The sequence below is a fragment of the Rhopalosiphum padi genome, chromosome 2 (genome assembly GCF_020882245.1).
Source record: "Rhopalosiphum padi isolate XX-2018 chromosome 2, ASM2088224v1, whole genome shotgun sequence".
Lineage (NCBI taxonomy): Eukaryota > Metazoa > Arthropoda > Insecta > Hemiptera > Aphididae > Rhopalosiphum > Rhopalosiphum padi.
In genome coordinates this window covers 1,617,900-1,689,988 of record NC_083598.1, presented here as the reverse complement: position 1 = coordinate 1,689,988, position 72,089 = coordinate 1,617,900, and the positions used below count along the sequence as shown (strand labels likewise).

The following is a 72,089-nucleotide window of genomic DNA, read 5'->3' as shown; positions in this document are numbered from 1 at the left end:
GAACTGTAAGCTGTAAATGACTATTGCGACTTTCACATTCAAATTTTAAATATTAAAAGTTATAACAAATTACTTCAAGTGTCTATAAGTTAGGCTCTAGGAACACTTGTATAATGTATAATGTGCTATAATAGATATGTATGAATATATATGACACATGTTAGGTGTACAGATATTTTACAAGCTATTTGTCTTTTGTTGTTAAACAGTTAAAAATGTCCGTACCTTTGTATATATGTGCGTATTATTGTATTTCTATGGTTTATCGTGCATTAGATATTTAGATATATGCCATGTACAGAGCGATTCGCTAAGCATGCTTACCTCATATTTTTCTTTAATAATTCAATTATTCAAAATCTAATACTTGGAACGTTTATATATATGTACCTAGAAATTTTGTACTACTATAAATCAAATGAATACCTTCCTTGTTATAGTATATTATTTAGTAGATAATTTTTCTGAGAATTTGTATAGTTTGGAAAATTTAGGTACTATATAATAATTGAAAAATATTAGTAATATAATATATACTAATCTATTAATATTTATAATTTATAACAATGGTCCAAATACCTATACTAAATGCTAGACCCAATGTTACATCTATTTTATATTTTTGCAAAATTGCAAAACAATTAATTAATAATAATTAATAATTTGTGTTTTTTGATATAAACATTTTAATAACTTAAAAACTACTCGTAAAAATGGTCAAGTATATGTATAGGTAAATTAAGATTAAAAAAAAAAATTAAATAAATAAAGTTTTTATAATAAAACATATAGGGTTCTCATTACAAAAATAGAAGAATTTGAAATTATAATTTTAAAGTGTATTAAAAAATTTCAAAAATCTGAATTGAATAAATTCATTCTTGAATGGAAAAGGTAAAGTGGGTACCACTCTGCTGTACAGTAGGTGTCAAGTAGATCACTATATGATGGATGTATTAAATTTGAATTCAATGATACATATTATTGTATACGAAATACGAATAACGATTCTGAACGGAGATGGTCTATCATTAAGTATATATTTTCCTAACATTATGTTTTTCGATATTACCATTAAGTAATATAATTTATTTTTCTATTAATAGTACAGTAGATTGGATTAATTTTTGTCTACAACACTATATTTTAAAATGTCATTGTGTGTAAAAATTACACAATTTCGTCCTAAATTGAACTCGAAATGTATATAATAAATAAATTATTCATTTACATAATATAGGTATTAACAATTATGTGGGACCTTGTATACATTTTTTAAGCTTTTTGACCGTATGAAACACTTTTTGTTGATATTTATAAAAAATAGAAATTAAACTAAAAAAAAAATTGAAAATTTGACAATTCTATAGTCTCTAACTAAAAAAGAGCAAAAAATATTTTGTAAATTTGATCACGTATAAAAAATAATCATATAATTATTTGGTGAAAATTTCAATTATCTACAGTTATTCGTTTTTAAATTACAACAAAATATCAAATATCGTCTAAGAAGAAATATTTATTTTACAGGTATCCCGGATGTCATACGAATTCGAACACATCGTACGCTCGTAAAAAATCAATGTCACTTACCGGTAAACTTTTTTTTTAATACAGGAAGAAAAAGTTCTGAAAAATCTTCTATTACATTTTCAAATCTTAGATATCACAATAATTTTTTTTTTAACTTTTTAAAATTATTGAGCTTTTACGAATTTTGTGATAGGTAATTCTAATTTAAATGCTTATAAAAAAATATTATGCTTATTATTATGTGTTTCGATATTTTTTGATGACTAACTCACGATGAACCTTGTATTAAATCCTCAAGCAATTTATCTAACAACATTTTTTTTTAATCATTTATTAAAAAAAAAATACTAAAAATATTTCAAATATCTATAAATAATTTAAAAATAGTGAAAATATTTAATAAATTATTTTATGAATATTTGGTAAAAATTTCAATTTAGTATATGTAGTTTTTTGTTTTTGTCTTTAATAGTTACAATACCCATATACTGGATTCTCTATATTTGGAATTTAGGTAAATGTAGCAAACTAAACCTTTTGAGAGACAAATTTATTTCACGGAACGTCTTTCAATATATTTTGATTTAAAATCGATGTGCAACCAGCGAAAACACGACAAAAACAGGATATTATAAATGTATAAATAATATGGCACAATTATAATAGTCATATTCATCAATGTGACTATGTGTATCGATATATACGCAAAAACAAAATATATACTAAAATAAAACGTTTTAGGCGTTTCACATATAGCGTGCATCATGTCATAACGCATGCACGCGTGATGGATATAGATTTTTATTGCAAGTAGGTAACAGCTAGGTACCTAAATGTAAGTATAATTATGTATATATATATACACGATATACCTACATAATACATATATCATAGGTGCAGTATTGAAATACAAACGTAAATCATAATATAATATATGTATATATAATTTATACTGCACGTTATATATTATATTATAACATAATATTACATTATTATTATGTCTGTATTTTAATACGTTTGTGTAGGTATATATATAGTTACCAACTGGCAATTATTACATCGTTATGCTGATCGCCAGAGTATATATAAATGTGTTTGCATGTATTCGAAATTTGAAGCACTTATTTTAATTCCGCGACGCAAGGTCAATAGGAACACGACTGCAGCAGTGAGATGATTATATATTATTAATATTATATATACACTCTATCCTCTGTAGAACGATAGATGTATTAATGTATTATACCTACCTAAATTTAAAATGAATGTACAATCAATTATTATAATAAAGTACTTGCTACTTACCTATAATATTATAATTAAAATGCAAATAAAAATGGCGAGCACCAGCCACCTGCAGTTATGATTTAACTTTTATTGGCTTTTGAATAATATTTTAATATTATAATTATTATGATAAAAATAAATTATCAACAATATATATTTGATAGAATATGACTAATACATACGTCAAACATGCGTATAGTAGTATTATATAAATACACACTAAGTGGTCCTTTATCGAACATTCATTATTTTAAAATTTATTAATTCGAAAAAAAAATATTTTTCACATAATTTCCAGTCGAAATTAAACAACTCATACTTTTTAATGTTATAATTTTTTAAATGTTTTTACTTTTTTGAATAACAACATACATTTTTCATTTCATTTTCTGAAGCAGAATACTTTTGGAATATAATGAATAATGATTAATAAAAATCAAAATTTGAATGATTAATTTATGAATTATAACTTTAAATACATATTATAAGCTATTCGTCCGAATTTCGATTTTTATACATCGAAATACTCCACAATATATTCTAGAATAAAAAAATTAAAAATTAATGTTGATATTTAAAACAGTAAAAAAATTATTTAAAAAAAATGTTTTTTAATTTCACCTGGAAATTATAAAATTTTTTTTTTTCAAAAACATTAATATACGAGTATTTAAATATAATGAGTGTTGTGCGATAAAAGAATCACCCTATATAATAAACTAGCAGTGTAATTCACCCAGCAAAAATGTACAAATATAAAATACGGCTCATCGCATATATCGTTATATTTCGGTCTTAGTGTATCTCAATTCAGGGGTAAATCGGCATCAGTATACCTCGCCAGGTGCAGATAAAATTCTACCTCAATGGGTAATCCACCCTGGACTACAGTGGTTCGGATATAGAACTTGGAATATTATTAAACGTATAATTCAAAGTCTAAGCATTAGAACAATCTCTGAAACTTTTATCAAAACCGATTGATTAGTTTTTAAGGCTATATATACACTAGAAACATAAGGATATTACCTTTTATTTTAGAATATGTGAATAAAAAACAAACAATCAAAAAATTATTTTCTTTTATTTAAAAATAAATCCCATAGCGACGCATTTTGGGTCGGTTAATTTATACAATTTTTCCCCCGTTTTTTCTTATAATTAATATGAACTCGATGTATAAACAAAAAATTATTCGGTTTTCGTAAGCCACCCCTAGAAATCTATGAAAAGGGTTAAAAAGGCAAACTAAAAACATAGCCAATTCTCGAATGATCTATTGATAATATTTTATTAATATCAGTCCAGCAGCTTTTGAGATTAGTGCGTTAAAACATACAAACAAAATCATCAGATTTATAATATCTATAGGTATTAAATATGTAAATAAAAACAATAAAAGTTTCCTACTAAGGACACTAAGGTGCTATCACAATTATGATTTATAATATGTTAATATATTGTGGTACCTAAATTTATTTATAGACTCTACATTTTAGCGGGTTAATAGTAATTAATATACAAAACTCAGTACTCCAACTATACTTTCTCAGACATAGAATATCTCATATATTTTTAAAATTATTATGAGGATAACGTTGTTTAGAAAAAATTGCTTATCTAAGAAAAAATACAGTTATATAATACAATATTTCTTTAACATTGAATTATTAAGGCTATTGGAGCCGAATGATGGCTCTTAGAACTTAATAAATATTAAGAAACAAACATTAAAATAATTTTTAAATATGTGTCGCAGCGTTATATTATATAATAATTACTAAACCATACAGAAAAATAAAATAAAACCATTTTAACGATTAAAAATGACTCTAAAGAGAAAATAATCATGCCTCGTAATAGTTATATATTTTGATAATTTTGTTTTATTATTTGAAAGAGTTAAATACCTACCTACCTATTTTATTCGAGTCTTATAACTGGACTCCGATTTTTAACTAACTTTAAATAACACTGGAAAAATATATTTTAAAATACTCAGATATATATGATATACATATAAAACAGCTTATATAACAACTTCTAAAAATAGAGTTTTTAAAATAGCAATCCTATCCTATCAGCGTAAAGTAACCTGTGTGTCTTTCAAATAAATAAAAAATATTATCGAAATCTGTCTATTTCACAAGGACAATGCGTAAGAGTTTTTCCCTTGAGACAAGTTTTTTAGCAAAAACTCGTCGACTTCGACATTCTTAAATATTATGAGCATCTTATTATACGTATTAATCTTATTATAGTAGTTCGATAAAAATCAATTTTTATACGAAATCATAAACCATAACAGAAAACACATTTCAATCCACTCACGATATTTAATTTAAAGTCGTAACGAAAAATAAAAAAAAGTTTCTACTCAAATATTGTAGTATTGTACGTAATATAATATATATATTATAACATAGCGCATATAAATTTATCACTCGATACCTAATCGTTACCGCGGCATTGGTAGAAATCAAGAGAGGACTTACCACACTCAAAAGTCTTTTAAGCCACCCTAAAAATCAATAAAAAACAATTGTAATATTTTTTTCCTTTATAAATAATGTCTAAGAAAATCCATAAATAGTAAATATTTAGAATGAAAAAAAATCTTTATTTTGTTTGAAGTGTTTTGAGAGCGACAATCGGATTTAATTATTTTAAAAATAAATTATAAAAAAATTTGAATTGGAAATTAAATTAGTTTTAAATCCAAAACAATAAAACAATTTTTGAGATTTGAATACCTACCTATTACCCTACCAATTAGCAAAAAAAATTAATAATATTTTGTAACGTTATCCATAATGAAATTTTAATAACTGTTGCGGCAGTCTGATCAAAGCGATAAAAATTGTTTTATTGCATTTTTTGCATTTTAAGTAGCCACTCCTCCCCCCTCCCCTGAAAAATACTATTCAATTTCTGAGTATGGCCGTGAGTGTCCTTTTCGTACTCAAAACTTTCACGTTGCTCATTTATTTACCCACTCACCATCCTCTTTCCTACTCATCAATGTCAAAATTTTGTGTTTCGTCTATGACGCATTTATTTTAACTAGATTTATAAATAAAAAGTCTATCAATAAGATAACATTATTTGTAAAAAAAAATATGAATGTAATTAAATTAAAGCCTTGAAATAAAATTACAAATTTACAACATATACTTAACTTATACTTATGTAATTTTACAGATAAATTTATTTCGTCGACGTGTAAATACGCATTCGCGAATGGTGGCGTGAACATTTTTAGATTGAGCGTCACAACGGACGCAACGTAAAAGAACGGCGACAACCGTGTTTTCTTCAGACTAACTATAAAGGCGATTTCATACTCTACCGTTATAATGTAAACTGTGAATTCTGAAAAAAAAATTAGGCGTTGTGATAGACTGTTTTTTGCAGTTAGTAGATAAACGGTATACCACAATATTGCCATAATATATAGTATACCTAATGCCTATTGGCTATTGCTATTTATACTATGTTCGATATACCTACTAGAAAATAGAAGATACCCAAGGTACATTTTACACCAATTACTGTATTACTCACCATTTTGTCTAAAAATAAAAATACTTGAAAAATCACTTGATAACATAAAAATATTGCCATAAATATCAAAATAATTTTTTTTCTACAAATTACGGTGCATGGTAAAGTCACCCCTTGATCTACGACGCGTATCACGGTTACCGGCTTACGAGTATAAAATATAAATATATATAGATTACAATCAGAGCGCAACCAGGATTTTTTTCAAGGGGGATGTCCGCCAGTAGCGTATACAGTTGTTCCCCAATAATTTTTCAAATCTGTTTGCAGTATACTATGGAAAAAAGTTACAGTTCTAAGGGGGTGTCCAGACTCCAGACACTCAAAACACCCCCCTTGGTTGCGCCACTGTTTACAATAATAATGCTTCCATAGGTCAGTGTCATAGGAACAATTATAGGTATTGAGAATTAGACGTCATGTCGAACGTGGATAAAAACGGTTGGTGGGCCACAGTGCCACACCAAACGTTTTTCATATAATTTTCGTCCCGTCCAAGTAAACATCCTGCAGTATATTATGTTGAATGTTGATTCGTAATAATCGCACGATAAATCACGTTACAGCATTGTTAGATCTTGCTCAAGTTGATGTCCTTAATATATATACAGTGATAAACCAAGCGTAATCGCCCAATTTTTTCTTCAATAATGAAGTATTTAAAATCTGTTTTTTTTTTGAATTTTTAAAATTACTTGAGATTTTTTGTACTACTTAAGAAATATCCTATGGAAATACAAACTTCGGTAATTTAAATGAGTACCTCCCTTTTCTACTAAAAATAATTTAGTGGATAATTTTTCTGAAAATGTTGACATAATGACTAAGACTAATAAATACTAAGACTATCAAAATCAAAATTCGAACAAATAGATTTTAAGTTGTGTAACTTTATTGTGTGTACAAAGGATAATATATTTGGCGAATATAGAGATTATGGTGGTTTAAATATTTTAGTAACTAATATTAATCTATATATAACATTTATTTAATATTTATGTATAACATTTTTAGGACTATTATTTTTAGTATAAACATTTAAATAACTAATGAAGTACTCGTTTGCACATTGATTTAGTTAGATAAAAATGTTCATTTTAAATAGAAGCGTATATCGTCACAGGATACTCCTTAATCCTTATGTAGTACAAGTAATTTCTATAATTTGAAAGTATAGTCTTTAATAAAAAAAAGACGTTAGTACGTAACACCCGCATATGTTGTTTCCGTCTTACAAAATAGGTAACAGATTTTCGTTCAGTAGAATCAATTATGTGTGATTAACTATAAAAGCTAATATTAAACTAGAGTAAATTGAACTATTATCAAAGTTAAATGTGAGAATATCATCAATCTTTGGCTTTTTCGATATTTTAATTTTTAAGATAACTAGTTCATATCTACGAACATTTTTAACTTGTACTTTTTAACTAAAATTTACAATATTCATAACCACACTCTTGCTTAAAATGTCTAAAAAAAAACCAAAGTTTAAGCATAAATAATTTTCTTACCTTTAACTTTAATAATAGGATAATTCGCTTTATTATTAAAGTTAAAAAAACAAAATCAGCTCTACTGAACCCAAATATGGTATATTTGTAAGACGAAGATAGCACATGCATATATAGTGCTCTTTTAAGTATTATATCTTTTTTAAAATTCCAAAATTTTAAGAAATTATTAAAAGAAAATGGAGATGAGAGCATGATTTGTGAATGACTCTGTGTGTGTTATACGTTTAATCCTATGAAAATTCTGGAATATACATAACTACCATTATTTGTTATACCTTATAATATGTCTGTTCCTATTCATCCTTGAAATTAAATTTGTTTTTAAACGCCTGAACGCACGTAATCATATTTTTAAATTATATTACAAGAATACTTGTGTAAACAAATGTACATTATAATTTAGATTATGTATATATGTATATAGGTATAATATTGTAATCGATGACGTTAACAACAGTAGGTCTTAATTATATAATGATAGAAATTTTAACGAAAAACATCCGTAGCATAAACATTTAATTTAATTAACGAGATTCTCATTATAGCCATTACACGCATCGCTAATATAGTAGGTATAAGCACACACGCGCGCACAGTGCACACTCAAATACAGACAACTGCAATAGTCAGCACTCAGCACCTATTATAACATAGCTGGTGTATATTCAACACATTTTTATATGCATTGGTACAATGACACCGAATTTGACCCGGTTATAATCAAATTGTTTTTATTACACAGTTGCAAATATATTTATATATATATGTTAGTTATATAGTACAATATACAGGATGATTCACTAAGCATGTTTACCCACATTTTTTTACTTTAAAAATGAATTTATTAAAATTGTGATTTTTGGAGTTCTTCGAAATGAAGTAGCTGCACTGAGCTACGTCATTTAAATAATAACTGAAAACAACCGAAAAAAAAGTAATATAAAATCATTAATTAAATATAGAGGAGTATGGATAAATATCGGTCTCTTAAACAGGATAAGCAGGAAATGAAACATCTGTAAAAATAACTATTTAATCAATGTATTAAAAGCTAGCAACTTTTATTGATTAATTATTTTTTTTTGTGGAAGTGGGATAATAATCTTTTATCCTCAGAAAAATCGTCAAAATACACGATTATAGTGTATGTGAATAAAGGTATATTAAAATATGTATAAAATGTACTAAAGATGCTAGACTAATCACTAATAAAACTATAAAATATTAGTATATACCTATTTCTAAAATGCACAAATTGCTTTACCACGGGGCATTTTTAGAAAATAAGTTCATTGGATATAACATGAACTTCAGTGACCGATGCTCATTTTTAAAAAAATGTTCTTGTAGGTCTTAGAATTTATAAGATATCCAGTCTTAAAGCGTACACTCTATTATACACATTAAAAGTTTTACCAAAAACATTAATTTTTTTGTCAAAGTACAGGTAAAGGTTACGACGTTACGCTAGAAATTTTTTAAACACCTTCAGATATAGCGTCTTAAAACACACATTTAGAAAAGAAAATTTTAAATGAGGTACCTAACTGCATTTATGTTGAAAATAGTAAACTCTGTAAATATTCAAAAGCAATAATTACTTGAAATTTCTTTCAACTAAGTTATTTTAAAAACAGTTAATTTTTACTTTTGACCATAATAAAATAAAGGGAAAACTATACTTATGTGAATAATAATTGTACTTAGTTTATTTAAAATTTTAAAATTCATTTTTTAAACCTCGATAGGTGCACCACTGACCCTACCCTTCTCGCGAGAACTTGGACAACTTTACTACTACAGAGTACAGACTATGATGTATAGTACAAGTACATCTACAGGTTAAGTACTAACCTGCCAAAACAGTAATTCGTATGACAAAGAACTTCATTAATAAGATATCAGTACCAATTCCCTAACTGCCCAGTATTTCCCAACTGGTGTTCCGCGAACCTAAAAGTTCCGTCAGCCCGTGCCAAAGGTTTCATGAGAAATTTGGGAAAATATAAACATTTTTGATTTTAATTATGATTCTAACATAGAATAGCTCCAAAAATTATATGGGGGTTCCACAAAACCTCCAAGCTCCTGCAAAAGTTCTGCGAGTACAAGAAGTTCGGAAACACCGGCCTAACCTATTAAATAACCTATTTGTTAAGGACCTAATCCAACTTAACGAATGGGATTAAAGGAGTCTTGTTCCCTCATAGTATTTTTTTAATTATTTTTTACGGCTAAAATATACATATTATTACTTACTGATGTAGAGAATTGATCTAAGTTCAACAATGTATCTCGTATACTTTAACCTCGAGTTATTTAAATAATTATTTTAATTGTTTTTTTTTTTTCAATAGTACTTACTATTATTAAATACCTACATTTGAACAGAAAAATGCGTCAGTAATGTGTACTATGACTTATGACCACTAGCTGCAACTACAGCAATGGCAATCGCGTGCAAGCCGATATAGCGATACGGCCTTACGCGTGTGTTGACTATAACAATAAAATATCAAATACATAATACCCAGCCATCCCGGTATTATACCTATAGCATATAATAATATGTAATATAATTGCCGACCGGAGGAATTCGTTTTTTCGTGTGTTTTCAATGCAATATAATATAAAGGTATGTATTGCAGTATAAAATAGGTATAACAAGCGAGCTTATAGAATTACATACCTACGAAAAACCGGTTGAAAACTGAAAGTGCTGTCCCGCGTAAGTGACCCAATTCTGATCATGATAATGGGTGTAGATATGACGTGTGCATATATATATATATGTATAGATTTATCATATACAGGGTGATTTACCAAGTACTCACATCCCTTTTATTTCATTGATAATTAATTTATCAAGGTTTTGATTTTTGGCATTTTTAAGTATATCATACTCGTATTTCTAATAATTTAGATTTTCCAAACCATTTAAATAATATTCTGTATAGGTACCGAAATAATCTACTTTTTTTTTAAAATGAAACCCAACGTTTCTTACTATACAATTTTTAACAGATAATTATTTTGAAAATGTTGATGTATCTAAATCAATATTTGAACGAGTCGTATCTGAGTTATTAATATGTTTATATACTAAGGGTAATAGACCTTAAATATGGTTTTACAAAAATATAAAATAATATAGTAATGGATGATCTATATTATATTTTTTATACTCGGATATTTTTACCTTTAATAAAATATTAATATATAAATATTAATTAGGTACATAAGTTTCCAAATCATTATAGTCTTCATATATTTCAAACTTATCCTTAGTATACGGTAACTTAAAAACCACTCGTTAGAATATCTATTAAAATTCATTAAAATTATCAAAGAATCGTGTCTGCCAAATTATTTAAAAAGGATGATTTTTTTAAGGAAAAAACAAGCTTATATTTACCACAGGACACCCTTAAAATGGTATATGACAAATCTTAGTATTTGAAAATAAGCCATTCAAGTGTATATATATTTTAAAGTTCCAAAACTCAGAAATTGAATATAATTTTATTGTTAAAGGAAAAAATAGGGGTGAGCATACATGGTGAATCACCCTGTATAAATATATGCTTGTAAATGTATGTATCGAAGAATATAATATATGATACTCGTGTATATACATAGAATAGGTATATGATATTATGCACTGTGGCCGCGGTGATTAGGGGGGCAGGGCGGTCTATGCTCGTCGACGGCCTTGCCATACTCACGGCTTAGTCCTGCGGCAAGGTTGACGTTTTTGTGCTGTAGATGTATAAGTGAATAAGTTTATTGTACATTGGTATACGACATACTCTTAGGTACAAACGATATTACACGCATATATATAATATATATAGTATAATATGAGTAATATGACAGTATATACCTATAAGTGCACAATTATAACATTAGTGCATAATATACGTGCACATATATAATGCTGATATGGGTACCTATCTCATGTATAAACTGAAGTTTAAAATGTACATGTATGTAAAATATATAATTATAATGTATTTAAATGTGACGAATGAAAAACGGTAAGTTTTTAATTAAAATTCGATATAAGTAATATTACCTATTACCTACGCCTATATGGTACGTTTAAACGCCACGTGAGACGAACAATCGTGGTCATATTTTACAATAATAGTTACCGATTCGATAATATATAACAATATAACTATATATATATATATAGGAAATAGAATATTGTACAATGTTCAATAATTTATATCTATAAAGGTATTAAAGTATGACACATACAAATTTCAATGGAATACGAGTAATTATTAAAGTTTGCATTTAAATTATGATATTCAACCTTCGCTGACACAAAATTAATATTGTGAAATAAATCGAAAATAGCATGCAGTATGTACTCGCTTGAAAAAAACAATGAATTCGAAGATTAAAAAGACTTCCTGTTTATGTTATGGCGCCTACACAATCTGTATAGGGGTTCAAACGCATAGTGTAGATATATACATCATATGATGAACCCTTTATTTATAACTTAGTACCTAATACAAAATTATAAACACTTTTTTGGAAAAATTCAACTATATATACTTACCTACACGGCTACATAATATTATATGTAGGGCTAGGATTTCTATGCAGTAAAAATTGTAAAATATGCATTTTATTTACCAAAATATGCAAGGACAATTTTTTTTAAATATCAGTTATAATATTATTACATTCTATTATTAAGTTTTAAAATGTGAACGACCGGCGATTATATCGAAGATTTATATTGGCTGAAACTGCTTTCCACAATAAATTCCACATAACACACGATGTTGCTGGATCATATTTAAATGACGTGATTTGTCCCGGATTTAAAGTACGAGTACCTAAACATATTTTTCTTCCGTTTTATAACCACCGTTTATAATGTTATACATTTTTAGAAATGTTTTGAATCCCTTATTCTTCTTTAGTATTAAGTTCATTTTAGTTTAAATAGGTAGTATATTTCCGATAATTCGACAAATAAACCATTAATTATATAGACGTTTATTAAATAAATACCAGTTCAAATTAACAAGATACCTACTCAACAATTGTTCAAAATATGCAAAAAAAAATTAATAATGCCAAATAATAAGCCAAATCGTGGACATATCTGACAACCAATCAATTTGGACTCAAGGAAAAAAACATGCAAATGCATAGAAATCCTAATCCTAATTATATGATACTTGAACAATACTTGATATTATACAAAACCTATTATATGTATTAGGAAAATCTTTTTTCTGACTACTCTGCAGACTGCAGGCACTGATCTACTCAATCGTTCAAATTCTAGTTCTAAACATATATTTTACTACTACAGCATAGACGTTATCTAGGGTAGGGTGTGGGGATGTAACCATAAGCCTAACCTGACATTTTATATATTGAGGTAAAAATATTGTTTTACCTCTCTCTTACAATCTATTTTGAGCTCTATAATTTATTTTATACATAAAAGAACAAATTCATATTTTATTAAGAGCATAATATAATTATTAATTATGCTTGAATATTATTTTTTGGTCATCTGCGTGACTAACGCACAACGTGTAGACATGGCATTTTTTCGATATCTCATCATCGTGACCGATCGCCAGCACCAGCGCATCTACGACAACCTGTATAACACTACGGTGCCAACTGCGCATGGATCCGACACGATGAACTCGTAAACATTTGTCAAGTAGGTATATACTATGAAGGCTGAAGCACTATCATTATTAAATTACATAATTTAAACGTTTGTTGATATTATTTAAATATGTCGTGTTCACAGTTCACGCATCGATTTTCCTTCGTGTGCAATGGAATATTATCATCGAATATTTTTATTCTCCGCAGCTCATATAGATTACATTGATTACAGCACAGACACAGCAAAATTGAAGGTAACCGGATGGACTGTATGCTAAGAATGCTAACATATTTATTATTTTTATTTACTACTTATAAGGTTTATGGATGCACTCTCAATTATGTTGATTTGATTTAAGCACTGAAGTTCGTTTCTCTACGATATATTTTATGTCATATATAGTTAAAATTGAGACGAAACCATGCTTAGGCGGAATGTTAGTATCGGCGATTATCGTGACAACAATATTAAAGCCATGGAATTATGTTGCTGAAGTGATATTTTATGATTAGAGTGAACTTCCGATCACTTAAAAAGTAAGTACTTAATATTTAATATTCAAAATTTGTCAAAATCAAATGATTTTATTTAACTTGATTTATCATTATAATATTAGCACAGTTACATTGTTTTTCATCTGCAAAAAGTTAGGCTTAACATTTTTAGTAAACTTATAAAGGTATATTTTGTAAAAAGAGATTGTTTTTATGAACACAAATGGTTTTTAGGTGGTACGTAATAAATAAGAAATGCAGTTGTGAAACAAAAACAATTACATTCAAATTTCAAATACTGTATGTAGGTATGCATTATCAGATTATCGCCTACGTTTAAGCATTTCGAAAGAATATACTTATAAGTTATATTATAACTAATACAAATACAACATTACAACGCATCTACGCATAATACACACACTGAAAATATAATAGGTATTCCGACTCGTAACTATACATATAACAAATAATCTATAATTTAATAAAATTATTCTAAAAGGGTATTGACCAGCGCCCAAAAAATTCTCTGACCTGTCTACCTTGTGTGTGTGTGTGTGTGTGTGTGTGTGTATCTATTGCACATAACTCTAACTCTTGGACCAATATAAGCAAATTCCCCATGAAGTTCTTCGAAATTGCATTACCCCGTTGATGAATTATAAATTGTGTAAAACGTAATAGGCTTAAATAATTTCATCTGCGAAATCTGACATAATTAATAATCTATTACACATATTATCCTCGATTTGTCGGATAACACTCTAAATGCACACTTTACTGTTCTCTTGCTATAGCTGTTGAGAGTATTTAAATTATAATTAAATATAATTCGCGTTTCGGTTAGTCTTTGTCCTGAACTCCCAGATATGACCTCGTTAAGTTAAATTAATAAACATTTTACTAAAATAATACTAATAGGTACTTATATTTAATAATTTAAACATTGTTATATTTATCAAAATCAATTATAGTATAAAAAAAACAATCGTACCAACAAAAAAAAACAAGTAAAATTAAATAAAAATTAGGAAATGCAGTACTTTATCGTTTATTAAAATATTTAAAAATAATTTTACATTCGATTTTTTTCTACAACATAAAAATTTCCGCTCCAGAATTCTGAAATTAAAAATCAGTATGAAACTAGTGTTTCTTAAACTTTTTAATCCGTGGAACCTCTACTTTTTTCTTTGTTTCAGCGACGACATTCAAATATTATTTCTGTATACCGTTTAAGCATTATAACTAGGTACGCAATAGATTATAGAAGTACATTTTTTTTTCTTTAATACAAACATTTTTTTCTCCACTAACTGTTACTAATCGTTAGTTAGGTATTTTAAAGTAATTGTCTTGACAATTTAAAACAAAATTACTTAAGCTTCGCGTGGAACACAGTTTAAGAAACGCTGCAATGTTAAATAAATGCTCGTATGTTCAAAATTATGTGAAATAATTCACCTAATCGAAAATTATCACTTTAATGGCCTAATTGTCGGTATCATTTTATATAAAATTACTTATGTATTCATAAAACAATACAAGTTTAATTATAAACACGGTAATAGTCCTTATAACAAGGGTACTGATTAGGAACACTTTGCAGCAGGTATAATGAATGTAGAATGACAAAATGTACGGAGCAAAAAACAGTAAACCACACACATTAAAAACTAACAAAATACTAAAATATAAAAACAATGAGATATTATTTATCAAACCTTAGGTTTTTATTATGTGTGTGGTCATTCTAAACGTAATTTTTTTTTTTATTTGCATATCTTACCGCATTAATACTACGTATTTTTATACATAGCATAGGTATATAATATATATAAATTATGTATATAAACGATTATTTCATATTATGTTTTTTGGTGCATGCAGAAACGCATATCTAGGTGATCAGGGGGAGCTGCAACTGCCCACTTAATTTGGTAGGTCGGTGGGCAGTTGATCGATACTATCGATATAGTCAGTTTTTAGACAAAACAATAAACACATCAATACATTTATATTATGTAAAATACTGTATCGTGTAGGTTCGATATAATGAAAATGATTTTTTTTTCATATGTGAGTATATTGAATACTTTTGTTTTTTCCCCAACCCCTACCAAAATTTCAACTGGTGCAGTTTCACTGGGAGCTTGTATATATACATTTATACAATCAACTCACTTTATAGGTTTATAACCGTGCTACCTATTTTCTACATGTCGGATTCACTTAGCGTGATTGTCATCTTCATTTTTTCCGTAAATAATAAATTTATTTGAATTCTGATTTTTAAAACGTTTAAATATACTTAAAGGCCATGTTTTTAAGTAATTGATCTTTTATACCATCTAAGAAGTCTCCTGTAACGATAAAACTTTTTTTTCCAAATGAGAATTGCATTTTTTAAATTTATAATGCATCTAAATCGAAATTTAAACGAATAATTTTTGAGCTCTTTAACATTGTGTACTAAGGATAGGTAATAGATCTATAGTGATAATATGTTTGAAATATGAAGAATTAAATATTTTAGTAATAAATATTATTCTAATGAAAATATTATAAATTTATTGTAAATATTGTTCTATTCGTTCTAATATAATGATTATTGATTACCTACTATTTCCAATTCTGATCCATCATAATTCATAATACGAGTAACGTAGGTCATAGATTATATTATATTTTTATAAAACTATTTTTAATAAAGACTATTATATTTGTATAATCATTTTACTTTAATACATTAACTGCAAAACTACTTGTTTGAATTTTGATTAATATACTTCAACATTTTCAAAAAAATCATCTTTTTAACAACTAACTGTCAAAAGGGGCGGTGCTCATTAATTGAAAAAAAGAAGCTTGTATCGTCTGAACAGGATAGGTACTCCTTTTAAGATTTACAAATCTAAGTACTTTAGAATATGGTCCTTATTAACTATAGCGGATGTTTTGAAATTCTGAAAATCATAATTCTAATAAACTTATTATGAACAACCCAAGGGGTGAGTAGCATAAGCGTAAATTTGCCTCGTTAGAAGGGGGGACTAAAATTATAAACATAGAATAGGCCCGCGGAGGGAAGCCCCCCGCACCCCCAACATATATATTTTACAATTGTATTGTAACATCTATTATATAAAATGTATATAAAAACTTCAAAATTATTTATTTAACGGCGTATAATACATAACTTTTTATCGTTGTCGTTATAAAATATTAACATATAGCTCAATCATTTTTATTTTATAACAAATTTACTATACAAAATTCATACATGAAGCTTAAATATTCACATAACACATACCTATCGGTATTCTAATTAGGAATTACGTTTTACATTTTATAATTTTCTCTAATAAATAACTTTAAATTGCTTGAAAATTTTTTAAAAAATGTAGGGGGCTAAGCCCCCCCCCCCCATTTACACCTACGGTGAGTAGGTATATTTGGTATCATCTTTATACCTTCATACACGTTGTAGGTGTTGTTAGTTACTCAAGCCCGGATTACGGGGGACCAGGGGGGGAATGGCCCCGGGCCCACAACGGATATCAAACAATAATGGGCCCCTGACGAATAGTAGGTACTTCGTGTCTTCGTATATCAAAAGAAATGTATACAATTATTTATACAAATAAAATTTTTATTTTTGTATTTAAAAAAGTAAGAAATAAATTTATAAATATGTTTTTTTTCTGAAATATTTTTATTTGTGGGTCACAAATATTTTGATTATGGTTACGTGCCCAGTGGCGTATTTAAGGTTTTTCCGCCTATAGGCACTTTCCAATTTGCCGCCTCCCCCTCCATCATTCCTAAAATTATTTATAAAACATATTTAAATATACAATTTATTATATTAAAAAATATACATTATTAATGAACATTAAATTACAAATATTAAAACTTTAAATTTTTTCTTCTACTTTTTTCCTCGGCAAATTTGTATAAATATAGTAGGTACATGTAGATAGATGTTTAATTTTGTGCGAACAAAAAATTAGTTATAAGTTTGATTTCATCAAATGAAAAATACTTATTGTAATTTTGTAAAAAAATATCGTTAAAATTTGCCGCCCTCCAAATGTTGCCGCTCTAGGCCCGGGCCTATAGGGCCTGTGCCTAAATACGCCCCTGTACGTGCCCCTAAAATTGTAGCCCAAAAATTTCTTAATTCGGGCTTGTATTATACTCAACCTTTTGTTTATTCATTGAAGCTATATTAATTATTTTAACTAAAAACTACGAAACTGTCTATTTTCAATTTCAGTTATAGTAATATATCTCATATTATACAAGTATATTATTATCTTCATGTGTTTTTAGTTTGAGCAAATTAAATTATAATTTATATTGATAATATTACCTGTTTCGCCAACAATAGTAGGATGGTTTTTTACTCTTTTCTCTTAAAATTTGAATTTTAATATTGAATAATTTTAATTACGAGTATCGTGGTTTTAACTTTTCATATTTTTACATAGATGTTTAAATTTTCGTGACGATTAATGGTATACACAATACAATAAAGTCAATAGACACTATATCACTATTTAGTATTTACACTATAGTCTATAATTAGTACCGAATAATATGAAAACAACAGTTTTACTGTTTAGTACACAGGCGTTTTCACAGGCCCATATAGACATTTTTTATAATCCTAATATTCCCCTCTCCCAAATAACTGGTGCATGTAAAATTTTAATATTAGAGTGTGATGTTTTTTAATTTGTATGCACTGCTTACAAATTATATGAATATTGTAATATTTGTAAAAACAAACGGTAAATTTACAAATATACTTAACTTATTATTTTTCCTTGTTTAATATTATCGTTTAGAACCTTCTTATTGGGTTAACATTATCGAAACTTTTCAATTATTTATTTGTCTGCCACTGGTTTAGTAATTTAACATGCCTATTATTATTAATATTAAATAGGTACCTAACAATATTTTTTTAGATTCTGAACGGAGCAATAAACGTATTGATTTTACATGTGTTTTTTTTTATGTTGAAACTGAATTCACTTGCTCAAGTATAAAAAATAATTACGATTATAAACTTCGAAGGAAGTTTCTGATAGCAAATTAGATTTAGTTTATACTTAGGTGAGTCAAATATAGACATTTCTTAGTACTATTTAAGATAATCGGAAATATAAAAAAAATATATTAACGCACACCAATGCCACAAACAATCTTTAAAAAAGCCATTAATTAGGTAACTGTTCTATTGTATGTCTAAATCGTATCCAGTTATTGAGATTGAGTACCTATGTCAATTTCAACTAAAACCCTTATTCTTCATTTAAATAACTGATTTTTCCAAATTTAAATTTAAAATGTCTATAAAAAATTGTGCTTGAATATATTTTGAAATTTTAGGTTAACATAATATAAACTGCTTATTAGTAATAATGTAACATTGTATTATATTTTGAAGCAATTTTTTTTATAGTAACTTAGATATTGAAAAAAAACTTTTAAAATCAAAAATGACAAAAATGTCTATAAATATCTCAAAGAATCAAATTATACAAACTATTATGTATTAAATAAAAATAGTGTATATGTATAAACAATTCTAATATAAACATTTGACGAAAATTGACATTGATGTTTGCGCACACAATTGAAATATAATATCACAAATTTAAAAGTAGAAATATTTCAACACGACAGTTAGTAATTCGGTGCAACAAGTCCAGCGGTGTTTCGAAATGGAACCAGCGAAATTCAGCTCAAAATCTAATACTCTTAATATTTGTTAGAATGTTAATATCATTATTAAAATAATTTTTGGGTTAATTTAAACTTAACTCATCCATTTCAGTGACTTACTCAATAACAAGGTATACTGGACACCTGACACATACTGTACAGCACAACAACAAAGCTGATGAACTGTTACCTTATCTTGATGACTATTTACTTTTATTTATAAATATAAATATTTCTTTATAATCATCAAATGGTTGGTGAAACCCGTTAACTATAAAGCAAGTATAAATAACAAACTTTATCCAATTCATAACACCAAAGTTTATCGTTAGACATAATTTATAATTTCCAAAGTATTTTTATTTTATTACATTAAATACTTGATTAATTTGCAATTAAAACCAAATAAAAAAATGTATTTAACAAATCAACATTTAAAAAAAAAATATATTAAAATAATTTAATAAGCTATAAAAGTACAATTTTAATAATAAATAATAATTAAATTAAAAATCTTAGTTTATTATTAATAATTAACTAATTCTTTAATGGCTTGTAAACATTTCCATTTGTTTGGTAAGTAAAACTGTTCAAAAACATGAGGAAATGGGGTATCATAACCTGTCACACGTCGTATTGGAGACTCTAAATGGAGAAAACATTCTTCCTAAAAATAAAACAATTGTTTAAAAATCATATTGTGAACATAACAAATAATTAATTACTTGTATTGAAGCAGATATTTCAGCACCAAAACCACCAGTTAAGGGAGCTTCATGGGACACTATAGCACGGCCAGTTTTTTTCACAGACTAATTAATGAATATTCAATAAATATAAAAATGAATGTATTTATTTAAAAAAAATTTGACTACTAACGTTTGCCACTGTTTGTTTATCCCAAGGTAGAATGGTCACCAAATCAATTACTTCACAAGAAATTCCAAAATCTTTATTAGCTATTTCTGCGACTTCAAGCAACACATGAACTTGAGTACCCCAACCAATTAATGTTATGTCTTTACCCTCGATCAACACATCAGCTTTTCCTAATGGAAGTTCATAATCATCATCAGGCACATCGTCAACTGCTAATCTATACATAATTTTAGGCTCAAAAAATATGCACGGATTTGGATCACGTATACAAGATAGAAGTAACCCTTTTGCTGTTAGTGCACTGCGAGGCATAACAATCTGTAATAATTTTTATACAAAGAACTTATAAATAATTTTACTTTTTAAGTAAAAATTTTAATTAAATTTAATGTCTAGAAAATATGCCAAAATATTATAGAATGCTTGAATTTTCTAAAAATTCTAAACATATTGTACAAAAATTAATTAAATTTGAAATTATTATTATATTGCTTGTATACCATATATCGTACTCATAACGCTTAATTAATGTCTTTAACAATAATTTATGATTATAATGAAGAGTAAAAATATATATTTGAGACATCAATGTTAATAACAATTTATAGTATGGAATATATTTAAAAACTGATGATAATAAAATGTTGAGATATTTACTGAACAATTACTAAACACAAATTCAAAATAATAATTACTTTAAGTCCAGGTGAATGAGCATAAAAACTTTCAGGACTCTGTGAATGATATAGTGCTCCATGACCAACAGCAGAACAAGGAGTACGTACAGTTAATTTACCACAGTCAAATAAATTACCAGAACGGTACCGATATTTTGCTGCTTCGTTCACTAACTAAAAATAAATGTTGTATAACAATTTATCAATGGGTATTATTATTAAGATTTAATTCAGGAACAACATTATTCAAATACTTGGTCTAATGCAGGAAACATGTAATCTGCAAATTGAATTTCTGCAATTGCTGTGGTTCCGGCTACAGCAAGACCAATTCCAAAACCAACAATACCTTGTTCGCAGAGTGGTGTATTAAAAACGCGGTCCTCGCCATATCGTTCACGCAGGCCACTAGTACATCTAAATACACCACCAAATCCTACGTCTTCGCCAAATACAACTAAAATATCAGTACACATACAATTTAATGTGCAAAAATACAATATGTATTATGAATCATAATCTATGATACAAAAAAAATTTATAAATTGATTTATATTGTTATTTATTTGGTGTATGACAAATTTGTGTTATAATATTAATATTATGATTATATAATGACCAAAACATATAAATTATACGATATTATCATCATTCAGGTATATTAATCTGACCTTATTGTAACTTTACTGTTTGTTGAAGGGAGAAAGGTAAAATTAAACTTTCAAAGCAAACATGACAAAATATTTTTGTTTATTTTAAACAATAAATAGATAGAAAAATAGTTACAAATTATTAATGAACCGATTATGTACAGATTCTCTCTGTACATGATTCTTTATCTTTTAACCCATTGACTTTTCTTAATTTTATACCTAACAACCTAATATAATATTCTATTAATTATACTCGTTAGTCAGAATCAAACCTTTTTCAGGATCAATCATATGTAATACAAAAGTTAATTGTGTATGATAAAATAATACCTGAAGTTAATAGATAATCTCAATCAAATATCTAATAAAAATGAATGTCAATTTTACATACAGGAAAAATAGCGTTGTATAATTTTTTATAATAGAATATATTAGTATGTTTTATTCATATATAGATTTATTCATCAAATAGTACTAATGAAACATAATACATTTATTACTTTGTTAGTAACATTATTTTCATTGAATGTTTTCTTTATATTAAGAACTAGAATATGTTATCTAGATTCTTTCTTATTGAATAATGATAAATAAATTGTTCTATTTATGAAAATAAAAATAATCACCCAGTTATCATAATTTATCTCTCTATACAAAAAGAAAATTGTAATAATTTGTTTGAAATATTAATAAAACTAAAAAAAATAGTACCAAGTAATTACAGCTTAAATATACAAGATTAAAAATTTATAATAAATTACCGCTGTTTGAATCTTTGCTGAGTACCAAATCCATGGCACTATTGATTGCCTGATACATATTCTTCTTACTAGTTTTACCTAAAATGTGTTAAACAATAAATATTAGAATAAAACCAATGTAAGTAATGATTTCATAAAAATACAATCTCACCGAGTTCTTCGGAAATCCGTTCAGGGTGATATACGAAATGAGACGAATGCCGTTTGAGACAGCCGCACAATATATTTTTGGTAGCATTGCAGACTAAAGAATATTTATTAATAACAGTGTGCATAATTACGTAATTTTTAAAAGGAACTTAATTATAATAGGTATTGTCTGATGAAAATCACTGTATTTGAATGTAAGCAAAAAAAAAAAATAGCTTAACTTGAATTATATAAAAGTAATAACAACTAATAACGATCCGACCGCTAGGCACCGTGATATACTTCTAGACGACCTGTGTCAGGTACTCAGATATGACTGCTATTAACTAAGATGCTATAAATTAAATTATAATCAACATTATTTCAACGTCCAGAACTCGAGTCACATGACCTCACGTGTAGCAGTGAGTAGTGAGTAGTGACGTACGCGTCGATAGTGTCGAGCGTTGGCATTAGGCAACTTTAGTAACTACCTACCTTAAATATATTAATCTGGGGAACTAGGTACCGTTTACCAAGTAATAAAAGACCAAGTGAACAATATCAGGCCTCGTACTTCGTAATAACTCTAATTCTAGAGCAACAGCCAATGGCTTATTTTTACAATATAACATTTTTTACTCGATGGCCAGACGAACAAATAAAACTGTACCTACGTGGCTACATTTTAATATTTACAATATTTTACGTTTTAGTATATTACAGTATTTCACAGTTTTGACTATGGTCTATAATGTATTTGAATTTTGAGTATACACAAATACTCAATACTGTAGTTTGTAAATTTGGCACGTGAATAGCCATTGATCATTATGTAGTCGCATAAGACATGGACGATGGGCAGACTACCTAAGTTAATTACTATATGTAGTGGGAAGTATTTAGGTACCTAGTAATAGTAAATAAAATGTTAATAGTAATATACCTAGTATTAAATTAAATATTATTAATGGCTCTAGTCGAGCATAGATTTAAAAAACGAAATAAAAATTTGAACAAGAATTTCAAATTTGAATCGCTTATCAGTTGTATCACTCAGACCCATATATTCATTTGATTATCATTCATTTGTTGCACGGCGCACGTGTGTATAGTCCACTACTGTACTGTCTGTACTACTGTCTGGTCTGTGTATTCCTATTTCATTTTCACCGTATTTTATTAATATTTGTATGTACGATTACTGTGCGACGTCTGAAGACCCTCGAATTTCAGTATGTCATGTCACCTCGCAAAAAATCTCCTGAGAAAAGTCCAGTCCACCAAGTCGGCATCAGACAACTATGATGTGCGCAAGATGCCAGTACCGTCGCATAGACTCACGCCGGTAAAGGAACACTGGTTAAAGATCTATTGATCTATACGCCCGTCATCGATCACCTTCGACTGGACATTAGGTTCAACGTCAAATCTAGAAACGTGGAAATCAGAAATCTCGTTGCTGACAACGAGATCGGCTCACAGCATTTGCAGAAGGTCGCAGACTTTGTCAAGACGTTTGTCTACAGGTTTGAAGTGGAAGTCGCGCTGGCGTTGATAAGACTGGACAATCTGTTTGTCGAATCTATTGAAGTATGTATCTCTAATATATTATTATATATTTATACTCAACTATAGTATCATTCATTAACTTCAAAGTTAACATTTGTCACCCATCTAAAAGGTGTAGAATTTAGGCATAATATTGTATCCTATTAAGCGTTAATATTCACAAGTCACAACAGGAAAATAATGTATATTTTTAAATTTTAATGCTTTTTTTTTGTTAATTCTCAAAAGAGATAATTTAGCTAAGAACCAGTTTAAGGTTTAGATTGTTTATTATAATCTGCTGGTCCTACCAGATTGATTTTTATAATCGCCACACCTATTACCTATTGTTGTTTTAGAAAAGATTATTTGATACTTAATTTTATAATCTTTTAAATCAATCTTTAACATCACATGATTTGGATACAATATATTTAAATTGTTGATACACATTACTAATTATATCCCAAGTATATTTGAGAAGTGAAATTGGACAGCTGTCTTTCCCCTCATCTATTGGTTGCACACTAATATCTTAAATCCATAAAAATTATCTTAAGTTAAACTATAGATAGATATTTTGAAAATGAATAAAACTTGTTGATTGATCTTGTGGGGAGAATTTTTAGATTTTTTTCATTTAAAAAATAATTTTTAACCCTATTGGCGAATATAAATTTAATATTTTTAATATATTTCTATATTTTGAATTGATGTTCCAATCTTTTTTTTAATTTAGGTGAAAGACGTAAAAACATTAAAAGGAAATCCTTTATCACGTGCAATTGGGCGATTAGCTGGAAAAAGAGGTCAGAGAAAGTTTACTATCAAAAATGTTGCAAACACCAGAATAGTATTGGCAGACTCAAAAATTCATATATTAGGATCATTACAAAATATACAAGTAGCTATGAGAGATATTTGTAATTTTATTCTTGGATCTCCGCCTTCTAAAGTCTATGAACAATTACAACAACTCGCTAAGAGTAAAGTTTTATAAAATTGTATATTTTAAAATTAAAATAACAAGTTATGACATGTATAATTTATTTTTTAATAAAGTTTAATTTAATTACATACAAGCTGTTTTTGACACCAGTTACATTGTGCCATCTGCCAAATCTATGTTCATTGCCAGTAACCACAATCAATCGACTACCATCGTTAGTGAATACAAGTCCATTTATAAAACCTTTGATAGGAACATTGAATAATGGTAATAATGACTTAAAGTTATTTGAACACCTCCAAAATTTGATAATTCCATTGTTGCTTCCAGACACTATCAGGTCTGAATTCTCTAAAGCTCCAACTGCAGATACCCAGTTGGGTTGACCGTTAGTATTGTTAATTCCATGTGCGTTTTCAACATTACACAACGGTTTTTTTTTTCAATGTTCCCCAAATACTGACGCTTCCATTATCGCTGCCAGTGACAAAATGGGCACTATCAATTTTTTGAACAGTATCTATTGAACCACCTGTTCCATTGAATATCAACTGTGTTTCATCCTGTATCTTCCATACTCTAACCATATTCTCCAAGCCTCCAGCTGTGACTAAACGATCCTTTTGTAACATGTCCATGTTGGTAACTTCATTTTGATGGCCAAAAAGTGTTTCTACATAACACATATCAACAAGATTCCAAACTTTGACACTTTTATCTTTTGAGCAACTGAATAGTTGGTTAGATTCATTACAAATTTTCAAGCCAGTAACACCATCTTTGTGGCCTGTCAACGATCCAATATAGTCTAATGTGATTGGATTTCGGACCACAATAAGACCTGAATTGTCTCCAGACGCTAAATAATTATCTGAAACGGCAAGAGATAAGACAGGATAATTGTGGTGCGTCGGATTATATTGAGGTTTTTTGCGATTATAACTCAGAGATTTGTGTACTTTACAGGTTTCTAAGTCCCATTGTATTATGGAAGAATCTTTTGAACAGGAATATGCATACTTATCATTAGATGATATAACAGTGCAAGTAATAGCCTTGACGTGGTTTCTGTTTCGCAACTCAACAATGTCAGTTGAAGTCGACAAACTGTCGGCCAATTTTGTTTTTAATTGCCCTTTCTGATCGAGGACGTCGTCTTTTAAACGTTTTAAAACATTTTTGTTCAATTGTTCATCATCTTCATCCTCTAAACGCCGACGCTCTTCATCCTCAATCTCACTCAAAAACTTCTTGGCGAGTTGAACTTTTTTCTCACTCGCTGTAATATACTTTTCACCATCCGATTCGGACGAATATGGTTGTTGATCATCGTGGTCAGACTCGCTAGAATCGGATGAGATCTCGTCGTCAGCTTGATTTTGCGTCTTTTTTTTCTTAATGTTGTTGTTAGTGATGCGCACCGGTGGTTTTTTACGTTTCGAAACATTTTTACGAATGAAAAACGACATTATATTCAATAGAAAAACAAACGTGCAAAATAATATGCAATTAAATAATAAATATATATACACGAAGTACACAACACGAACGCATGTGACTAAAATTCAAACCATCTTACGAATGAATGAGTGATAAGTATAGTGATAAAAAAAAATTAAGGTTATGTCATGGAGTAGAAATTTAACGAAAAATGGCTTTGCTGAGGAGTACTGCTGGTAGGCGTCAACAAACACGAATAAATTTATCAACTCAATACCAGATTCCGAACCTCAACTCTCAGGCCCTGTTTAAAGGTCGGCAGACGCATTGTTTTATGATTTACAGATCATACACTAGACACTTAGACATCTCGTAATTCGTTTCTCAGTAGTCAACAACTTAAGTGACGATCGTACTTAATGACCGATACCGTTATCGCATAGGTAAGTTTCTTGTAAAGTATATTATTATTGAATCATATCCATGGACAATCATTAACTGCAATGTACGTTTAAACTTCAAATAATAATAAACACACGACTATTTCAGTTTTTCTTTCTAAAACTCGTGACAGGCTGTTCACGATTTAGTGTTGATTGAAAATATGAGCTCTAACATGGGCGTCAATAACTACATGAATATGTTTGTACAACCTCAGAACGGTGATACTTCACTAAGTAAACGTGAATCGTCTAGTAAGTTCATGAATAATATATCTTATATAAAGTCAATTGCACTTAGTAAACAATTTGTATGATTTTTTAGGTTCTGATGCTAATGACCGTAAGCGTAAGAAGAAGTCGAGATGGGGTGGAAGTGACTTGGAGAAAACATTTATACCAGGCATGCCCACAGTACTACCTCATAATCTCACTAAAGAACAAGAGGAAGCTTATATTTGTAAGTCAATATTTTTTTGTATAACATTAATTAAAATAATTTTTCTAAATTAATTTAATATGTGCATGACATAACATTAATAGGTAATATATTTAAAAAAAAAAAAAACTGAAAAAAATGTTTTTTGTTGAATATGTTTTTTATTCTAAAACATTAAGTCATGGTGAATGAATTTAAATAATCCAGTATTGTCCGGGTATGTATGGGCAAACAAGCAATATTAAGTAACTCATTGGAAAGTTCATTTTTATATTGTATTATTGTAATATGAGGATTATTTTTTTGTTTTTAGTGAAATATTTAGCTGAGAAATATCTACCAAACTGTTACAATGATTTAAACATATGGCATTATTGTTGTTATTTACCTTGTCTTATATAATACATTAATACTTTATAAGCTATAGTATAGCTATAAACTTATTTGATGTAATCCAACTAGTTCATGTGTATTAAACTTCAATTTAAAGTTTGATATTCATTTAAAACCATAATAATTATAATATTTATTTAAATAAGGCTAATATGTTCAGTTATTTATTCTTTTTTAAGATTTTGAGAAATAAAATACGAGTAATATGCTCAATCTATGTACATACAATAATTATGTACTCAAAATTATGGAATAGAATTCATTTTTTTCTTTACAGTGCACTGACTACTATCTACCTAACCCGATGTACAAGAATATGAAAGGATTTGTATATTTTTGGGTTTAGGTAATAATATAACTAGAACATATTCAATGTTTTTAATTTGTTATTACTTTATTTTTATTTGGGCATGGTAGTTTATAAAAACTTGCATGTTCCAAAACCAAATATTTTAATCATAATTTAAACTCTTATGTTCAAATCTATTCTGTAAAAATGATTATCCCTTATTATTTATAATCTTTAATATTATTTATCTAAATTAAATATTAAGTGTATAATAGTATAAAAAAAAAAAAATAATATATTATCTTTTTTTTATGCTCTTATAAACTTATTACATTTACTATAGTTTACTTATTGTTTAGCTTCTGAATTTTTCGTAATATTTGATGTATTCATTTTTATTATATGCTTACATCTAATCTATTTTAATTCTTATTTTATTAAGATTAATATATTTTTGTCTCAATATAGGTAAATTAAAACTATTTCGTCCTTGCATGAAAACTTAGAAAAATTATGGATGTTGTACATATACAATTTAATTAATATCTAAATCTTAAAAATTAATTAAAATAATTTTTTTAATTATTAGTATCATTAAATAACAATTAAAAAAAAGTTTAAATATGGTGCTGAATAAATATGATGATGAAATATTTTATTTAACTGTAATTTAAATATTTGTTATAAAATATTTTATGAGTTATATTAATCGTTATGTACTAATTTCCGGGCGTTTTTGCCCTATTCTAACCCGTTTACATTTTAGTACAACTACAAATAGAAGAAATTGGACGCAAGCTGAGGACAGGAGAACTGGGCATTCCATCTAATCCTGAAGAAAGGTTTGACTGATTTGGAAATCCATCAACTATTATTTAGCACTACTACTATCGATACATTATACGGTTTGGTCTAATCATAATATTGACATTTATAATACTATTTGTTTTGTTTTCAGTAGAGAATCACAAAGAAATTCCTAAAGGGATTATTTTAAGATTAGGGTTAATAATTAACCACGGAAAGTTCCACTACTTTAATTTTACATTTAAAATGCAAAATCATTACTATTGTGATTTTTTTTAATATTTTCTATTAAATTATAGATGGTACTTAATAGTTAATACTTCAGTTTATTGTTTCAAATAATGAAGAAATAATTTTATAAAAATGATATGTGGAACCTTCCTTCAGTCATGAATTAATTAAATTAATATTTCATTAATTTTGTTAGGTGATTAATTAATTTTTCCTAAACAGGCATAATATGTTTAATTTTAAGTTTAATTTACGATTTTCATTAATATTTTTATCTAGCATTTATATTTTAATTTTTGAAGTTGAATCGTGTTCTTCCAGTGGATGCTAATCTAAAAATTTTCATATCTAAATATGATGAACATTCATTTTATAATTTGATATATTATATAATGTCTACGTGACCTTAAACATTTTTATTTTTCATTAAGACTATACATTTAGAGCTAAATTATTAGATACCAAGAAAGAATCACCAATATTGTTTCAGATCACCTTCGCCAGAACCCATTTATAGCAGTGATGGTAAGCGAATGAATACTAGAGAATATCGAACTCGTAAAAAGTTGGAAGAAGAACGTCATAGACTTATTCAACGCATGGCAACAATAAATCCTACATTTAAACCTCCTGCTGATTATAAGTAAATATTAATACTAAAATTTCAAATAAATGCTGAAAAACTAATAATTATAAATTCTAAATTCCAGGCCTCCTGTTATTCGTGTTAGTGATAAAGTAATGATACCTCAAGATGAACATCCTGATATCAATTTTGTGGGTCTTTTAATAGGACCACGTGGAAATACATTAAAATGTTGGTTAAAATTAATTCATTTACTATTAAAATGTCATCTAATACTTATGCATTTTCTAGCAATGGAAAAAGAGACTGGTGCAAAAATTATTATCCGTGGTAAAGGTTCAGTCAAAGAAGGAAAAGTTGCCCGTAAAGATGGACAACCACTACCAGGAGAAGATGAGCCATTACATGCTTATGTAACTGGAAACAATCCTGAATATGTTCAAAAAGCTGTGAACAAAGTATTTTTTTATACACTTGGTTACTATTTAATTACATATTTATATAATATATTATTTGTAGATTAAAGAAATTATAAAACAAGGTGTAGAAGTTCCAGAAGGACAAAATGATTTAAGGCGCATGCAACTTAGAGAACTTGCTTTATTGAATGGTACACTGAGAGAAAATGATGGACCTAGGTGTTCTAACTGTGGTGCTGCTGATCATAAATCTTGGATGGTGAGTATAACGAGTTGCTATAATTCTGTAGAAATTATAATTAAGTGTTTTTAATGCAAATTATAACTAAAAATCATTTTCCAATTAAATATAAATTATAATAATGACTAAATTCATAAATATGTTCTATATAATATTATATACTACTTAATCTATATTTGGACCTAACTTTTTAGCACAGAATTATTAATATCAATTATATATAATTAGTAGATTGTTATTATATTTCAAATAATATTATGAAAACTAAAAAATACTCATATTAATTATATAATTAAGTTTGCTATTGTATTTATTTTGTTTTTAGTGTCAAGATAAACCTAATGTTACAAACAGTATATTATGTACTCAATGTGGTGGAGCTGGACATATTGCAAAAGATTGTAGAATGAAAAATACAGGTGGTGCTAGTTTTCCAGTTAATCAGGATAAGAATAAAATTGATGAAGAATATATGTCTCTGATGGCTGAACTTGGTGAAGGTCCACCGCCACCAAAACATAATGATGATAATTCCATGCGTCCTTCTATTGGGAACAGTAATGGAGGTTTATTTAATAAACCTCAACCATTAAAACCACTTATGTCAATACCGCCACCTCATTCAATACCAAATTCATTGCCTCCACCGCCCTGGTCAAATCAACCAATGAATGGAGCACCCATGCCTCCTCCTGGAATAAATGTTCCACCTCCCTGGCAAATGCCACCACCATCAAATCAACAGTATTCTAACATTCCACCACCACCACCAGCTAATCAAAACTTTCAACAACAGATGCCATGGGCCATGCCACCACCTCCACCACCTCCCAACCAACCAACATCTATGCCACCTCCATGGCAACAGGGTCCACCACCTAATCCTCCTGCTCCAACAACTGTATCTGGTATGTGGCCTCCACCAACTCAACCATGGCCAAGCCAACAACAACAACAAACAAAAGTTCCACCCTCAATGAATCCTCCAACTATGATGATGCCACCCCCTGATTTACAAACACTATTAGCTGTTCCACCTCCGCCGCCACCACCTCCTCCTTCAAATTAAATAACAACAAGAATTATATAAATGAATTAAATAGAGTTCTCTTTTCGCTTGTAGTCAAAACATTCTGTTTATTACAAGTATTTTCTCAAAAACCATTTTGTAAAATAATTTTTATATTTTGTTTTTACATTTATTTATGAATAAAGATTAGTACGACCAATTTTGGGATTTTGGGAATTTTCAGTTTAACAGTTTTTTCTCTTATGTACCATGTATATTTGAAATTCAATAAAACAATTTTTAAGAGTGAATGGCTTAATTTTATTTGACTATTATTGTAGTTTCAAAGTAACCTTAAATATTTATATTTATTGATAATTATAAACTATTAAACACAAAATGCAAGAACTATTTCAAATTAATCAATCATAGATGCGTAGTAAAAGGTAGCAAAGAAAAAAGTATGTACATTTTAATAGTTTCTAAATTATGATTAATATGTTAAGATACAAATATAGTAATGTACCATCAATACGGGTGAAATGAATACGATTTTGATCTTTCCCAGGCTTCTACAACTTCAATACTAATTTTTTAAATTTGAAAAAATCTAGTATATGAGCACAGTAATGACTGCATTTACATTAAAAAAAATGAAATTTAACCATAATTCGGTTAAAAGAATAAATAAAAATGGATGTTCCAAGTCACATTTATAAACATGATCAGTCTAATCAATTTTAGATAATATTAAAAAAAAAAAACTTATCTATGGATATAAGCAGGGTCGCAAGGGCGTATTTAGAAATGTCTTATGGAGAAGGCACCTTAGATCGTAAATGATCTAAGAAAGGCACAAACAAAAAGTTCAAATTTGCGTACATGTGGCGTAGAATTGTAAAATATCTCATATTATAAAAAAATAAGGTGAATGAGGGGGAGCACAGGTCCCTCCCTTAAATACGCCCCTGGATATAAGCATGACGGGTGAACAGCATTTAAAATTTAAATTCAAACGTTGTGTTTACTCGTAACCGCGTTCGTTATCAATTTATCATTCAAGTTTATGACGTCATACCAAACACTCTTTTTACATAACCCATACGAAAACTGAACTTGTAAAAAACGTGATAACTGATGGCATATCAACAAATATTTTAATCCGAATAATAAAAATAATAAATCATAAACATAAACTATAAAACATTAATATTTCAAACAAACGGAAGATAGAATACTTTTTTTTTTAAATAAACAATATTTTTCTATAGTTATATTATTATATATATTTTAAGCCTTAGGTAAAAAAACGAATCACTAATTTCCGAAAGACGAAAGTCGCAATGTTTTTGGAAGATGTTGTTTTGTTCTATGACGATATGCGACCGCGTTGACAAAAGCTATTCTTGAAAAATACTAAATAATAATTCGGTTTATGCTATTATGAGTATGATTATTAACTAGTTACAGTCATGACGGTTAATTTAAACGTGTCGCACAAAGTGTTCCAAGCATTGCTTAACGTTGATATACAAGAACTATGCAAGTTGTCAGCAAAAGACATCCGTCCAGTATTACCATGTCTGGTTCGAATGAGCTTAATATCATCGGCGGACAACATGGCAGATTATGCCGATGGCAAGAAGGATATACTTACACTGTTGTCGGGAATAGAACTTGTCAATTCCATTGTTGCACTGTTGTCAATTGATTTTCACTCATTAGAAATAGATGTTAAAAAAGAACAAATATTAAGGTAAAGTTAAAAATGGCTCTTTACTTTAAACACAATTTTGTTTAATGTATTAATTGTGCATATTTATTTTAGACAAAAATTGGGTAGTACTCAGGCCGATAGTGTTCTTATTCATTCGCTACAAAATCCATTGTCCTTGGAATTTGAGAGAAGTGACTCTACTCGGCGGTTGAGACTTGTTTTGAGTGAAATCCTATATATTTCTTCACAGGTATAACAATTAAAATAATAAATAAATGTAAAAAAGATATTATTGTTTGATTTTCATCATGTATAAAGATTCAAGAACACCGTGAAAAACAACATGCATTACAAACTTCAATAAATTCAGAATTTTATATCAAGCAGTCAGATTTATTTGATTACCCAGTCTACATACCAGAAGTTTGTGATGTATTAAATATTGCTCTTTCTGAATTACCAGCTATACTTACAGTTCAAGATATTGCAGAAGTGTTGCTTCATGTTAAACATGGTCCAATTTTCATTTGTTGGATTGTAGCTAATTTTCCTGATTGTTTTTATGATGGTAATATTGAAAATGAATTTGTTTTAAAATAGCTTAACATTATAAAACTCTTTTAGTTTGTACAAGCTTAATACAAAACTCAGAAAGATATGAAGAAGAAAATGGCGGTAGTCGTATTCGAATGGAAGTCTTAACCCAGTTAAGTGCTATGTATCCACCTGCTGCACTTGTGATTCGTGCTAAATGTGTAAGCTCATTTTTTTTTAATAGTCAATTGCTTCTGAGCCTCTGTTAAAAAAGAGGTGTTTTCATGTTAGAATTTCTATGTAATTACTAATTCTTAAACAGATTATCATGATTACTATGTTTTCTGAATTTATTCTTTATCACAATTATTATTTTTAATTGTTCTTTATAATGGGTGTCTTCGCGGTGATTATGTGGGGTTATGGACATAAATTGTACATTTTAAAATTCTCATAACTTGTTTTAAGATTAAAAATCAAAAAAAATCTAATCAACATATCTAAGATGATATTCTTAACATTTATGATAGGTTAACTCACTCTAATATTAAAAATAACAGTAAAACAAATTCTGTTGAACATTAATTTGTCCATATTATATGTTCGTTAGTAAGATAGAGACTAAATAAGTATATATAATATGCTCTCTATCTTTTCATAAATGTTGCTAACAATTTATTAATTTACACAAATACAATGTTACTTTTTAAGCAGTGCATCACTGCTAATCGTTGAAACATAATATTATTCTCCTTAGAAATGGTCCAACATAAATTTTTCTCTCATAACTGATTGTCAGTTATTAATTAATTTTAAAAACAAGATAACAGTATTGAGTCATTAACACTATTCAACTATGACACTTGGTCTTGATACAATTTTTCAAATTTTTTTGATTTAAAAAAGTAAATAATACTTGTGTCCTTAATAAAAATGAGCCTTAATCATTGTGGGATTGTGATAAACATATATTAAAAAAGTAAATAATTTATATTTTCTAATTTTTTATAATATGTTTATTCATAGGTTGAACTTAGTAAAATGCCTGCATTAACTATCATGTTGACATTAGAAAATAAAATTTCCAAAGTTTCATATCTGAATAATGTACAAAGTAATAATGACCTTGTGACATTCATTTCTGGCTTATTACTTGGAAATGACCCACAGGCTAGAAGTTGGTTTTCTCTTTTTATCCGACAGAAGGTGAGTAATAATTATAAATCTATAATATTATTTTAATTATTTAAATTATTTTATTTAGAGAACAAAAGATTCTGTGAATTTTGCTGTTCAAAATATGCGTGACGAGTTATTATTACAATTACAAAACTTATTGAAAAATGTTAAAGACAACACTTTACCCAACACAAGTGTTGTAGAATCTACTGTACTACTTAGACTTTATTGTGCATTGAAAGGAATAGCTGGTATCAAGTATGTGTTAAGCTTAGTTTTAAAAATTTAGCAAATTATATTAATTTCCAGATTATATTCTTTGGTAGATTTCAGGAAGAAGAAATCACTTCTCTCATGTCCTTAGCTACATGTTATCCACCTTCTACACCAGAAGGTGTTAGGTTTGTCACAATTTCATTGTGTATAATGATATGCTGCAATACTTTACTTGCTAGTTCAGAAAATGAAGCTAAATGTGTGCAATGGTTAAAAAGATTAGCAGGAAGCGAGTCACCTTTCTTTGGAAAGTAATATTTTATTAATTATGCTTTAAGTAACATGTACTTATTCAAAGTTTTACAAAATTAAAAGTTATTTACATTTACCTTAGGCCAACTGACACAACTGCAAGTTTTGGAGAAATGTTACTGTTGATGGCTATACATTTCCATAGTAGCCAACTAACTTGGATTTGTGATCATATGTGTAATACGTTAGGAATGAGAATAAATATCAGACAAAGCACAATGGGAAAAATGAAACAAATTTTCACTCAAGATGTATTTCCTGAACAAGTAAGTCTCTTACTATCTATTAATAATTTATCTAAAAGACTAATTTATTATTTTAATATAAGGTTGTAGCTTCTAGAAGTGTTAATATACCTGTCACTCCAAATCTAAATGCCAATATGTCTGGATTTTTGCCAATTCACTGTGTTTTACAGTTATTAAAAAGCCAAGCTTTTACAAAACATCGGGTTAACATTAAAACGTGGATATACAAGTATGCATGTTATAAAATATAACTAATAATTTAAAACTAACACCAATTTAATTTATTTTGTTTTCTAGTCAAATTTGCGCTAGTGTTTCGCCATTACATCCATTATTACCTTCTTTAATTGAAGCTTATGTCACTTCTATATTAGTGGTACCAAATAAAGCTACACAAGAATTAGCCGTTAATCAGCCAATTACAGAAGAAGAAATTTTAAAGGTTTTTGGTGATAAGGTATTAGACCAAACTGGTAATGAGAATTTTACAGCTCATCTCCTATTGCTGTATTATTTACTTTTATACGAGGAAAACAGTATGTCTTTGGCTTCTCAGCCCAATAGATTACAGTTAGTTGGACTGATCAGGTACAAAACTGAATTCTTGGCTGACATCCCTATTCGATATATAGTTCAACAAGCAGAAAAAGAGCATCCGTATTCTAGTTTGTTTTCTACTCTATTAAGACTTTTGGCCACACATTTTCCTCATTTGTCTCTAGTTGAGGACTGGATGGAAGATACAACATCAGAAAGTCAATTCGTATTGCAACACAAAGCTAAAAATATTACAACAGAAATGATAGAAAGTGGTATGGTAAAATCATTTATTTTTAATTTTTATTAACAATCACTTAAAACCTTTTTTAAATTAAACACGGTTTTAGGTTTAAGCATGATGGTTGAACGCCCTGAAAGAGCTGGAATTGTATTGAAAAGATTGTATGCTGAACGTCCAATTAAAATTTGGCCATTTGCACCGACCATATTAAAATTTCTGCCAAACACATTAGATTCTAACGTTTCAAGATATATTCAAGGTAAAATATTGTTGATTATTCGGAATTTATAAAGAATAATAATAGGGCTGGTATGGTCATATAGTATAAGACTACCGCCTTGATGACAGATGTACACCAAACTAGGTGTTTGGGTCTATCCAAAAAAAAATATATATATTAAATAGTTTTTATTTTCAGAATTATATAAAAAAGTTTGGTTAAGACTTAATACAGTTTTGCCTCGCAGTTTGTGGGCACTTACTATTAAAGCTTTACAGCATAACAATGGAGCAAGTGCATTGAAAGAGGAAAATTTAATTCAGGACCCTTTACAAGTTTTGCAATGTGATGCCAGAGTTTATAGGTAAAATATAAATTAAGTTTTACTTCAATTTTTATTATAAATGCCATTTGTTCAATTCAGGTGTCCGACAGTTTTGAGTATTGTAATCCGAGTATTGCAATCATCATTAGCAGCTTCAAGAAGTCATTTATCTCGTCTGGTCAATCAAAAAATATTTGCAACTGGGCAATTAACTCAAACTAATAATCGTGAAGAATACAAAAATGTGTTGACAGCTGCACAAGACAGTGCTGCAGTGCAACTTTTATTAGAGGCTTGTTTGGAAACTGAAGATGATCGAGTAAGCTTTTTTACATAAATATTTAGTTAAATTTTTGATGGATAATTTATTTTTAATTTACTCATACTTTTACTAGTAGAGAATCAAAATAATAATTTTAAAATTTTAAATAATTCTTATTTTGAATGCAATATTACTCTTGTTAATTTAATTTCTGATAATAACTATTGATATATTATTCATTTTAGAATGAAATGTATTAACTAAAATATAAATTATTTGTCTTCAAAAAATGTCATTTTAGATTTAAATCATAGCAAGTTTTCAAAATTATTTTCTTATTTTTAATATTTTATTTAGGTACTTTTATTTTTAATAGATCTTAACAATTGTTGAGTATGAGTTCTGACTTAAGTATTTGACAAATTTTAAAATATATTATCAGTTTTAAATTTAAAATACAAAATTTCATTCTAGTATGCACTAAGGTTAACATATTGAGAAATATGATACATATTGTCAATTTATTTTATTTGTACCTATTTACTAAAAATCACATTTTAATAATTAAATGCTGAAAAAAAATTATTCTTCCATTTAATTTATAAATGATTCTGGATTAAAAGAAAAATCCTTTATTATATTGTAATAATTAAACAATTATTTATTTTTAAGAAATCATTTTCTAACATGATGACATTGAGAGAAGTAAGAGGTGTCGTTTGTTCATTTTTACATCAAATGTTTATTGCTGATCCTCCACTTGCAAAATTAGTGCACTTCCAGGTATTTATACATTTTTATATATATTTCATAATACTAAATATTTTTATAGATCTTATACATAATTTGTTTTTTTATTTTCAGGGATATCCTAGAGAATTACTTCCAGTTACCTGTCTAGGAATTCCATCCATGCATATTTGTCTAGATTTTATTGCAGAACTTTTAAGCCAACCAGATTTCCAAAAACAGATATTTGCTATTGATCTTATTTCAAATATTTCCCAACAATATCCATTACCAAAATCATTAAGCTTAGCACGTTTAGCCATTAACACAATGTACACCTTTCTGTCAGGTAATATCAAAAAAATATTATCATGGTCCTATTAAATTTTTGAATAATTAATAATTATCACTGTTTTATTACAGTATTAACACAAGAAGACCGCCGTGAACTCTATATGCCTACATTACCAGCATTAGTCAGAATATGTCAAGTATTTCCCACTCTTAGCGAAGACTGTATAACATTCTTAAATCAACTAGGCCGCATGTGCGTGTCAGTTACATCTGTACGTTCGGATATATTTTTACTACCTGCTGCAGCCCAAAGGAGTGAAGAAATGGAGGGACCAAAACTTAGAATGCGACGAGTTCCGAAACCAGATATCTTTGACGAGCGCACAGATATTGCGGTAGCTAATAAGTTATTTGCTCAACAGGTTGAACTAACTGTTAAAGAAATATTACAGAATTGTTTGGAAAACAATGCAAGTGCTTGACTAGTTTTAAAGATGCCTTTGTAACAATAAAATAATAGTGCAAATAAAATTGATGTCTTTAAAAAGTATTATGCGCTATAAAAATTACTATATCTACTTAGCAGTATTTATATATAATTTTAAATTCCAAGAGTATCGATGAATGTATTGGTTTTATAATATGTTAATAAATAAAAAAACAATTTTTGTATGAAGACAGTATAGCTGAGAAATGTTTCAATCTTCAACAATGAGATATCTGGGAACAAACTGGATTAAGTATTTTCTTTTGGGGAGGTAAAATGCAAAAATGTTCAACACATATAATATGTCCCAAAAGTCCAGTATCACCCTAGTATTTCTGTGTTAAATCAATATATTTAAATGCGGTTTTTTTTATAGTAATAAATAATAATTAATAAGTATAAAAATTTTGATTGAATGGCATAAAATTAAATTTTTTTATGCAATTAAGTTTTTTAAATTTTCAAGATAGCAATTTTGTTTATCTTATTTTTTAAAACAGCTTAAATTATATCTTTTTAAGCTAATTATGATTTATGAGTGTATAAAATGTTAAAATTCAATAATGCATAAAACTCGCTTAAAAATTAAAAAATTGTAAAAAACCAATAAGAATATTATTTGGTACTGGTTTGTTATTGTGAGTGAAAACTTTACAGCCCCGCCACTCAGGTTTGTTATCTCCCCACCATCCTTAATAATAATAAATACACAGATTTAAAATATAATTAAGTTAATCATAGATACAATTTTGTGGATCTTAAGAGGACGTCACACCCGCATATGTTGTCTCCGTCTTACACACATATGACATAGTGAATTTTTGTTCACCAGTTTTAATAGTGTGCTTTTAGTTTTGATATTAGAGTGAATTGACCTATTATCAAACTTTTAGGTAAGAACATTATCTGTGTTCTCGCGTTGGCTTTTTACGATATTTTAATTTTTAAGTGAGTTATGCGTAGTATAGCGTATGAAAAATATAAATATTTGAAAATGCTCATAACTCATTTAAAAATTAAAATATCGTAAAAAACCAACGAGAGAACATAAATAATGTTCTTACCTAAAAGTTTGATAATAGGTCAATTCACTCTAATAACAAAACTAAAAGCACACTATTAAAACTGGTGAACGAAAATTTACTATGTCGTATGTTCGTAAGACGAGGACAACACATGCGAGTGCGATGTCCTCTTAACTCAGGAGCCCACACACAAAATGTTGAAAGAATATAGGGGTTCAGCCTAATGGGGTGACAAAAAATGTAAGAATAGACAGAAATTTTTAAGACTTGTACATGGCTAAATTTATGTGACGATCAAAACTAAATAATAGTGAACTGTTTAGACACAATTTGGGGGGTACTTGGGTGTGCTAAGCATCACCAATTTTGAAATTAGTACCCCTAAATTGTTTCATGTTAATTTAGATTTTAATAGTAACAGATATCCATAACCTTAAAAATAACAAAATAGGATAGAGGAGCTTTAGCACCTTGATTTATAAGACAAAATTCTACTGATATAAATAATGGTTTAAGTATTATTTTTAGTATTTAATGAATAATTATTATTATTTACATATTTTTACATTAATATTTTAATTTTAATATTGTGCTACATTTACGTTTCTGTTAAATTTTGATCATTATCATCATCATCATTATCACTAGTAGAGTCACTTTCATTAACATTGTTCGCAGTATTATTCTTCTTAGACATCTTACACTTTTCTCTTAAAACCTTTTTTCTTTTTAATCTCTTTGCTCTTTTCTTAGCTGTACGTCCTTCAGCCATTTGTTTGTTTTCTAATATTTTTTGACGATACGCTTCTTCCAAAAGTTCCTTTTAAAAAAAATTAAACAAATAATATTAATACATTTAAATCATTTAACACAAATTAATTTTAATAAAATGTCTTACTTTTTCTGCCTTTACTTGTATATGCTTTTGTCTAGCATATTCTTTGCGTCTTAAGTGTCGATAAACATGAAACTCTCCACTGCCAGCTCCAGCACTTGATCCCATAACATTTCTTACAAATTCGGGGACATGAGGGGATTTTTTGTCAGATCGTGGCTCAGGTATATAAACAGGTTTATCCTAATCACATAGTAATCAGATTATTTAAATAATTTTCCAAATAAATATATTAACAATTATATAGGTATTTAATTTGTTTAAAACATTTTATTTTATTAATGATAACATTACTAATATACCTAATTTTGTTAGTAAACTTAATGTTTAATTTATGTACATTTTCCAAAAATTAATTAAACTCCTCATATTATCCAATTTATCATTATTATTAACAGTAAAACAAACATATTAATCAAATCAACAAGTAGAATACTTTAAAAATGTATTCTTAGTTAATTTCAAAAAACCAAACATGCACATGCTGCACTAGCATGTTTGAATTGCCCATGAAACACAAATTACACAATACTCAAGGTAAGTAAACTTAAATAGAAATATACTGATCACTATAACCAATCTTCTATGTCTTAATCAAGTCAAGTTAGCCATAACTGATTTTCAAAACATATTTACCATGCATTTGCATAATTTGATCCCAGGTGTTAAAGTATTCAGCCTGAAGCAGTGAAGCTGAGTTATTAACTATAATATAATAAAACCATTTGCACTTACAGGATTCTTCATTAGTCTTTCGAGTTTCAAACGTTGTAAATCAGTAGCATTTTTTACTAATTTTCTTACTTCAGTTGTCTTGGAGCTACCATTTTCACCTTCTTCTGTCATTTTTACGTATTTAAATTTATACAATGAACAAATAATCTGATATCCGAATATTGCAAAAAATGAATAAAAATTTGTATATTATTTTAATACTAAGAATATAATATATATTAAATATAAATAATCATGGTGCAACGAATAATGATTAATATTATTATGTATTATTTAATATTTTGTGTATAAACAACGAACTTCTTACAAGATCTTCAATGACGTGATTGTAGTTCTTATCTTTTAGAATTTATCATTTTATCACATATTCATAAAGTGGTAAACTGGTAACATTGTTAACCACAATGACGCAAATTTAGTTGCTTGTGTATCACTTATAAGGAGTTAATAGTTAATAAATATATGAAACAATTCTAGTTTAGCTTCCATAAGTTCCAAAGGAAGTTTGAGCAACTTTTTTTTAAAGTACTACTAAATAAAGCATACAAAAACACATTTTGAAAAAAAAAATCGCTTGGGAGCTAAACTAGAATTATATCATATCTGGCCCGGCCCGCCTGACTGGACCGGGCCGGACTTTAAAAAAAATTAAAAAGGTCTGGATCGAGCTTTTTAAGGATTTTTTACATCTCGCCTGGGCATTTTTTGGTTTTTTTTTTGTATGACAAATATAATCATTATTTAAAATTAAAATGATAAGTTTACAGTTTGACGTTAGAATTATTACGAATAACAAATATTATGTAATTCGTGGAACGTGGGTACTGGCCACTGGGTTACCCCTCAGTGGCGCCGATCCCTATATCCAAGTATGGCGACTGCCATAGTGAATTATGTGGTGGGTATGTGGGTAGGTGGGTGAGTACTAGGTGCTGGGTAGGTGAGTAGGTGACACATAACTTGGTAAGATGTAAAATATATTATGAAAGTATTAAACTATTAAGCAGTTGTGAATTGTGATAGGCCGTAAATACAAGCCGTAGTCGGTAGACCGTTAATAACAATGCAGATAATACGATAATGATAGTGCGATGCGCTGTAAAATCCCAAATATATCTATTTTTAGATTGTGTTATAGATGTTTTTGTAATATCCGCTAGCTGGTTGTTTAGCTTTCCTTGTCAACACTTGACATGAATATTACTTATCAGTATCAAGTATCAACTATATATTATGTTAAATAAATACTAAATATGTTCTATTTCTATGTTCATTGTCCATTGCTCGTTGTTCACTGTCACACTTGTTGTACGTTGTATTTTTAAAGTTATTTACCGTATGTGATGAATAATTATAATTATTATTATTATTATTTTAATTATTGTAATTAAATTATGGATTCCACATCTACAAAACTAAGTATTTGTCATTGCGGCAAAAAAATGAGAAGCTTAAATTCACATAATTATAGGTTGCACATTAAATCATGCAAGCAACGCAAATTGTCTGAGACTAGTGTCAAAATCAGTATCTTTTTTAAGGTGAAAACTGTGGAATGTAAGTATAATTTTTATTTATTTTTAAAATCACTAAGCACTTAAATTTTTTGTGAAACAAAGTTATTTGTTTTTCATAAATTTTTAATACTTTTCTTAATATTTAAAAGTAGCTTTTTGGCTTTTGCCATCGTACCACCCTATTGTTATGCCACCGATACCATAATTTTCTAGAGATGATAATTATTATTTTCATAATTTGATAAATATAAGGTACTGTATTATTAAAAATGATAATTATGATACAAATGACTTGTATTTGAAATACAAATTAAAACAAATCTGTATTTATAAGACATTATCCATTTATAGTTAGTACTTATTATGAATTTACATATTATATTATTATGTTATTAAATATGAATTTTAACTTATCTAATACTGATCATCTCCTAAAACTAAATAATGTTAAATCTACTTATGTAGATTCCATAAATAATATCGTTTTGCATAAAGGTGATTTTTCCATCTTTCAAATAAATATTAGTAGTATTAGTGCTCATTTTAATGATCTAGCAATTTTACTAGGCTCAGTTGTAAGTTATTTTGATATTATCGTGTTATGTGAAACATGGCTTTTAAATGACTACCAATTTAAGTTAAATGGTTATAAAACTATAAATTCTTTAGGTATTTTTAACAAAAGTGATGGAGTCACAGTCTTAATTAGACAATCCATTAATGTATTACAAATTGAAAAGCAAATATTATTAAACTGTAATTCAATACAACTTATATTTCAAATAGACAAGTTAGTATTTTCAATGATTTGTATTTATAGATCTCCAAATGATAACTTGGAATTATTTCTTAAAAGCTTAGAATTAACTTTACCTCAAATTAATAAACGCTATAAAAATATTATTTACGGAGACATAAATATTGATATAATAAGAAACTCAAATATTAGCAATGAATATTTAAATATTATGGCGAGAAATGGATTTTTGCGTTGCATTGTACTGGAGTAACTAATCATTCAAAAACGTGCATTGATCATATTTTTGTTAGAAACATTGATTCTAATACAGTAATATCTAATATTTTAAGGTGTGATATAACTGACCATTATTCTACAATTTTAATTATATCCAATATTAATAATATCGAAATAGCATCGAATTGCTTGTTAAGAAATAACCTTATTGTTCATTCGTTAAAATGTAATTATCATCTTAGTGCAACTTGTACTTCTAAATGTATTATACTTGAAAAGGTAAATGAAATAAAATATCTTGGAATAATTGTTAACTGTAGATTTAAATGGGAAAGTCATATAAATTATATTAATAATACTTTACATAAATTTTTCTACTTCTTTAAAGAAGCTAGATACTTATTTAATAATTATTATAAAAGAATGATTTATCTTGCATATTTAGTTCAATCAATTTATTCTTATGGTATTTCTATTTGGGGAGGAGCCGCAAATAATGTTTTATCTAGGCTTATAGTTACTATTAATGGAATTGTTAAATTTTTATTAAATCTTCCCATGACAACTAGTACATCATCGATTTATAAGGGAATTAATGTAAAGCATTTAAAATGCATTTACAAATTATCGGTTTTAGTCGATTTATATAAACTTAAAATTTAATTACATTGCTAGATCACGAGCACAATACGAGATACAAACAAAATATTATTATACATACTTCTACCAAACCTTAACAAAGTATTTGGTCAACATAGTATATTTTACATGGGTTTGAAATTATGTCATTTACTAAATATTAATATAATCAACTTTAAAAATGTGTTATTATTTAAAAATTATGTAAAACATTTAGACCTATCTACTATCTAGTTTGTAATTGTTATAATTTATAATAATGCAACTATTTTTGTTTTTATCTTATTGTTAGTTAATTTATGCTATATTAACTTTATCTTAATTTGTTTGTTGGTATTTAAATTATTTATTATTAAACATTTATCCATTATGTATTCACTTTAAATAATAAGAACCGTGCCCCCAGCACAAGCTTCGCTTATAGAGGTGCTGCAAAATTCAACTCATATTTTTATAAATAATGTATATATCCTGTTGTTGCAATAAAGATTATTATTATTATAAAAAATATGATAATATTTTGTTTTATAAATAGATGCAACTAATGTGACTGATGACACTGTATCAGAATAACATAACTGTTTTTCAATGGATCAAAACAGCCAACAATGTAAAAGCTTTATTAATACCATCTAATTCATCTTCTGGTAGGTACAATTTAATTTAATCAAATTGAAAACAAATTATATTTTAAAAAGGTATTTAAAATATATATTTTTTTTTCATGAATAATAATACCTAATGTGATTGATGACACTGTATTGTATGAACATGGTTGTTCTTCATTTGATCAAAATATTAAAACAGTTAACAATTTAGAAGCTTTATTAATATCATCTAGTTCATCTTCGGGTAGGTAGAATTTAATTTAATGAAACTTCAAAACAAAAGGTATTTAAAATATTTTTTTTTTTTCACGAATAGATACACCTAATGTGATTAATGACACCAGTGGCGTAGCCAGGAATTACCTGAGGGGGGGGGGGTTAATGACTTTTTTTTTCTCACCTCTAAAATATATTGTTCAGGAGTGGTAAAACCAAATGCGCTAAAATGTACCGAGTTATACGTTTATATACGCTTATTTAATAATAAATTTATTTTTGATTAACTGAAGCTGAATAATTATATTTATTTATGTTAATATTAAACACGCAATACACACTTATTGACTTATTATTACAAACAAGTAAAAATATAAAATAAAAAAAACTTTAAATTTTAATATTAATGTTAATATATTTTTTCACATTATAAATTACAAGCTATAGCAATCTTATTTTCCTTGTGTCTTTTGCAAAGTCATTAAGAACTTCATCTGTTGTTAAAATAATTTCACGATGAATATTTAGTAGTGCTAAACTATTTTATTCAGTTTTCTCCAATAGTATTTCTAAGGTATGTCTTAAGTCTTTTTAACGTAGAAAATGACCTTTCACTGCTTGCTGTAGTTACGGGAAGTGTAGCTATTATCTGGAAAAGTTTATAAGTAGATGGAAAAATGAGTGGCTTACATGCTATAAGAGCTTCTAATGCATTTTTCGGTTTTTCTGCTCCAATAAATTTTTGTGTCCATGTCAATACTTCTCCAATTACTGAATTTGAACTACATTAAAGATCTTCATTATACTTTTCTGCCAAACTTTTTATGTTTTCTTCTCTATTTGGCAAATTATTGTTTGGTAAGAGACAGCAAAAATTGGTAATTAGAGATTTATGTGCAATGAACCTATCATGAAGTTGACTAATAAAATTATCTAAAAATGGAATAAATAATGATATTTTATAGTATTCGTTTGGACAAGTAATTTTTACATTAAACCAATTTTTTTGTGTATTGGTTAAACGAGGTAAAGTTAATTCAATATCAAGTGACATACATTTTTCTTTCACTTTCAAAAATAGTTTCTTAAAATCCTCATCTGCATTATTTCTGATATTTTTTAACACATCAGATACATTATCTGCCAGAGACATGGCTTCAATTAAATCTATATTTTTCATTTGAAGAAGTTTAGTAAGAGGTAAACTTATGCTAAATACTTTTGCTAACAGATGTGTTGCCAAAATAAATTCAGGTTGCTTAATAGCACACAAAAGTTGATAAGCTCCTGATGACGATTCTCTGTCTGGCCATGTAGAAATAATCGATAATCCATCAATAACTGCATCAAATAATTCCATAAAAGTAATTATGGAGTCATGCCGATCGACCCATCTTGTTGGACAAAGTAATTTTAGTTTAGTAATCTGTGATTCAGAACATACACGTTTTATTGATTCTAACATTACATTTTGTCGTTTAGGGTATTTAAAAAACACACATACTTTTTGTATGGTACCAGTACAGTTTCGTATAGATTGAATGTTACATGTGTCGGATATTGCTAGATTTAAACAATGTGAGGTGCAATGAATGTAGTGAGCAAGTGGATATTTTTTGGTAACGTGGGATTGTACACCATTAAAGCATCCACTCATGGTAGCTACACCATCAAAACCTTGGCCTCTTAAATATTTCAAATCAATACCAAGTTTATCCAGGGTATTTAAAAGTGTGTTTGCTAAACCCATACCTGTAACATCAGTAACAGGAACAAACGTTAAGAAATCTTCTCTCATTTGCATTGAAGAAAATTCAAAATAACGTGAAAGAGAAAATTGCTCAATTCCCGATATATCGGCAGTTTCATCTGCTAATACAGTGAAACATTTAGCAGCATTAACTTTTGAAATAATTTGTTTTAATATTAAATTTGAACAAGAAGTTAATATTTGGTTTTGGATATCAGCACTAATATAACTTGCATTTCCCTGAGCAGTTTTTAAATGTTCAGCTAGATTTATATCACCAGACATAACTTTAAATCGTAAGAGTGATCTAAAATTACCATCATTTTCAACAGGAGGATTGTCACAGTTTATTGGACCTGAGTCTCGATGACCACGCAAAGGTAGACCTTGACGGCCACAAAATATGACAGTTTCAATAATTGGTTTTAATTTGGCGCGGTTTTGTTCTATCTCAGATTTCAATTTTTTATCCAGTTGTATTAAAATAGAATCAGTAGTTTTATTAGACACTGACATTAAACAATGAAACTTTAATAATGTCATTTTATGGTATTTATTGTTATCGTGTTTATTAAATTCTTCTATTGCGTGTTTCCAATTTGAAAACGGTGTTAAAACAAATTTACCCAATTTTTGACTACCCGAACCACCTTCATGTTCATTAAAAATTACACAATATTTACATAATGCGCCATCAAACATTTTTGAGTAAGCAATCCAAGTCCACTTGTAAAGCCAATGGTGTTGGAATTTAAGATTTCTTTTATTGTTTGTTGGATATTTATAACTTTGTTCAAGAATCCACAATGATTGCAATATTTCAATTCGTTTAATAGATTCAATCTTAAATAATAAACAAACTTATTAATAATTAAATATTTCAAATTTATAAATATTAAGTGTAATCATTCTACATTTCTAAATGCAACTAGTACCTAAAATGAACAAAACTAGATATACCCTAATTTTGTATAATATTCAATATAGGTAGTATAGTACTAAAAAATATTAAAATTTTATTTTAATAAAGCTCATTTGCAAAAGCAGCATGCCATTATATAATTAGCGATTAGGTATTTACAAACTGAATTTAAATCAAGCTAAATAAAGCTGAAATTTATTTAAAAAAGTATATATACAGTGTACCTTACTGGAAACTAATATAAATCATAAATGTATGTCATTATATCAATTCCCTAATCATTTAATAGTGTACACACAATTAAATGAAAAACGCTTTACTTAAGTTATCAGAATTATGGATCACCAAAAATCTAAAATATAATTAAATGAGTTTTATCTAGTAGTTCATTGTTATTACCTATTGTATTCAAAATTGCATATTAATTTAAGTAAATCAAATAATATTGTGTAAGGATTTAATATTTAACTATTTAATACTTACCCTTTCAGAACAATTAACAAATAAACCAATATCATTTGTTGACTTTGCTGTTTTATATTCATCCATATTTACTATTAATACTGGTGTGGACTAAAAATATAAAAGTAATTTAATATTTTAAACTATGACAGAACATTATGTTTTAAAATAATATAATATTTATAAACATCTTACAATTGAACAATCTGCATTTGTATTCAATTCTTATGAATTTTTGTTAATCACTGTAGCATTTGTATTGTCAGAAATAGCAACTAAATGAGCATCCTAGATTATAATTATTAATTAGTTACAAAAAAAAAAAAAAATCATTATAGATATTTGAAATTTAAACTCATGTATTAGGTAATATATATATTTAAAAAAAATGATTTTACGGGGTGCCACCACTGGGTGACCTCCCCTCCCGACAATCAAATTTCATCCAATTTACTTATTATATAACATGTACAGTGTACACTGTACAGATTATAAATATATTAAATTTTGTTTCAATAAGAAAAAAAAATGATAAAATACTTACATCTAATGATTCAGGAATTTTTTTTTTAAAAAACTGTAAAATAGTTTTTGATTGTCCTTGTTCTTGCTTGAGTGCTTTTCTCTTCAGATTATTCATAGTGATTATTTTGTTCATATTATCATACGACAATGTTTCACTCATGACAAAATAAATCTATTTTTTCATGGTTTCACTTTCGCAGTGACACGGACACTATCGTATATGGTATAAAAGTATAAATAGAACAATATTACCCGTCGCCGTCGTCGGGTTGCCTCATACATACACGCCATAGACATATACATATTATGTTTATATTATAAAATTCAGAGTAGATGCGGGATCGCTCGGTCGTCGGTGCGATAAGCACGCGACGATCACCGAATAGCGTCCCACAGCCGTACATAGAAAATACTAAAATAATATTAATAAAAATAAAAATAAAAGTATTAAAATCATACAATAATAACATTTTTTTAAGGCCAAGGGGGGGGGATTGAACCCCTAAGCCCACCCCTGGCTACGCCACTGAATGACACTGTATTGTATGAACATGATTGTTCTTCAATGGATCAAAATATTAAAACAGCCAACAATGTTGAAGCTTTATTGGTCTGGGTAATAGGAATAATAGCATTATTTATAAGAAATTAATATCTCAATAACAACATAACCGCAATATATAGATAAGCGGGATAGGGGTTTATTGTACAATAAGTGACGTACTGAGTAACCGAGTCCATATTATTACAAAATGTCAAAGAATTTTTATAGAAAGTTACAAAGAAAAAAAAATACCATAAAGAATAAAGGTAAAGTGTTAAATTAAAAAATTTAATATTTTTATTTGTTATTTGTAATTTTAATTTTTTTTTTTTTAAACATCGTGTTTCCCGGGTGATGGCATTGTTTATTCGTTAATTTAACAGCAAACGTATTGTAAGCATCATAAGACAAAATAAACTCGTGGATTTCACAACGATGTTGAACACGACATGCTGTGTGTAAGATTTTAGCATCATTATATCCCACATATAGGAAGATATCGAAAAAATTATTGCAGCAGTTGTGACGCTATTGATCGTCCTATTTTCGATGGTTAACTTCACCGCACGGTTGGCCGAGGAGGAGTTGAATGTGATAATCAGGACAACGGCAGACGACGGCGCCCAATGTCTGGAGCCAAGGACACATGTTCACTCATATCGTCTTGTAAGCGGCTATTGGTCCGGTCGATCGCGGCGGCCGTGACCGCGACGTAATTTTGGTGGGTGTGCTTTGTCACCCTAATACGCCGGTGTACTCGTATTTTGGAGGGATGTAGTTAATCATATAAGTAATCCGTAATTTGTGCTCGATTACCGGCAAGATTGTTATCCGGTGACGTTCTTTTTAATATTATACAATCTAAGTATCTTGTACTTGTACACCCGTTTTATCTTAAATACATTTTAAACAATTCAACCAGGAACATGTTCACTCATAACGTTCAGTAAACGGCCATTGGTCCGGTCGATCGCGTTGTTTATTCGTTAATTTAAAAGCAGACGTGTATTCTAAGCATCATAAGACAAAATAAAATTATGGGTTTCACAGCGATGTCGAACCAGACATGCTGTGAGGAAGAGTTTAGCATCATTCTATCCCACATATGGGAAGAAATCAAAAAATTTATTGCAGCAGTTGTGAAGCTATTGATCGTCCTAATTTCGATGGTTAACTTCACCGCACGGTTGGCCGAGGAGGTGTTGAATGTGATAATCAGGACAACGGCAGACGACGGCGCCCAATGTCTGGAGCCAAGGACACATGTTCACTCATATCGTCTTGTAAGCGGCTATTGTTCCGGTCAATCGCGGCGGCCGTGACCGCGACGTCATTTTGGTGGGTGTGCTTTGTCACCCTAATACGCCGGTGTACTCGTATTTTGGAGGGATGTAGTTAATCATATAAGTAATCCGTAATTTGTGCTCGATTACCGGCAAGATTGTTATCCGGTGACGTTCTTTTTAATATTATACAATCTAAGTATCTTGTACTTGTACACCCGTTTTATCTTAAATACATTTTAAACAATTCAACCAGGAACATGTTCACTCATAACGTTCAGTAAACGGCCATTGGTCCGGTCGATCGCGTTGTTTATTCGTTAATTTAAAAGTAGACGTGTATTGTAAGCATCATAAGACACAAACTCATGGGTTTCAAAACGATGTCGAACCAGACATGCTGTGAGGAAGAGTTTAACATCATTCTATCCCACATATGGGAAGAAATCAAAAAATTTATTGCAGCAGTTGTGAAGCTATTGATCGTCCTAATTTCGATGGTTAACTTCACCGCACGGTTGGCCGAGGAGGTGTTGAATGTGATAATCAGGACAACGGCAGACGACGGCGCCCAATGTCTGGAGCCAAGGACACATGTTCACTCATATCGTCTTGTAAGCGGCTATTGTTCCGGTCAATCGCGGCGGCCGTGACCGCGACGTCATTTTGGTGGGTGTGCTTTGTCACCCTAATACGCCGGTGTACTCGTATTTTGGAGGGATGTAGTTAATCATATAAGTAATCCGTAATTTGTGCTCGATTACCGGCAAGATTGTTATCCGGTGACGTTCTTTTTAATATTATACAATCTAAGTATCTTGTACTTGTACACCCGTTTTATCTTAAATACATTTTAAACAATTCAACCAGGAACATGTTCACTCATAACGTTCAGTAAACGGCCATTGGTCCGGTCGATCGCGTTGTTTATTCGTTAATTTAAAAGTAGACGTGTATTGTAAGCATCATAAGACACAAACTCATGGGTTTCAAAACGATGTCGAACCAGACATGCTGTGAGGAAGAGTTTAACATCATTCTATCCCACATATGGGAAGAAATCAAAAAATTTATTGCAGCAGTTGTGAAGCTATTGATCGTCCTAATTTCGATGGTTAACTTCACCGCACGGTTGGCCGAGGAGGAGTTGAATGTGATAATCAGGACAACGGCAGACGACGGCGCCCAATGTCTGGAGCCAAGGACACATGTTCACTCATATCGTCTTGTAAGCGGCTATTGTTCCGGTCGATCGCGGCGGCCGTGACCGCGACGTCATTTTGGTGGGTGTGCTTTGTCACCCTAATACGCCGGTGTACTCGTATTTTGGAGGGATGTAGTTAATAATATAAGTAATCCGTAATTTGTGCTCGATTACCGGCAAGATTGTTATCCGGTGACGTTCTTTTTAATATTATACAATCTAAGTATCTTGTACTTGTACACCCGTTTTATCTTAAATACATTTTAAACAATTCAACCAGGAACATGTTCACTCATAACGTTCAGTAAACGGCCATTGGTCCGGTCGATCGCGTTGTTTATTCGTTAATTTAAAAGCAGACGTGTATTCTAAGCATCATAAGACAAAATAAACTCATGGGTTTCACAACGATGTCGAACCAGACATGCTGTGAGGAAGAGTTTAGCATCATTCTATCCCACATATGGGAAGAAATCAAAAAATTTATTGCAGCAGTTGTGAAGCTATTGAGCGTCCTAATTTCGATGGTTAACTTCACCGCACGGTTGGCCGAGGAGGTGTTGAATGTGATAATCAGGAAAACGGCAGACGACGGCGCCCAATGTCTGGAGCCAAGGACACATGTTCACTCATATCGTCTTGTAAGCGGCTATTGTTCCGGTCGATCGCGGCGGCCGTGACCGCGACGTAATTTTGGTGGGTGTGCTTTGTCACCCTAATACGCCGGTGTACTCGTATTTTGGAGGGATGTAGTTAATCATATAAGTAATCCGTAATTTGTGCTCGATTACCGGCAAGATTGTTATCCGGTGACGTTCTTTTTAATATTATACAATCTAAGTATCTTGTACTTGTACACCCGTTTTATCTTAAATACATTTTAAACAATTCAACCAGGAACATGTTCACTCATAACGTTCAGTAAACGGCCATTGGTCCGGTCGATCGCGTTGTTTATTCGTTAATTTAAAAGTAGACGTGTATTGTAAGCATCATAAGACACAAACTCATGGGTTTCACAACGATGTCGAACCAGACATGCTGTGAGGAAGAGTTTAACATCATTCTATCCCACATATGGGAAGAAATCAAAAAATTTATTGAAGCAGTTGTGAAGCTATTGATCGTCCTAATTTCGATGGTTAACTTCACCGCACGGTTAGCCGAGGAGGTGTTGAATGTGATAATCAGGACAACGGCAGACGACGGCGCCCAATGTCTGGAGCCAAGGACACATGTTCACTCATATCGTCTTGTAAGCGGCTATTGTTCCGGTCGATCGCGGCGGCCGTGACCGCGACGTCATTTTGGTGGGTGTGCTTTGTCACCCTAATACGCCGGTGTACTCGTATTTTGGAGGGATGTAGTTAATCATATAAGTAATCCGTAATTTGTGCTCGATTACCGGCAAGATTGTTATCCGGTGACGTTCTTTTTAATATTATACAATCTAAGTATCTTGTACTTGTACACCCGTTTTATCTTAAATACATTTTAAACAATTCAACCAGGAACATGTTCACTCATAACGTTCAATAAACGGCCATTGGTCCGGTCGATCGCGTTGTTTATTCGTTAATTTAAAAGCAGACGTGTATTGTAAGCATCATAAGACAAAATAAACTCATGGGTTTCACAACGATGTCGAACCAGACATGCTGTGAGGAAGAGTTTAGCATCATTCTATCCCACATATGGGAAGAAATCAAAAAATTTATTGCAGCAGTTGTGAAGCTATTGATCGTCCTAATTTCGATGGTTAACTTCACCGCACGGTTGGCCGAGGAGGTGTTGAATGTGATAATCAGGACAACGGCAGACGACGGCGCCCAATGTCTGGAGCCAAGGACACATGTTCACTCATATCGTCTTGTAAGCGGCTATTGGTCCGGTCGATCGCGGCGGCCGTGACTGCGACGACATTTTGGTGGGTGTGCTTTGTCACCCTAATACGCCGGTGTACTCGTATTTTGGAGGGATGTAGTTAATCATATAAGTAATCCGTAATTTGTGCTCGATTACCGGCAGGATTGTTATCCGGTGACGTTCTTTTTAATATTATACAATCTAAGTATCTTGTACTTGTACACCCGTTTTATCTTAAATACATTTTAAACAATTCAACCAGGAACATGTTCACTCATAACGTTCAGTAAACGGCCATTGGTCCGGTCGATCGCGTTGTTTATTCGTTAATTTAAAAGCAGACTTGTATTGTAAGCATCATAAGACAAAATATACTCATGGGTTTCACAACGATGTCGAACCAGACATGCTGTGAAGAAGATTTTAGATCATTCTATCCCACATATGGGAAGAAATCAAAAAATTTATTGCAGCAGTTGTGAAGCTATTGATCGTCCTAATTTCGATGGTTAACTTCACCGCACGGTTGGCCGAGGAGGAGTTGAATGTGATAATCAGGACAACGGCAGACGACGGCGCCCAATGTCTGGAGCCAAGGACACATGTTCACTCATATCGTCTTGTAAGCGGCTATTGTTCCGGTCGATCGCGGCGGCCGTGACCGCGACGTCATTTTGGTGGGTGTGCTTTGTCACCCTAATACGCCGGTGTACTCGTATTTTGGAGGGATGTAGTTAATCATATAAGTAATCCGTAATTTGTGCTCGATTACCGGCAAGATTGTTATCCGGTGACGTTCTTTTTAATATTATACAATCTAAGTATCTTGTACTTGTACACCCGTTTTATCTTAAATACATTTTAAACAATTCAACCAGGAACATGTTCACTCATAACGTTCAGTAAACGGCCATTGGTCCGGTCGATCGCGTTGTTTATTCGTTAATTTAAAAGCAGACTTGTATTGTAAGCATCATAAGACAAAATATACTCATGGGTTTCACAACGATGTCGAACCAGACATGCTGTGAAGAAGATTTTAGATCATTCTATCCCACATATGGGAAGAAATCAAAAAATTTATTGCAGCAGTTGTGAAGCTATTGATCGTCCTAATTTCGATGGTTAACTTCACCGCACGGTTGGCCGAGGAGGTGTTGAATGTGATAATCAGGACAAAGGCAGACGATGGCGCCCAATGTCTGGAGCCAAGGACACATGTTCACTCATATCGTCTTGTAAGCGGCTAATGTTCCGGTCGATCGCGGCGGCCGTGACCGCGACGTCATTTTGGTGGGTGTGCTTTGTCACCCTAATACGCCGGTGTACTCGTATTTTGGAGGGATGTAGTTAATCATATAAGTAATCCGTAATTTGTGCTCGATTACCGGCAAGATTGTTATCCGGTGACGTTCTTTTTAATATTATACAATCTAAGTATCTTGTACTTGTACACCCGTTTTATCTTAAATACATTTTAAACAATTCAACCAGGAACATGTTCACTCATAACGTTCAGTAAACGGCCATTGGTCCGGTCGATCGCGTTGTTTATTCGTTAATTTAAAAGCAGACTTGTATTGTAAGCATCATAAGACAAAATATACTCATGGGTTTCACAACGATGTCGAACCAGACATGCTGTGAAGAAGATTTTAGATCATTCTATCCCACATATGGGAAGAAATCAAAAAATTTATTGCAGCAGTTGTGAAGCTATTGATCGTCCTAATTTCGATGGTTAACTTCACCGCACGGTTGGCCGAGGAGGTGTTGAATGTGATAATCAGGACAAAGGCAGACGATGGCGCCCAATGTCTGGAGCCAAGGACACATGTTCACTCATATCGTCTTGTAAGCGGCTAATGTTCCGGTCGATCGCGGCGGCCGTGACCGCGACGTCATTTTGGTGGGTGTGCTTTGTCACCCTAATACGCCGGTGTACTCGTATTTTGGAGGGATGTAGTTCATCATATAAGTAATCCGTAATTTGTGCTCGATTACCGGCAAGATTGTTATCCGGTGACGTTCTTTTTAATATTATACAATCTAAGTATCTTGTACTTGTACACCCGTTTTATCTTAAATACATTTTAAACAATTCAACCAGGAACATGTTCACTCATAACGTTCAGTAAACGGCCATTGGTCCGGTCGATCGCGTTGTTTATTCGTTAATTTAAAAGCAGACGTGTATTGTAAGCATCATAAGACAAAATAAACTCATGGGTTTCACAAAGATGTCGAACCAGACATACTGTGAGGAAGATTTTAGCATCATTCTATCCCACATATGGGAAGAAATCAAAAATTTATTGCAGCAGTTGTGAAGCTATTGATCGTCCTAATTTCGATGGTTAACTTCACTGCACGGTTGGCCGAGGAGGTGTTGAATGTGATAATCAGGACAAAGGCAGACGACGGCGCCCAATGTCTGGAGCCAAGGACACATGTTCACTCATATCGTCTTGTAAGCAGCTATTGGTCCGGTCGATCGCGGCGGCCGTGACCGCGACGTCATTTTGGTGGGTGTACATTGTCACCCTAATACGCCGGTGTACTCGTATTTTGGAGGGAAGTAGTTCGTCATATAAGTAATCCGTAATTTGTGCTCGATTACCGGCAAGATTGTTATCCGGTGACGTTCTTTTTAATATTATACAATCTAAGTATCTTTTACTTGTACACCCGTTTTATCTTAAATAAATTTTAAACAATTCAACCAGGAACATGTTCACTCATAACGTTCCGTAAACGGCCATTGGTCCGGTCGATCGCGGCGGCCGTGACCGCGACGTCATTTTGGTGGGTGTACATTGTCACCCTAATACGCCAGTGTACTCGTATTTTGGAGGGAAGTAGTTCATCATATAAGTAATCCGTAATTTGTGCTCGATTACCGGCAAGATTGTTATCCGGTGACGTTCTTTTTAATATTATACAATCTAAGTATCTTTTACTTGTATACCCGTTTTATCTTAAATAAATTTTAAACAATTCAACCAGGAACATGTTCACTCATAACGTTCCGTAAACGGCCATTGGTCCGGTCGATCGCGGCGGCCGTGACCGCGACGTCATTTTGGTGGGTGTACTTTGTCACCCTAATACGCCGGTGTACTCGTATTTTGGAGGGAATTAGTTCATCATATAAGTAATCCGTAATTTGTGCTCGATTACCGGCAAGATTGTTATCCGGTGACGTTCTTTTAATATTATACAATCTAAGTATCTTGTACTTGTACACCCGTTTTATCTTAAATACATTTTAAACAATTCAACCAGGAACATGTTCACTCATAACGTTCAGTAAACGGCCATTGGTCCGGTCGATCGCGTTGTTTATTCGTTAATTTAAAAGCAGACTTGTATTGTAAGCATCATAAGACAAAATATACTCATGGGTTTCACAACGATGTCGAACCAGACATGCTGTGAAGAAGATTTTAGATCATTCTATCCCACATATGGGAAGAAATCAAAAAATTTATTGCAGCAGTTGTGAAGCTATTGATCGTCCTAATTTCGATGGTTAACTTCACCGCACGGTTGGCCGAGGAGGTGTTGAATGTGATAATCACGACAAAGGCAGACGATGGCGCCCAATGTCTGGAGCCAAGGACACATGTTCACTCATATCGTCTTGTAAGCGGCTAATGTTCCGGTCGATCGCGGCGGCCGTGACCGCGACGTCATTTTGGTGGGTGTGCTTTGTCACCCTAATACGCCGGTGTACTCGTATTTTGGAGGGATGTAGTTCATCATATAAGTAATCCGTAATTTGTGCTCGATTACCGGCAAGATTGTTATCCGGTGACGTTCTTTTTAATATTATACAATCTAAGTATCTTGTACTTGTACACCCGTTTTATCTTAAATACATTTTAAACAATTCAACCAGGAACATGTTCACTCATAACGTTCAGTAAACGGCCATTGGTCCGGTCGATCGCGTTGTTTATTCGTTAATTTAAAAGCAGACGTGTATTGTAAGCATCATAAGACAAAATAAACTCATGGGTTTCACAAAGATGTCGAACCAGACATACTGTGAGGAAGATTTTAGCATCATTCTATCCCACATATGGGAAGAAATCAAAAATTTATTGCAGCAGTTGTGAAGCTATTGATCGTCCTAATTTCGATGGTTAACTTCACTGCACGGTTGGCCGAGGAGGTGTTGAATGTGATAATCAGGACAAAGGCAGACGACGGCGCCCAATGTCTGGAGCCAAGGACACATGTTCACTCATATCGTCTTGTAAGCAGCTATTGGTCCGGTCGATCGCGGCGGCCGTGACCGCGACGTCATTTTGGTGGGTGTACATTGTCACCCTAATACGCCGGTGTACTCGTATTTTGGAGGGAAGTAGTTCGTCATATAAGTAATCCGTAATTTGTGCTCGATTACCGGCAAGATTGTTATCCGGTGACGTTCTTTTTAATATTATACAATCTAAGTATCTTTTACTTGTACACCCGTTTTATCTTAAATAAATTTTAAACAATTCAACCAGGAACATGTTCACTCATAACGTTCCGTAAACGGCCATTGGTCCGGTCGATCGCGGCGGCCGTGACCGCGACGTCATTTTGGTGGGTGTACATTGTCACCCTAATACGCCAGTGTACTCGTATTTTGGAGGGAAGTAGTTCATCATATAAGTAATCCGTAATTTGTGCTCGATTACCGGCAAGATTGTTATCCGGTGACGTTCTTTTTAATATTATACAATCTAAGTATCTTTTACTTGTATACCCGTTTTATCTTAAATAAATTTTAAACAATTCAACCAGGAACATGTTCACTCATAACGTTCCGTAAACGGCCATTGGTCCGGTCGATCGCGGCGGCCGTGACCGCGACGTCATTTTGGTGGGTGTACTTTGTCACCCTAATACGCCGGTGTACTCGTATTTTGGAGGGAATTAGTTCATCATATAAGTAATCCGTAATTTGTGCTCGATTACCGGCAAGATTGTTATCCGGTGACGTTCTTTTAATATTATACAATCTAAGTATCTTGTACTTGTACACCCGTTTTATCTTAAATACATTTTAAACAATTCAACCAGGAACATGTTCACTCATAACGTTCAGTAAACGGCCATTGGTCCGGTCGATCGCGTTGTTTATTCGTTAATTTAAAAGTAGACGTGTATTGTAAGCATCATAAGACACAAACTCATGGGTTTCACAACGATGTCGAACCAGACATGCTGTGAGGAAGAGTTTAACATCATTCTATCCCACATATGGGAAGAAATCAAAAAATTTATTGCAGCAGTTGTGAAGCTATTGATCGTCCTAATTTCGATGGTTAACTTCACCGCACGGTTGGCCGAGGAGGAGTTGAATGTGATAATCAGGACAACGGCAGACGACGGCGCCCAATGTCTGGAGCCAAGGACACATGTTCACTCATATCGTCTTGTAAGCGGCTATTGTTCCGGTCGATCGCGGCGGCCGTGACCGCGACGTCATTTTGGTGGGTGTGCTTTGTCACCCTAATACGCCGGTGTACTCGTATTTTGGAGGGATGTAGTTCATCATATAAGTAATCCGTAATTTGTGCTCGATTACCGGCAAGATTGTTATCCGGTGACGTTCTTTTTAATATTATACAATCTAAGTATCTTGTACTTGTACACCCGTTTTATCTTAAATACATTTTAAACAATTCAACCAGGAACATGTTCACTCATAACGTTCAGTAAACGGCCATTGGTCCGGTCGATCGCGTTGTTTATTCGTTAATTTAAAAGCAGACGTGTATTGTAAGCATCATAAGACAAAATAAACTCATGGGTTTCACAAAGATGTCGAACCAGACATACTGTGAGGAAGATTTTAGCATCATTCTATCCCACATATGGGAAGAAATCAAAAATTTATTGCAGCAGTTGTGAAGCTATTGATCGTCCTAATTTCGATGGTTAACTTCACTGCACGGTTGGCCGAGGAGGTGTTGAATGTGATAATCAGGACAAAGGCAGACGACGGCGCCCAATGTCTGGAGCCAAGGACACATGTTCACTCATATCGTCTTGTAAGCAGCTATTGGTCCGGTCGATCGCGGCGGCCGTGACCGCGACGTCATTTTGGTGGGTGTACATTGTCACCCTAATACGCCGGTGTACTCGTATTTTGGAGGGAAGTAGTTCGTCATATAAGTAATCCGTAATTTGTGCTCGATTACCGGCAAGATTGTTATCCGGTGACGTTCTTTTTAATATTATACAATCTAAGTATCTTTTACTTGTACACCCGTTTTATCTTAAATAAATTTTAAACAATTCAACCAGGAACATGTTCACTCATAACGTTCCGTAAACGGCCATTGGTCCGGTCGATCGCGGCGGCCGTGACCGCGACGTCATTTTGGTGGGTGTACATTGTCACCCTAATACGCCAGTGTACTCGTATTTTGGAGGGAAGTAGTTCATCATATAAGTAATCCGTAATTTGTGCTCGATTACCGGCAAGATTGTTATCCGGTGACGTTCTTTTTAATATTATACAATCTAAGTATCTTTTACTTGTATACCCGTTTTATCTTAAATAAATTTTAAACAATTCAACCAGGAACATGTTCACTCATAACGTTCCGTAAACGGCCATTGGTCCGGTCGATCGCGGCGGCCGTGACCGCGACGTCATTTTGGTGGGTGTACTTTGTCACCCTAATACGCCGGTGTACTCGTATTTTGGAGGGAATTAGTTCATCATATAAGTAATCCGTAATTTGTGCTCGATTACCGGCAAGATTGTTATCCGGTGACGTTCTTTTAATATTATACAATCTAAGTATCTTGTACTTGTACACCCGTTTTATCTTAAATACATTTTAAACAATTCAACCAGGAACATGTTCACTCATAACGTTCAGTAAACGGCCATTGGTCCGGTCGATCGCGTTGTTTATACGTTAATTTAAAAGTAGACGTGTATTGTAAGCATCATAAGACACAAACTCATGGGTTTCACAACGATGTCGAACCAGACATGCTGTGAGGAAGAGTTTAACATCATTCTATCCCACATATGGGAAGAAATCAAAAAATTTATTGCAGCAGTTGTGAAGCTATTGATCGTCCTAATTTCGATGGTTAACTTCACCGCACGGTTGGCCGAGGAGGAGTTGAATGTGATAATCAGGACAACGGCAGACGACGGCGCCCAATGTCTGGAGCCAAGGACACATGTTCACTCATATCGTCTTGTAAGCGGCTATTGTTCCGGTCGATCGCGGCGGCCGTGACCGCGACGTCATTTTGGTGGGTGTGCTTTGTCACCCTAATACGCCGGTGTACTCGTATTTTGGAGGGATGTAGTTAATCATATAAGTAATCCGTAATTTGTGCTCGATTACCGGCAAGATTGTTATCCGGTGACGTTCTTTTTAATATTATACAATCTAAGTATCTTGTACTTGTACACCCGTTTTATCTTAAATACATTTTAAACAATTCAACCAGGAACATGTTCACTCATAACGTTCAGTAAACGGCCATTGGTCCGGTCGATCGCGTTGTTTATTCGTTAATTTAAAAGCAGACGTGTATTCTAAGCATCATAAGACAAAATAAACTCATGGGTTTCACAACGATGTCGAACCAGACATGCTGTGAGGAAGAGTTTAGCATCATTCTATCCCACATATGGGAAGAAATCAAAAAATTTATTGCAGCAGTTGTGAAGCTATTGATCGTCCTAATTTCGATGGTTAACTTCACCGCACGGTTGGCCGAGGAGGTGTTGAATGTGATAATCAGGACAACGGCAGACGACGGCGCCCAATGTCTGGAGCCAAGGACACATGTTCACTCATATCGTCTTGTAAGCGGCTATTGGTCCGGTCGATCGCGGCGGCCGTGACTGCGACGACATTTTGGTGGGTGTGCTTTGTCACCCTAATACGCCGGTGTACTCGTATTTTGGAGGGATGTAGTTAATCATATAAGTAATCCGTAATTTGTGCTCGATTACCGGCAGGATTGTTATCCGGTGACGTTCTTTTTAATATTATACAATCTAAGTATCTTGTACTTGTACACCCGTTTTATCTTAAATACATTTTAAACAATTCAACCAGGAACATGTTCACTCATAACGTTCAGTAAACGGCCATTGGTCCGGTCGATCGCGTTGTTTATTCGTTAATTTAAAAGCAGACTTGTATTGTAAGCATCATAAGACAAAATATACTCATGGGTTTCACAACGATGTCGAACCAGACATGCTGTGAAGAAGATTTTAGATCATTCTATCCCACATATGGGAAGAAATCAAAAAATTTATTGCAGCAGTTGTGAAGCTATTGATCGTCCTAATTTCGATGGTTAACTTCACCGCACGGTTGGCCGAGGAGGTGTTGAATGTGATAATCAGGACAAAGGCAGACGATGGCGCCCAATGTCTGGAGCCAAGGACACATGTTCACTCATATCGTCTTGTAAGCGGCTAATGTTCCGGTCGATCGCGGCGGCCGTGACCGCGACGTCATTTTGGTGGGTGTGCTTTGTCACCCTAATACGCCGGTGTACTCGTATTTTGGAGGGATGTAGTTAATCATATAAGTAATCCGTAATTTGTGCTCGATTACCGGCAAGATTGTTATCCGGTGACGTTCTTTTTAATATTATACAATCTAAGTATCTTGTACTTGTACACCCGTTTTATCTTAAATACATTTTAAACAATTCAACCAGGAACATGTTCACTCATAACGTTCAGTAAACGGCCATTGGTCCGGTCGATCGCGTTGTTTATTCGTTAATTTAAAAGCAGACTTGTATTGTAAGCATCATAAGACAAAATATACTCATGGGTTTCACAACGATGTCGAACCAGACATGCTGTGAAGAAGATTTTAGATCATTCTATCCCACATATGGGAAGAAATCAAAAAATTTATTGCAGCAGTTGTGAAGCTATTGATCGTCCTAATTTCGATGGTTAACCTCACCGCACGGTTGGCCGAGGAGGTGTTGAATGTGATAATCAGGACAAAGGCAGACGATGGCGCCCAATGTCTGGAGCCAAGGACACATGTTCACTCATATCGTCTTGTAAGCGGCTAATGTTCCGGTCGATCGCGGCGGCCGTGACCGCGACGTCATTTTGGTGGGTGTGCTTTGTCACCCTAATACGCCGGTGTACTCGTATTTTGGAGGGATGTAGTTCATCATATAAGTAATCCGTAATTTGTGCTCGATTACCGGCAAGATTGTTATCCGGTGACGTTCTTTTTAATATTATACAATCTAAGTATCTTGTACTTGTACACCCGTTTTATCTTAAATACATTTTAAACAATTCAACCAGGAACATGTTCACTCATAACGTTCAGTAAACGGCCATTGGTCCGGTCGATCGCGTTGTTTATTCGTTAATTTAAAAGCAGACGTGTATTGTAAGCATCATAAGACAAAATAAACTCATGGGTTTCACAACGATGTCGAACCAGACATACTGTGAGGAAGATTTTAGCATCATTCTATCCCACATATGGGAAGAAATCAAAAATTTATTGCAGCAGTTGTGAAGCTATTGATCGTCCTAATTTCGATGGTTAACTTCACCGCACGGTTGGCCGAGGAGGTGTTGAATGTGATAATCAGGACAAAGGCAGACGACGGCGCCCAATGTCTGGAGCCAAGGACACATGTTCACTCATATCGTCTTGTAAGCAGCTATTGGTCCGGTCGATCGCGGCGGCCGTGACCGCGACGTCATTTTGGTGGGTGTACATTGTCACCCTAATACGCCGGTGTACTCGTATTTTGGAGGGAAGTAGTTCGTCATATAAGTAATCCGTAATTTGTGCTCGATTACCGGCAAGATTGTTATCCGGTGACGTTCTTTTTAATATTATACAATCTAAGTATCTTTTACTTGTACACCCGTTTTATCTTAAATAAATTTTAAACAATTCAACCAGGAACATGTTCACTCATAACGTTCCGTAAACGGCCATTGGTCCGGTCGATCGCGGCGGCCGTGACCGCGACGTCATTTTGGTGGGTGTACATTGTCACCCTAATACGCCAGTGTACTCGTATTTTGGAGGGAAGTAGTTCATCATATAAGTAATCCGTAATTTGTGCTCGATTACCGGCAAGATTGTTATCCGGTGACGTTCTTTTTAATATTATACAATCTAAGTATCTTTTACTTGTATACCCGTTTTATCTTAAATAAATTTTAAACAATTCAACCAGGAACATGTTCACTCATAACGTTCCGTAAACGGCCATTGGTCCGGTCGATCGCGGCGGCCGTGACCGCGACGTCATTTTGGTGGGTGTACTTTGTCACCCTAATACGCCGGTGTACTCGTATTTTGGAGGGAATTAGTTCATCATATAAGTAATCCGTAATTTGTGCTCGATTACCGGCAAGATTGTTATCCGGTGACGTTCTTTTAATATTATACAATCTAAGTATCTTGTACTTGTACACCCGTTTTATCTTAAATAAATTTTAAACAATTCAACTAGGAAAATGTTCACTCAGAACGTTCTGTAAACGGCCATTGGTCCAGTCGGTCGCGTTGTTTATTTGTTAATTCAAAAGCAGACGTGTATTGTAAGCATCATAAGACAAAATAAACTCATGGGTTTCACAACGATGTCGAACCAGACATGCTGTGAGGAAGAGTTTAGCATCATTCTATCCCACATATGGGAAGAAATCAAAAAATTTATTGCAGCAGTTGTGAAGCTATTGATCGTCCTAATTTCGATGGTTAACTTCACCGCACGGTTGGCCGAGGAGGTGTTGAATGTGATAATCAGGACAACGGCAGACGACGGCGCCCAATGTCTGGAGCCAAGGACACATGTTCACTCATATCGTCTTGTAAGCGGCTATTGGTCCGGTCGATCGCGGCGGCCGTGACTGCGACGACATTTTGGTGGGTGTGCTTTGTCACCCTAATACGCCGGTGTACTCGTATTTTGGAGGGATGTAGTTAATCATATAAGTAATCCGTAATTTGTGCTCGATTACCGGCAGGATTGTTATCCGGTGACGTTCTTTTTAATATTATACAATCTAAGTATCTTGTACTTGTACACCCGTTTTATCTTAAATACATTTTAAACAATTCAACCAGGAACATGTTCACTCATAACGTTCAGTAAACGGCCATTGGTCCGGTCGATCGCGTTGTTTATTCGTTAATTTAAAAGCAGACTTGTATTGTAAGCATCATAAGACAAAATATACTCATGGGTTTCACAACGATGTCGAACCAGACATGCTGTGAAGAAGATTTTAGATCATTCTATCCCACATATGGGAAGAAATCAAAAAATTTATTGCAGCAGTTGTGAAGCTATTGATCGTCCTAATTTCGATGGTTAACTTCACCGCACGGTTGGCCGAGGAGGTGTTGAATGTGATAATCAGGACAAAGGCAGACGATGGCGCCCAATGTCTGGAGCCAAGGACACATGTTCACTCATATCGTCTTGTAAGCGGCTAATGTTCCGGTCGATCGCGGCGGCCGTGACCGCGACGTCATTTTGGTGGGTGTGCTTTGTCACCCTAATACGCCGGTGTACTCGTATTTTGGAGGGATGTAGTTAATCATATAAGTAATCCGTAATTTGTGCTCGATTACCGGCAAGATTGTTATCCGGTGACGTTCTTTTTAATATTATACAATCTAAGTATCTTGTACTTGTACACCCGTTTTATCTTAAATACATTTTAAACAATTCATCAGGAACATGTTCACTCATAACGTTCAGTAAACGGCCATTGGTCCGGTCGATCGCGTTGTTTATTCGTTAATTTAAAAGCAGACTTGTATTGTAAGCATCATAAGACAAAATATACTCATGGTTTTCACAACGATGTCGAACCAGACATGCTGTGAAGAAGATTTTAGATCATTCTATCCCACATATGGGAAGAAATCAAAAAATTTATTGCAGCAGTTGTGAAGCTATTGATCGTCCTAATTTCGATGGTTAACTTCACCGCACGGTTGGCCGAGGAGGTGTTGAATGTGATAATCAGGACAAAGGCAGACGATGGCGCCCAATGTCTGGAGCCAAGGACACATGTTCACTCATATCGTCTTGTAAGCGGCTAATGTTCCGGTCGATCGCGGCGGCCGTGACCGCGACGTCATTTTGGTGGGTGTGCTTTGTCACCCTAATACGCCGGTGTACTCGTATTTTGGAGGGATGTAGTTCATCATATAAGTAATCCGTAATTTGTGCTCGATTACCGGCAAGATTGTTATCCGGTGACGTTCTTTTTAATATTATACAATCTAAGTATCTTGTACTTGTACACCCGTTTTATCTTAAATACATTTTAAACAATTCAACCAGGAACATGTTCACTCATAACGTTCAGTAAACGGCCATTGGTCCGGTCGATCGCGTTGTTTATTCGTTAATTTAAAAGCAGACGTGTATTGTAAGTATCATAAGACAAAATAAACTCATGGGTTTCACAACGATGTCGAACCAGACATACTGTGAGGAAGATTTTAGCATCATTCTATCCCACATATGGGAAGAAATCAAAAATTTATTGCAGCAGTTGTGAAGCTATTGATCGTCCTAATTTCGATGGTTAACTTCACCGCACGGTTGGCCGAGGAGGTGTTGAATGTGATAATCAGGACAAAGGCAGACGACGGCGCCCAATGTCTGGAGCCAAGGACACATGTTCACTCATATCGTCTTGTAAGCAGCTATTGGTCCGGTCGATCGCGGCGGCCGTGACCGCGACGTCATTTTGGTGGGTGTACATTGTCACCCTAATACGCCGGTGTACTCGTATTTTGGAGGGAAGTAGTTCGTCATATAAGAAATCCGTAATTTGTGCTCGATTACCGGCAAGATTGTTATCCGGTGACGTTCTTTTTAATATTATACAATCTAAGTATCTTTTACTTGTACACCCGTTTTATCTTAAATAAATTTTAAACAATTCAACCAGGAACATGTTCACTCATAACGTTCCGTAAACGGCCATTGGTCCGGTCGATCGCGGCGGCCGTGACCGCGACGTCATTTTGGTGGGTGTACATTGTCACCCTAATACGCCAGTGTACTCGTATTTTGGAGGGAAGTAGTTCATCATATAAGTAATCCGTAATTTGTGCTCGATTACCGGCAAGATTGTTATCCGGTGACGTTCTTTTTAATATTATACAATCTAAGTATCTTTTACTTGTATACCCGTTTTATCTTAAATAAATTTTAAACAATTCAACCAGGAACATGTTCACTCATAACGTTCCGTAAACGGCCATTGGTCCGGTCGATCGCGGCGGCCGTGACCGCGACGTCATTTTGGTGGGTGTACTTTGTCACCCTAATACGCCGGTGTACTCGTATTTTGGAGGGAATTAGTTCATCATATAAGTAATCCGTAATTTGTGCTCGATTACCGGCAAGATTGTTATCCGGTGACGTTCTTTTAATATTATACAATCTAAGTATCTTGTACTTGTACACCCGTTTTATCTTAAATAAATTTTAAACAATTCAACTAGGAAAATGTTCACTCAGAACGTTCTGTAAACGGCCATTGGTCCAGTCGGTCGCGTTGTTTATTTGTTAATTCAAAAGCAGACGTGTATTGTAAGCATCATAAGACAAAATATACTCATGGGTTTCACAACGATGTCGAACCAGACATGCTGTGAAGATTTTAGATCATTCTATCCCACATATGGGAAGAAATCAAAAAATTTATTGCAGCAGTTGTGAAGCTATTGATCGTCCTAATTTCGATGGTTAACTTCACCGCACGTTTGGCCGAGGAGGTGTTGAATGTGATAATCAGGACAAAGGCAGACGATGGCGCCCAATGTCTGGAGCCAAGGACACATGTTCACTCATATCGTCTTGTAAGCGGCTAATGTTCCGGTCGATCGCGGCGGCCGTGACCGCGACGTCATTTTGGTGGGTGTGCTTTGTCACCCTAATACGCCGGTGTACTCGTATTTTGGAGGGATGTAGTTCATCATATAAGTAATCCGTAATTTGTGCTCGATTACCGGCAAGATTGTTATCCGGTGACGTTCTTTTTAATATTATACAATCTAAGTATCTTTTACTTGTACACCCGTTTTATCTTAAATAAATTTTAAACAATTCAACCAGGAACATGTTCACTCATAACGTTCCGTAAACGGCCATTGGTCCGGTCGATCGCGGCGGCCGTGACCGCGACGTCATTTTGGTGGGTGTACTTTGTCACCCTAATACGCCGGTGTACTCGTATTTTGGAGGGAATTAGTTCATCATATAAGTAATCCGTAATTTGTGCTCGATTACCGGCAAGATTGTTATCCGGTGACGTTCTTTTTATATTATACAATCTAAGTATCTTGTACTTGTACACCCGTTTTATCTTAAATAAATTTTAAACAATTCAACTAGGAAAATGTTCACTCAGAACGTTCTGTAAACGGCCATTTGTCCAGTCGGTCGCGTTGTTTATTCGTTAATTCAAAAGCAGACGTGTATTGTAAGCATCATAAGACAAAATATACTCATGGGTTTCACAACGATGTCGAACCAGACATGCTGTGAAGATTTTAGATCATTCTATCCCACATATGGGAAGAAATCAAAAAATTTATTGCAGCAGTTGTGAAGCTATTGATCGTCCTAATTTCGATGGTTAACTTCACCGCACGGTTGGCCGAGGAGGTGTTGAATGTGATAATCAGGACAAAGGCAGACGATGGCGCCCAATGTCTGGAGCCAAGGACACATGTTCACTCATATCGTCTTGTAAGCGGCTATTGGTCCGGTCGATCGCGGCGGCCGTGACCGCGACGTCATTTTGGTGGGTGTACATTGTCACCCTAATACGCCGGTGTACTCGTATTTTGGAGGAAAGTAGTTCATCATATAAGTAATTCGTAATTTGTGCTCGATTACCGGCAAGATTGTAATCCGGTGACGTTCTTTTTAATATTATACAATCTAAGTATCTTTTACTTGTACACCCGTTTTATCTTAAATAAATTTTAAACAATTCAACCAGGAACATGTTCACTCATAACGTTCCGTAAACGGCCATTGGTCCGGTCGATCGCGGCGGCCGTGACCGCGACGTCATTTTGGTGGGTGTGCTTTGTCACCCTAATACGCCGGTGTACTCGTATTTTGGAGGGATGTAGTTCATCATATAAGTAATCCGTAATTTGTGCTCGATTACCGGCAAGATTGTTATCCGGTGACGTTCTTTTTAATATTATACAATCTAAGTATCTTGTACTTGTACACCCGTTTTATCTTAAATACATTTTAAACAATTCAACCAGGAACATGTTCACTCATAACGTTCAGTAAACGGCCATTGGTCCGGTCGATCGCGTTGTTTATTCGTTAATTTAAAAGCAGACGTGTATTGTAAGCATCATAAGACAAAATAAACTCATGGGTTTCACAACGATGTCGAACCAGACATACTGTGAGGAAGATTTTAGCATCATTCTATCCCACATATGGGAAGAAATCAAAAAATTTATTGCAGCAGTTGTGAAGCTATTGATCGTCCTAATTTCGATGGTTAACTTCACCGCACGTTTGGCCGAGGAGGTGTTGAATGTGATAATCAGGACAAAGGCAGACGATGGCGCCCAATGTCTGGAGCCAAGGACACATGTTCACTCATATCGTCTTGTAAGCGGCTAATGTTCCGGTCGATCGCGGCGGCCGTGACCGCGACGTCATTTTGGTGGGTGTGCTTTGTCACCCTAATACGCCGGTGTACTCGTATTTTGGAGGGATGTAGTTCATCATATAAGTAATCCGTAATTTGTGCTCGATTACCGGCAAGATTGTTATCCGGTGACGTTCTTTTAATATTATACAATTTAAGTATCTTGTACTTGTACACCCGTTTTATCTTAAATAAATTTTAAACAATTCAACTAGGAAAATGTTCACTCATAACGTTCCGTAAACGGCCATTGGTCCGGTCGATCGCGGCGGCCGTGACCGCGACGTCATTTTTGGTGGGTGTACTTTGTCACCCTAATACGCCGGTGTACTCGTATTTTGGAGGGAATTAGTTCATCATATAAGTAATCCGTAATTTGTGCTCGATTACCGGCAAGATTGTTATCCGGTGACGTTCTTTTTATATTATACAATCTAAGTATCTTGTACTTGTACACCCGTTTTATCTTAAATAAATTTTAAACAATTCAACTAGGAAAATGTTCACTCAGAACGTTCTGTAAACGGCCATTTGTCCAGTCGGTCGCGTTGTTTATTCGTTAATTCAAAAGCAGACGTGTATTGTAAGCATCATAAGACAAAATATACTCATGGGTTTCACAACGATGTCGAACCAGACATGCTGTGAAGATTTTAGATCATTCTATCCCACATATGGGAAGAAATCAAAAAAATTTATTGCAGCAGTTGTGAAGCTATTGATCGTCCTAATTTCGATGGTTAACTTCACCGCACGGTTGGCCGAGGAGGTGTTGAATGTGATAATCAGGACAAAGGCAGACGATGGCGCCCAATGTCTGGAGCCAAGGACACATGTTCACTCATATCGTCTTGTAAGCGGCTATTGGTCCGGTCGATCGCGGCGGCCGTGACCGCGACGTCATTTTGGTGGGTGTACATTGTCACCCTAATACGCCGGTGTACTCGTATTTTGGAGGAAAGTAGTTCATCATATAAGTAATCCGTAATTTGTGCTCGATTACCGGCAAGATTGTAATCCGGTGACGTTCTTTTTAATATTATACAATCTAAGTATCTTTTACTTGTACACCCGTTTTATCTTAAATAAATTTTAAACAATTCAACCAGGAACATGTTCACTCATAACGTTCCGTAAACGGCCATTGGTCCGGTCGATCGCGGCGGCCGTGACCGCGACGTCATTTTGGTGGGTGTGCTTTGTCACCCTAATACGCCGGTGTACTCGTATTTTGGAGGGATGTAGTTCATCATATAAGTAATCCGTAATTTGTGCTCGATTACCGGCAAGATTGTTATCCGGTGACGTTCTTTTTAATATTATACAATCTAAGTATCTTGTACTTGTACACCCGTTTTATCTTAAATACATTTTAAACAATTCAACCAGGAACATGTTCACTCATAACGTTCAGTAAACGGCCATTGGTCCGGTCGATCGCGTTGTTTATTCGTTAATTTAAAAGCAGACGTGTATTGTAAGCATCATAAGACAAAATAAACTCATGGGTTTCACAACGATGTCGAACCAGACATACTGTGAGGAAGATTTTAGCATCATTCTATCCCACATATGGGAAGAAATCAAAAAATTTATTGCAGCAGTTGTGAAGCTATTGATCGTCCTAATTTCGATGGTTAACTTCACCGCACGGTGGGCCGAGGAGGTGTTGAATGTGATAATCAGGACAAAGGCAGACGACGGCGCCCAATGTCTGGAGCCAAGGACACATGTACAGTCATATCGTCTTGTAAGCGGCTAATGTTCCGGTCGATCGCGGCGGCCGTGACCGCGACGTCATTTTGGTGGGTGTGCTTTGTCACCCTAATACGCCGGTGTACTCGGATTTTGGAGGGAAGTAGTTCATCATATAAGTAATCCGTAATTTGTGCTCGATTACCAGCAAGATTGTTATCCGGTGACGTTCTTTTTAATATTATACAATCTAAGTATCTTGTACTTGTACACCCGTTTTATCTTAAATACATTTTAAACAATTAAACCAGGAACATGTTCACTCATATCGTCTTGTAAGCGGCTATTGGTCCGGTCGATCGCGGCGGCCGTGACCGTGACGTCATTTTGGTGGGTGTACATTGTCACCCTAATACGCCGGTGTACTCGTATTTTGGAGGGAAGTAGTTCATCATATAAGTAATCCGTAATTTGTGCTCGATTACCAGCAAGATTGTTATCCGGTGACGTTCTTTTTAATATTATACAATC

At 32.1% G+C, this 72,089-nt stretch overlaps 7 protein-coding genes and 2 long non-coding RNA genes across 9 annotated transcripts; 5 read left to right on the top strand and 4 right to left on the bottom strand.

Moving 5' to 3' along the window:
* Nucleotides 1-13,479: 13,479 nt before the first annotated feature.
* Nucleotides 13,480-14,083, top strand: LOC132923398 (uncharacterized). The gene is made up of 3 exons (XR_009661165.1): nt 13,480-13,605; nt 13,699-13,810; nt 13,876-14,083. It is a non-coding gene; the product is annotated as an uncharacterized LOC132923398 (long non-coding RNA).
* A 6,150-nt stretch (nt 14,084-20,233) lies between these two features.
* Nucleotides 20,234-23,299, bottom strand: LOC132923420 (2-oxoisovalerate dehydrogenase subunit beta, mitochondrial). The gene is made up of 7 exons (XM_060987400.1): nt 22,909-23,299; nt 22,758-22,835; nt 21,598-21,800; nt 21,362-21,517; nt 20,667-20,984; nt 20,513-20,599; nt 20,234-20,454 (listed from the first exon to the last, which is right to left on the bottom strand). Exons 1-7 carry the CDS (start codon nt 23,030-23,032, stop codon nt 20,314-20,316), a joined length of 1,107 nt encoding a protein of 368 aa, XP_060843383.1. The 5' UTR covers nt 23,033-23,299; the 3' UTR covers nt 20,234-20,313.
* Nucleotides 23,300-23,620: 321 nt separating this feature from the next.
* LOC132923421 (RNA-binding protein PNO1-like) lies at nt 23,621-25,514 on the top strand. Its single transcript, XM_060987402.1, is given in 3 exon segments — nt 23,621-24,261; nt 24,264-24,479; nt 25,177-25,514. Coding segments are annotated over 3 exon segments (615 nt in total). The 5' UTR covers nt 23,621-24,123; the 3' UTR covers nt 25,438-25,514.
* Nucleotides 25,425-26,971, bottom strand: LOC132923419 (U3 small nucleolar RNA-interacting protein 2). The gene is given in 2 exon segments (XM_060987399.1): nt 25,425-25,828; nt 25,830-26,971. Coding segments are annotated over 2 exon segments (1,371 nt in total). The 5' UTR covers nt 26,856-26,971; the 3' UTR covers nt 25,425-25,483.
* Nucleotides 26,972-27,087: 116 nt separating this feature from the next.
* On the top strand, nt 27,088-31,991 carry LOC132923418 (splicing factor 1). Its single transcript, XM_060987398.1, has 9 exons — nt 27,088-27,269; nt 27,376-27,521; nt 27,592-27,726; nt 29,154-29,229; nt 29,916-30,068; nt 30,136-30,242; nt 30,303-30,469; nt 30,531-30,689; nt 30,997-31,991. Exons 2-9 carry the CDS (start codon nt 27,431-27,433, stop codon nt 31,738-31,740), a joined length of 1,632 nt encoding a protein of 543 aa, XP_060843381.1. The 5' UTR covers nt 27,088-27,269; nt 27,376-27,430; the 3' UTR covers nt 31,741-31,991.
* An 846-nt stretch (nt 31,992-32,837) lies between these two features.
* Nucleotides 32,838-39,047, top strand: LOC132920359 (integrator complex subunit 2). Its single transcript, XM_060982689.1, has 16 exons — nt 32,838-33,436; nt 33,509-33,647; nt 33,716-33,965; nt 34,022-34,152; nt 34,958-35,137; nt 35,196-35,368; nt 35,437-35,637; nt 35,721-35,904; nt 35,967-36,115; nt 36,184-36,698; nt 36,774-36,926; nt 37,086-37,251; nt 37,312-37,531; nt 38,147-38,257; nt 38,339-38,552; nt 38,627-39,047. Exons 1-16 carry the CDS (start codon nt 33,153-33,155, stop codon nt 38,977-38,979), a joined length of 3,423 nt encoding a protein of 1,140 aa, XP_060838672.1. The 5' UTR covers nt 32,838-33,152; the 3' UTR covers nt 38,980-39,047.
* A 1,472-nt stretch (nt 39,048-40,519) lies between these two features.
* Nucleotides 40,520-41,947, bottom strand: LOC132920360 (PRKR-interacting protein 1 homolog). The gene is made up of 3 exons (XM_060982690.1): nt 41,640-41,947; nt 40,908-41,087; nt 40,520-40,829 (listed from the first exon to the last, which is right to left on the bottom strand). Exons 1-3 carry the CDS (start codon nt 41,748-41,750, stop codon nt 40,608-40,610), a joined length of 513 nt encoding a protein of 170 aa, XP_060838673.1. The 5' UTR covers nt 41,751-41,947; the 3' UTR covers nt 40,520-40,607.
* Nucleotides 41,948-42,913: 966 nt separating this feature from the next.
* Nucleotides 42,914-45,917, top strand: LOC132922993 (uncharacterized). Its single transcript, XR_009661078.1, has 4 exons — nt 42,914-43,196; nt 45,307-45,418; nt 45,579-45,623; nt 45,696-45,917. It is a non-coding gene; the product is annotated as an uncharacterized LOC132922993 (long non-coding RNA).
* Nucleotides 45,918-46,382: 465 nt separating this feature from the next.
* On the bottom strand, nt 46,383-49,369 carry LOC132922315 (zinc finger MYM-type protein 1-like). Its single transcript, XM_060985774.1, has 5 exons — nt 49,274-49,369; nt 48,751-48,840; nt 47,100-48,188; nt 46,652-47,021; nt 46,383-46,528 (listed from the first exon to the last, which is right to left on the bottom strand). Exons 1-5 carry the CDS (start codon nt 49,367-49,369, stop codon nt 46,383-46,385), a joined length of 1,791 nt encoding a protein of 596 aa, XP_060841757.1.
* Nucleotides 49,370-72,089: the final 22,720 nt, after the last annotated feature.

Coding starts and splice junctions, on each gene's coding strand:
- LOC132923420 (XM_060987400.1), bottom strand. CDS start 23,032: ATGCACACTGTTATTAATAAATATTCTTTAGTCTGCAATGCTACCAAA. Junction 21,801..22,757: donor CAGCAAAGATTCAAACAGCG/GTAATTTATTAT, acceptor CTGATATTTTAG/TTGTATTTGGCGAAGACGTA. Junction 20,455..20,512: donor AAATATCTGCTTCAATACAA/GTAATTAATTAT, acceptor TTTTATTTTTAG/GAAGAATGTTTTCTCCATTT.
- LOC132923418 (XM_060987398.1), top strand. CDS start 27,431: ATGAGCTCTAACATGGGCGTCAATAACTACATGAATATGTTTGTACAA. Junction 30,470..30,530: donor TTCAAAAAGCTGTGAACAAA/GTATTTTTTTAT, acceptor TATTATTTGTAG/ATTAAAGAAATTATAAAACA. Junction 30,690..30,996: donor CTGATCATAAATCTTGGATG/GTGAGTATAACG, acceptor TTTTGTTTTTAG/TGTCAAGATAAACCTAATGT.
- LOC132920359 (XM_060982689.1), top strand. CDS start 33,153: ATGACGGTTAATTTAAACGTGTCGCACAAAGTGTTCCAAGCATTGCTT. Junction 33,648..33,715: donor TCCTATATATTTCTTCACAG/GTATAACAATTA, acceptor TCATGTATAAAG/ATTCAAGAACACCGTGAAAA. Junction 37,532..38,146: donor TGGAAACTGAAGATGATCGA/GTAAGCTTTTTT, acceptor TTTATTTTTAAG/AAATCATTTTCTAACATGAT.
- LOC132920360 (XM_060982690.1), bottom strand. CDS start 41,750: ATGACAGAAGAAGGTGAAAATGGTAGCTCCAAGACAACTGAAGTAAGA. Junction 41,088..41,639: donor AAAGACTAATGAAGAATCCT/GTAAGTGCAAAT, acceptor CTATGTGATTAG/GATAAACCTGTTTATATACC. Junction 40,830..40,907: donor TACAAGTAAAGGCAGAAAAA/GTAAGACATTTT, acceptor TTTTTTTAAAAG/GAACTTTTGGAAGAAGCGTA.
- LOC132922315 (XM_060985774.1), bottom strand. CDS start 49,369: ATGAATAATCTGAAGAGAAAAGCACTCAAGCAAGAACAAGGACAATCA. Junction 48,189..48,750: donor TTGTTAATTGTTCTGAAAGG/GTAAGTATTAAA, acceptor TTATTATTTAAG/ATTGAATCTATTAAACGAAT. Junction 46,529..46,651: donor TTTGAAAGTGAAAGAAAAAT/GTATGTCACTTG, acceptor TTCCATTTTTAG/ATAATTTTATTAGTCAACTT.